Source organism: Pelophylax lessonae (genome assembly GCF_965119305.1).
Source record: "Pelophylax lessonae genome assembly, chromosome: 2".
Lineage (NCBI taxonomy): Eukaryota > Metazoa > Chordata > Amphibia > Anura > Ranidae > Pelophylax > Pelophylax lessonae.
This window is the reverse complement of record NC_138769.1, coordinates 718,959-791,047: the sequence shown is the minus strand read 5'-3', so window position 1 is coordinate 791,047 and position 72,089 is coordinate 718,959. Positions and strand designations below refer to the sequence as shown.

At 50.9% G+C, this 72,089-nt stretch overlaps 2 protein-coding genes across 3 annotated transcripts; one reads left to right on the top strand and one right to left on the bottom strand.

Annotated features, from left to right (window-relative positions):
* Positions 1-723: 723 nt before the first annotated feature.
* CRYAA (crystallin alpha A) lies at positions 724-9,637 on the bottom strand. The gene is made up of 3 exons (XM_082247441.1): positions 9,435-9,637; positions 2,233-2,355; positions 724-1,052 (listed from the first exon to the last, which is right to left on the bottom strand). Exons 1-3 carry the CDS (start codon positions 9,621-9,623, stop codon positions 843-845), a joined length of 522 nt encoding a protein of 173 aa, XP_082103567.1. The 5' UTR covers positions 9,624-9,637; the 3' UTR covers positions 724-842.
* A 14,271-nt stretch (positions 9,638-23,908) lies between these two features.
* On the top strand, positions 23,909-54,472 carry U2AF1 (U2 small nuclear RNA auxiliary factor 1). 2 transcript variants are annotated; one of them, XM_082247311.1, is made up of 9 exons: positions 23,909-24,050; positions 32,771-32,858; positions 38,338-38,404; positions 38,775-38,827; positions 39,562-39,660; positions 42,952-43,085; positions 46,720-46,812; positions 48,296-48,328; positions 54,260-54,468. In XM_082247311.1, exons 1-9 carry the CDS (start codon positions 24,007-24,009, stop codon positions 54,381-54,383), a joined length of 735 nt encoding a protein of 244 aa, XP_082103437.1. In that variant the 5' UTR covers positions 23,909-24,006; the 3' UTR covers positions 54,384-54,468. The 2 variants fall into 2 exon arrangements, with proteins under 2 accessions (XP_082103437.1, XP_082103438.1); XM_082247312.1 differs by lacking the exon at positions 48,296-48,328 and having other exon boundaries at positions 54,260-54,472.
* Positions 54,473-72,089: the final 17,617 nt, after the last annotated feature.

The window sequence follows — 72,089 nt, the reverse complement described above, 5'->3', positions numbered from 1 at the left end:
AACTTGTGAAAGGGTCCCACAACGAGAGTAAAGGGCCCCAGGATCAGTGCGAAGAGCCCCAGGCTTGAAGGGAAGGGCCCCAGCCAGGGGTCCGGGTTGCCCTTAATGGTTTCTTGCACCTGGGCCCTGAAGGTTCTAGTTATGCCTCTGTTAATGACCATGGGGGAGGGGGGAACAACTCCTTATTAATGGCCTTGGTTTAGTGATGGAATATCTAGCAAGTTCACATAGGTGTGATGTTCAGGGATCCACAAACCTTTGGCTATGAATTGCATTTGGTAATCAATAACTCAATAATACACTTTTTTCATTTTGGTGGGTAGGGCAGGGACACAAACTACTGCAGGCAACTTTCACTATGGACCCAGCCAGGGGCCAGTCTGGAACTGGAAAACTGGCCTTTAGATGATAAAGCATCAGAGAAGAAAAACAATAACAGGAAGTTTTAGGTGAAGGAACCCAACCAGAGCCATTTTCAGTCACCGTCCTATTGTATCCCCCCCACCCCCACCCTGTGTACCGGCCCAGAAACCTCGACATGTCATGAGGAATAATAGAATGCAGCTCAGAGGAACTTCAGGAGTGTAGATACTCTTTGTTGTCCCCGTTACCATCATCGGTAATTATGGCTACCCCCCATCATCCTGTCCCCATAAAGTCATTGCCCTTCACAGAATGGTCACCCCAGTGAATGGCGGACACAAAAAGCTGATTGAGGAAACATTTATTGATTATTTGGCCTTGCGATCCGTACAGAGACGTCTGCAGAGACTTAGGGTACAGAGCTGGAGGATAAGAAGGGGTACAGCTTATGAGTAAAGGGTTCTGGGGGACCCTCATATTTAGGAGGAGGGGGCAGAGGTGGGCTTTTCCTCTCTAGACACAGGGATTGGCCTCTCGCCATGGCTGGAGTCCAGGCTTGACATCAGTTTTGGTCCACTGAAGGTCAAGATGCCATCAGCAGAGAGTGAGCAGCTGATAGATGATTGGTCCAGGTTGGAGGGGAGGCGGTAGCGGCGGTGGAACTCCCGGGAAATGTAGCCATGGTCATCCTGGTGGGGAGAGCGAGAGAAAGTCAGTGCATAAGACCAGGTGACGTCATCTCATTAAGGACATATACAGCATGACAGGTCACCTTGATGGATCTCACAGATAAAGGAAAGTCCGTAAATTCTAATTACGGTCCAATTGTACAATTGTCTTTAGATCTACCAACGATAGTGTGGGGTCCTGTCTAGTGTCTAGCTGAAAGGATTATTTATGTGGAACCTCACACAGCATGGTTCTGGTAGATCGGAAGAAAACAACCTAAAATTGTTATATTCTCAAAATACAGAAAGATATATATATATATATATACACCCCCCCTCCCCCCGTCCCTGAATCCAAACCACCACATACAGTCTGTACCATGCCAGTACTTGGCTAACATTGATGTAGGACCTCTGTGAAGGCATCGGCAGTTTGAGGAATCTGAGTCATCGTAGGTTGGAGTGCAATTTCCACATTTTCCATAACACGGGGATCATTCACAAGCAGCTACCGCCCTCCTTCGTTCTAGGTCCTTCTAGAATCTACCGTAATAGTGATGATGGACTGTAGAAGACTTTAGACCTAGAACTCTTACATGTAGAAGACTTTAGACCTAGAACTCTTACATGTAGAAGACTTTAGACCTGGAACTCTTACATGTAGAAGACTTTAGACCTGGAACTCTTACATGTAGAAGAATTTAGACCTAGAACTCTTACATGTAGAAGACTTTAGACCTAGAACTCTTACATGTAGAAGACTTTAGACCTAGAACTCTTACATGTAGAAGACTTTAGACCTGGAACTCTTACATGTAGAAGACTTTAGACCTGGAACTCTTACATGTACAAGACTTTAGACCTGGAACTCTTACATGTAGAAGACTTTAGACCTAGAACTCTTACATGTAGAAGACTTTAGACCTAGAACTCTTACATGTAGAAGACTTTAGACCTAGAACTCTTACATGTAGAAGACTTTAGACCTGGAACTCTTACATGTAGAAGACTTTAGACCTGGAACTCTTACATGTAGAAGACTTTAGACCTAGAACTCTTACATGTAGGAAAGAAACATTCGGCTATTCCCACTGGGCCACACACATGCAGCATAAAGACAATTTGTGTATCTGCTACAACTGTGACATCAGCGATCTCTGATCTGCGTTGATGATGTCACTCAACTTATTCCGACACCCACCTGCCTCTCACTGTGCTTTCCATGGATTTCCACAAAGTCATCCAGAATCTTCACAGTCAGATCTTCGGGGGAGAAATGCTTCACATCCAAGTTAATGGTGAAACGATCGCGATCTGAACGCACCTATGAGGAGGAAGCATGGTCAGTGTGTAAAGCTTTGTATATGAGGACAGTATGTTATATTTTATCCCACGTCTAGAGACTCATGACCACCCGAAGGAAGATAGCAGGCCCTCAGCACACCAAAGGCCAGATGACCATCCAGAAAATAGCCACCGAAATTGGGGGTCAGAAGGCATCCAGCTACTGGAAGCTCCTCTACTAGGCCGATACTTACAGCTATTCTACTACAAGACCTACAGCCCCTCTACTACAGAACCTACAGCTCCTTTACTACAAGACCTACAGCTCCTCTACTACGATACTAACAGCTATTCTACTAGGCTGATACCTACAGTTCCTCTACTACAAGACCTACAGCTCCTCTACTACGATACTTACAGCTATTCTAATAGGCCGATACCTACAGCTCCTCTACTACGATACTTACAGCTATTCTAATAGGCCGATACCTACAGCTCCTCTACTACGATATTTACAGCTCCTCTACTACGATACTTACAGCTATTCTACTACGATACTTACAGCTATTCTACTAGGCCGATACCTACAGCTCCTCTACTACGATACCTACAGCTCCTCTACTACGATACTAACAGCTATTCTACTAGGCTGATACCTACAGTTCCTCTACTACAAGACCTACAGCTCCTCTACTAGGCCGATACCTACAGCTCCTCTACTACGATACTTACAGCTATTCTAATAGGCCGATACCTACAGCTCCTCTACTACGATACTTACAGCTATTCTACTACAGAGCCTACAGCTTCTCTACTGCGATACTTACAGCTCCTCTACTACAGAACCTACAGCTCCTCTACTACAAGACCTACAGCTCCTCTACTACAAGACCTACAGCTCCTATACTACGATACTTACAGCTATTCTACTACGATACTTACAGCTATTCTACTAGGCCGATACCTACAGCTCCTCTACTACAAGACCCACAGCTCCTCTACTACGATACTAACAGCTATTCTACTAGGCCAATACCTACAGTTCCTCTACTACAAGACCTACAGCTCCTCTACTAGGCCGATACCTACAGCTCCTATACTACGATACTTACAGCTATTCTACTAGGCCGATACCTACAGCTCCTCTACTACAAGACCTACAGCTCCTCTACTACGATATTTACAACTCCTCTACTACGATACTTACAGCTATTCTACTACGATACTTGCAGCTATTCTACTAGGCCGATACCTTCAGCTCCTCTACTACGATACCTACAGCTCCTCTACTACGATACTAACAGCTATTCTACTAGGCTGATACCTACAGTTCCTCTACTACAAGACCTACAGCTCCTCTACTAGGCCGATACCTACAGCTCCTATACTACGATACTTACAGCTATTCTACTACAGAGCCTATAGCTTCTCTACTGCGATACTTACAGCTATTCTACTAGGCCGATACCTACAGCTCCTCTACTACAAGACCTACAGCTCCTCTACTAGGCCGATACCTACAGCTCCTCTACTACAAGACCTACAGCTCCTCTACTACGATATTTACAGCTCCTCTACTACGATACTTACAGCTCCTCTACTACGATACTTACAGCTATTCTACTAGGCCGATACCTACAGCTCCTCTACTACGATACCTACAGCTCCTCTACTACGATACTTACAGCTATTCTACTTGGCCGATATATACAGCTCCTCTACTACGATACTTACAGCTATTCTACTAGGCCGATACCTACAGCTCCTCTACTACAAGACCTACAGCTCCTCTACTACGATACTTACAGCTCTTCTACTACGATACTTACAGCTCCTCTACTACAGAACCTACAGCTCCTCTACTACAAGACCTACAGCTCCTCTACTACAGAACCTACAGCTCCTCTACTATAAGACCTACAGCTCCTCTACTACAAGACCTACAGCTCCTCTACTACAAGACCTACAGCTCCTCTACTACAGAACCTACAGCTCCTCTACTACGATACTTACAGCTATTCTACTAGGCCGATACCTACAGCTCCTCTACTACGATACCTACAGCTCCTCTACTACGATACTTACAGCTATTCTACTTGGCCGATATATACAGCTCCTCTACTACGATACTTACAGCTATTCTACTAGGCCGATACCTACAGCTCCTCTACTACAAGACCTACAGCTCCTCTACTACGATACTTACAGCTATTCTACTAGGCCGATACCTACAGCTCCTCTACTACAAGACCTACAGCTCCTCTACTACGATACTTACAGCTCTTCTACTACGATACTTACAGCTCCTCTACTACAGAACCTACAGCTCCTCTACTACAAGACCTACAGCTCCTCTACTACAGAACCTACAGCTCCTCTACTACAAGACCTACAGCTCCTCTACTCAGTGGTGTATTTAGGTTTTGTGCTGCCCTAGGCCTGACGAAACTTGTGCATCCCCTAATTAAAATATGACCCACCCTTTCCTGTAAAGCCCACACCCCTTCCTGTTTATGACCCACCCTGTCATCTGTAAACCACAGACCATAACCACAGTCTATCAGTGCCCATCAGCATAGCTTTATCAGTTCCCACACGTTCAGCCTCATCAGTGCAGCGTTATCAGTGCCGCCTCTTTACTGCACGTCAGTGCAGCATTTTAGTGTGGCCTCATCATTGCCCATTAGTACAGCCTCATGTCACGGGTTAAGTAAGATTACTCTTTTAAGATATTTGGACTTGTGTTTGCTGCCACTAATTGTAATTATAGGATTATTTCACTTGTTTGTATAATAAATAGGAAGTCCATAGACATTATACAAATAATGAAATCTTTTTTTGCTGCCCCCCTGCAAAGTGCCGCCCTAGGCCTGGGCCTTGTTGGCCTAGGCCAGGATACAGCACTGCCTCTACTACAGAACCTACAGCTCCTCTACTACAAGACCTACAGCTCCTCTACTACAAGTCCTACAGCTCCTCTACTACAAGACCTACAGCTCCTCTACTACAAGACCTACAGCTCCTCTACTACAAGTCCTACAGCTCCTCTACTACAAGACCTACAGCTCCTCTACTACAGAACCTACAGCTCCTCTACTACAAGTCCTACAGCTCCTCTACTACAAGACCTACAGCTCCTCTACTACAAGACCTACAGCTCCTCTACTACAAGACCTACAGCTCCTCTACTACAGAACCTACAGCTCCTCTACTACAAGACCTACAGCTCCTCTACTACAAGACCTACAGCTCCTCTACTACAGAACCTACAGCTCCTCTACTACAAGACCTACAGCTCCTCTACTACAGAACCTACAGCTCCTCTACTACAGAACCTACAGCTCCTCTACTACAAGACCTACAGCTCCTCTACTACAGAACCTACAGCTCCTCTACTACAGAACCTACAGCTCCTCTACTACAAGACCTACAGCTCCTCTACTACAAGACCTACAGCTCCTCTACTACAGAACCTACAGCTCCTCTACTACAGAACCTACAGCTCCTCTACTACAAGACCTACAGCTCCTCTACTACAAGACCTACAGCTCCTCTACTACAGAACCTACAGCTCCTCTACTACAAGACCTACAGCTCCTCTACTACAAGACCTACAGCTCCTCTACTACAAGACCTACAGCTCCTCTACTACAGAACCTACAGCTCCTCTACTACAGAACCTACAGCTCCTCTACTACAAGACCTACAGCTCCTCTACTACAAGACCTACAGCTCCTCTACTACAAGACCTACAGCTCCTCTACTACAAGTCCTACAGCTCCTCTACTACAAGACCTACAGCTCCTCTACTACAGAACCTACAGCTCCTCTACTACAAGTCCTACAGCTCCTCTACTACAAGACCTACAGCTCCTCTACTACAAGACCTACAGCTCCTCTACTACAAGACCTACAGCTCCTCTACTACAGAACCTACAGCTCCTCTACTACAAGACCTACAGCTCCTCTACTACAAGACCTACAGCTCCTCTACTACAAGACCTACAGCTCCTCTACTACAGAACCTACAGCTCCTCTACTACAGAACCTACAGCTCCTCTACTACAAGACCTACAGCTCCTCTACTACAGAACCTACAGCTCCTCTACTACAGAACCTACAGCTCCTCTACTACAAGACCTACAGCTCCTCTACTACAAGACCTACAGCTCCTCTACTACAGAACCTACAGCTCCTCTACTACAGAACCTACAGCTCCTCTACTACAAGACCTACAGCTCCTCTACTACAAGACCTACAGCTCCTCTACTACAGAACCTACAGCTCCTCTACTACAAGACCTACAGCTCCTCTACTACAAGACCTACAGCTCCTCTACTACAAGACCTACAGCTCCTCTACTACAGAACCTACAGCTCCTCTACTACAGAACCTACAGCTCCTCTACTACAAGACCTACAGCTCCTCTACTACGATACCTTCAGCTCCTCTACTAAAAGATGTAGAATATTGTATGGGTGGGTTTCCCAGACCCCCCTGACCACTTAATTGTGAGTGACCATTACATAGGTGACCCCTTCCAGACCCCTCTGCCTGCAAGATGAAGACTCTCCCAGATACCTCCACTGACCACAGGATGGCGACAATCATATGTGTAACTCAAGCAAAGTCTTTTGAATGGTTCCCCCAGACCATAGAGACTGTTGTATGAGTGATCCTCCCAGATCCCCACGGACCATAGGAGGGATAGCAATGTATAGGTGACTCTCCCAGACCATGGGATAGAGATTATTGTATGAGTGTCTCTCCAAGATCCCCCCAGACCAAAGGATGGAGACTAATGTGTGAGTCACTCCCAGATTCCCCACCATCCCCCCGACCACAGGACAATCAAACATGTAACTCAACCAAAGTCTTTTGACCACAGGATGAAGACCGATGTATGAGGAGGGGCTCTCCCAGACCATGAGATAGAGACTATTCTATGAGTGACTCTCAGGCCCTTCTGGTGGAGAATGAGGAATTAGTGGCTCTCCTAGACCCCTCTGACCACAGGATGGAGGCCATTGTATGGGTGACCCTCCCAGACCCCTCTGACCACAGGATGGAGGCCATTGTATGGGTGACCCTCCCAGACCCCTCTGACCACAGGATGGAGGCCATTTATATGGGTGACCCTCCCAGACCCCTCTGACCACAGGATGGAGGCCATTTATATGGGTGACCCTCCCAGACCCCTCTCACTGCAAGATTCAGCAAAGGAAAGGTGACTTTCTCAGACCTCACCGATGGAGGTCACTGTATTAATAACGTTTCTAGACCCCTCTGACTGTAAGATTAATGACTATCCCAGACCCCCCAACAAAAGGATGGAGACCATGAAATGAGTGACTCACCCAGACCCCTCTGACTACAGAATGTAAGCTGTTGTATGGGTGACTCTGCTGGACCCCTTTACCATACCTTTACCATAGAATGTAGGTAAGTGTATGGGTGACTCTGCTGGACCCCTTTACCATACCTTTACCATAGAATGTAGGTAAGTGTATGGGTGACTCTGCTGGACCCCTTTACCATACCTTTACCATAGAATGTAGGTAAGTGTATGGGTGACTCTGCTGGACCCCTTTACCATACCTTTACCATAGAATGTAGGTAAGTGTATGGGTGACTCTGCTGGACCCCTTTACCACACCTTTACCATAGAATGTAGGTAAGTGTATGGGTGACTCTGCTGGACCCCTTTACCATACCTTTACCATAGAATGTAGGTAAGTGTATGGGTGACTGTCTTAGACCCTCAGGATGAAAGCTGTTATATGGTGGATTGTCCCAGACCCCTCTGACTACTGAACTGGAACCATTACAAAGGTAACTTTTCCAAACTCCTCTGACTGCAAGACAAAGACCAATGTGAGACTCTCCCAGATTCCCCTTGACCGCTGGATGGAGGTCATTGTATTAATGACTGTGCAAGGACCCCCTGACAAAAGGATTGAGACCATGGAATTTTCCTAGACCCTTCTGACTACAAGATGGGAACCATTGTATGGGCGACTCTCCCAGCCCTTCTGACTGCAGGGTGGAGACCATTGTATGGGTGACTCTGCTAGACCCTCTGGTGGTAGGATGTAGGCCATTGTATGGGGGACTATCCCAGACCCTCTGGTGGTAGGATGTAGGCCATTGTATGGGGGACTATCCCAGACCCTCTGGTGGTAGGATGTAGGCCATTGTATGGGCGACTCTCCCAGCCCTTCTGACTGCAGGGTGGAGACTATTGTATGGGTGACTCTGCTAGACCCTCTGGTGGTAGGATGTAGGCCATTGCATGGGTGACTATCCCAGGATGTAGACCGTTGTATAGGGGAATGTCCTAGTCCTTCTGGCAACAGAATGTTGGCCATTGTATATGTGAACCTGCTAGACCCCCTTACTACAGGATGTAGGTCATTGTATGGTTTACTATCCCAGACCCTCTGGTGGCAGAATGTAGGCCATTGTATGGGGGGCTATCCCAAACCCTCTGGTGGTAGGATGTAGACCATTGTATGGGGGACTATCCCAGACCCTCTGGTGGTAGGATGTAGGCCATTGTATGGGGGACTGTCCCAGACCCTCTGGTGGTAGGATGTAGGTCATTGTATGGGGGGGCTATCCCAGACCCTCTGGTGGCAGGATGTAGGCCATTGTATGGGGGACTATCCCAGACCCTCTGGTGGCAGGATGTAGGCCATTGTATGGGGGACTATCCCAGACCCTCTGGTGGCAGGATGTAGGCCATTGTATGGGGGACTATCCCAGATCCTCTGGTGGCAGGATGTAGGCCATTGTATGGGGGACTATCCCAGACCCTCTGGTGGCAGGATGTAGGCCATTGTATGGGGGACTATCCCAGACCCTCTGGTGGCAGGATGTAGGCCATTGTATGGGGGACTATCCCAGATCCTCTGGTGGCAGGATGTAGGCCATTGTATGGGGGACTATCCCAGACCCTCTGGTGGCAGGATGTAGGTCATTGTATGGGGGACTATCCCAGACCCTTCTGCTCATGATAGAGACTACTGTATGGGTGAGTCTATCAGACCCCTGTAAGCACAGGATGGGGACCCTTGTATGAGTGACCCGTGTGACAGGGGCCCCTAACTGCCCCCTCACCTCAGAAATGCCGGAGTCCAGGAATCCTCGGAAGAAGCTTTGCCTGTAGTAGGGGCTGATGGTGGAGGACAGGAAAGGAAAGAGGTCGTAGTCAAACATTCCTTCCCCGAAGACCTGGTCGAAGAGGCGGTTGGGGTAGAAGGGCCCCAGGGCACGCTTGAACCAGGGGTGCTGGATGGTGATGTCCATGGCTGAGAGGTGAAGACAGAAGCAGACCTGTAAACTGCCCTGGTCACCCTTCCCCCTTATATACCCCCGGGGGGATTACAGTGTGCCGGGGGAGGGGATTACACCGAGAGACATTACCTCACCGACTCCCAACCGTCAGCACATTTCATAGACTGACCCCCCCCCCCACCCACCCCCTCATTGTCACAACTTTCACTGTGACAGCAAAATTCCCTTCTGTGCTGGACGGCCCCGGGCTCTGCGCCCACCGAGAGGACCAACGGCGGCAGATACCGACTAATGCCGAGATTCAGATCAGAGCTCACAGATGAGAAGACTCCGATCTCACAGACCAGAAGATTGAGATCAGATCTCACCGACCAGAGGACCATCGGCAGATAACAACAAATGCTGAGATTCAGATCAGATCTCACAGATGAGAAGACTCGGATCAGATCTCACAGATGAGAAGATTCGGATCAGATCTCACAGATGAGAAGACTCGGATCAGATCTCACAGATGAGAAGATTCGGATCAGATCTCACAGATGAGAAGATTCGGATCAGATCTCACAGATGAGAAGATTCAGATCAGATCTCACAGATGAGAAGATTCGGATCAGATCTGAGTAGGGATGAACGATTCGGGCAAAGTTTGGTAGTTGGAGGACACTGAACATTGTGCTGCTCCCTATTGATCCCTATTGAAGTCGGTGAATCTATTCACCGTGTTGATGGGTTAATTTGCGAGCTGATGTTATAGAGTTGGAAGGTTACCTGCCGGGAGGGGGAGGGACTTTTTGTAAAGTTTATGTAAAAGGGCAACATTGAAAATCCCCAAATCCTTTAAATAACATAAAGCATGTGTGTGTGTGTGTGTGTGTGTGTGGGGGGGGGGGGGGGGGGGGGGTGCACCGCAATCCTGTACCAGGCCACATGGCTTCCAAAATAATGGGAGGGAACCAAACTCCCCCCCACCCCCGCCTTACAAGGCACCTTTTCCCAATGCTGAGAGACAAGGGCATCTTCCCTACAGACAGACCCCTCCCCCCCCAACCCCCACAGGTCAGAGTTCAGTATGGACACTGGTGTTACACTGGGGTCATTGGTGTCCACTCTGGGCCACTTCGGTCAGTTTGGTTTACATGAGGGGGTATTGGTGGGGTGTCACAGATGGGGGGTGTAAGGGAACCGTGACCCACACTGTGTTTGTGGGCTTCCGTCAGAATACGGCTTCCTCCAGTCTTCAACATAGATATCAGATTTTCCCAGCCCCCCCATACAAAGCTAGCCGACAACTTAGCTTGTACTGGAATCTCCTTTATTGAACAGTCACACAGAATTCATATACAGCATGGACCTCCCCCTCCTGATCAGATTACCACACACAGGTCAGGGGTTGCCTGATTACATTATCATATGTAGATGAAATTGTATACAGAAATAAAAAATTTACCTGAACTAATTATCTTGCCATCTGGACAGAAGCAATATGTGAGTTCATTAACAATTAACAATGGGACAGACAGACTTAACAGAATCCACATCACACCTCAATACACAGACAATAGGAAGAGACCACCAGTGACAGACTGTCCGTCTCTGACATTGAAGGACATGGAGCAGAGGACAATGTGATTGGCTCTTTCAATGAACATGTTCAGAATCAAACAGGCCAGCAATATTCTTCATATATTTCTTGAGAGATGTTGTTGATAAATATTACTCTCCCACATGAAGTAATCCAAACCATATTCTCAGTGTCCAATAGGTATCTTTCTTTCACTCCCAGTGACAGCGAGTACCCTCACAAGGGGTCTCTGGATATGACAGGTATTGGTGGGGTGGCACAGATCGGGGGTCTCTGGATATGACAGGTATTGGTGGGGTGTCACAGATGGGGGGTCTCTGGATATGACAGGTATTGGTGGGGTGGTACAGATGGGGGGGTCTCTGGATATGACTGGTATTGGTGGGGTGGCACAGATGGGGGGTCTCTGGATATGACAGGTATTGGTGGGGTGTCACAGATGGGGGGGGTCTCTGGATATGACTGGTATTGGTGGGGTGGCACAGATGGGGGGGGGGGTCTCTGGATATGACAGGTATTGGTGGGGTGGCACAGATGGGGGGGGTCTCTGGATATGACAGGTATTGGTGGGGTGGCACAGATGGGGGTCTCTGGATATAACAGGTATTGGTGGGGTGTCACAGATGGGGGGGGGCCTCTGGATATGACAGGTATTGGTGGGGTGTCACAGATGGGGGGGTCTCTGGATATGACAGGTATTGGTGGGGTGTCACAGATGGGGGGGGTCTCTGGATATGACAGGTATTGGTGGGATGTCACAGATGGGGGTCTCTGGATATGACAGGTATTGGTGGGATGTCACAGATGGGGGGTCTCTGGATATAACAGGTATTGGTGGGGTGTCACAGATGGGGGGGTCTCTGGATATGACAGGTATTGGTGGGGTGTCACAGATGGGGGGGTCTCTGGATATGACAGGTATTGGTGGGGTGTCACAGATGGGGGGGTCTCTGGATATGACAGGTATTGGTAGGGTGTCACAGATGGGAGGGGGGGTCTCTGGATATGACAGTTATTGGTGGGGTGTCACAGATGGGGGGGTCTCTGGATATGACAGGTATTGGTGGGTTGGCACAGATGGGGGGGGTCTCTGGATATGACAGGTATTGGTGGGGTGTCACAGATGAGGGGGGGGGTCTCTGGATATGACAGGTATTGGTGGGGTGTCATAGATGGGGGGGGGGGTCTCTGGGTATGACAGGTATTGGTGGGGTGGCACAGATGGGGGGGGGGGTCTCTGGATATGACAGGTATTGGTGGGGTGTCACAGATGGGGGGTCTCTGGATATGACAGGTATTGGTGGGGTGTCACAGATGGGGGGGGGGGTCTCTGGGTATGACAGGTATTGGTGGGGTGGCACAGATGGGGGGGGGGTCTCTAGGTATGACAGGTATTGGTGGGGTGGCACAGATGGGGGGTCTCTGGATATGACAGGTATTGGTGGGGTGTCACAGATTGGGGGTCTCTGAATATGACAGGTATTGGGGGGTGGCACAGATGGGGGGGGGGTCTCTGAATATGACAGGTATTGGTGGGATGTCACAGATGGGGGTCTCTGGATATGACAGGTATTGGTGGGGTGTCACAGATGGGGGGGGGGGGGTCTCTGGATATGACAGGTATTGGTGGGGTGTCACAGATGGGGGGGGTCTCTGGATATGACAGGTATTGGTGGGGTGTCACAGATGGGGGGTCTCTGGATATGACAGGTATTGGTGGGGTGTCACAGATGGGGGGGGTCTCTGGATATGACAGGTATTGGTGGGGTGGCACAGATGGGGGGGGGTCTCTGGATATGACAGGTATTGGTGGGGTGTCACAGATTGGGGGTCTCTGAATATGACAGGTATTGGGGGGGTGGCACAGATGGGGGGGGTCTCTGAATATGACAGGTATTGGTGGGGTATCACAGATGGGGGTCTCTGTATTTGACATTTATTGGTGGGTTGGCACAGATGGGGGGTCTCTGGATATGACAGGTATTGGTGGGGTGTCACAGATGGGGGGGGGGTCTCTGGATATGACAGGTATTGGTGGGGTGTCACAGATGGGGGGTCTCTGGATATGACAGGTATTGGTGGGGGTGTCACAGGTGGGGGGGTCTCTGGATATGACAGGTATTGGTGGGGTGTCACAGATGGGGGGGTCTCTGGATATGACAGGTATTGGTGGGGTGTCACAGATGGGGGGGGGTCTCTGGATATGACAGGTATTGGTGGGGTGTCACAGATGGGGGGTCTCTGGATATGACAGGTATTGGTGGGGTGTCACAGATGGGGGGGTCTCTGGATATGACAGGTATTGGTGGGTTGGCACAGATGGGGGGCGGTCTCTGGATATGACAGGTATTGGTGGGGTGTCACAGATTTGGGGAGTCTCCTTTTATTAGGGGTTACACATGGAATGTAGAATGATAGACGGGTATTAGAGACACTCTGGCGGAGGGATCAACGCGGGGGGCAGATGAGGGGGGACACAGATAGGGGGTGGCACAGATTTGGGGGGTGTCCTCTGATTAGGGGGTACACATGGAATGTAGAGGAATAATAGACGGATATTAGAGACATTCTGGCAAAGGGATCGGGGGGGGGGACAGATGGGGGAGGCACAGATGGGGTGGCACAGATTTGGGGGGTGTCTCCTGATTTGGGGGTACACATGGAATGTAGAGGAATAATAGACGGGTATTAGTGACAGTCTGTTGGAGGGATCGGGGGGACAGATGGGGGGCACAGGTGGGGGGTGGCACAGATGAGGGGTCGCACAGATGGGGGTGTCCTCTGATTTGGGGGTACACATTGAATGTATAAGAATAATAGACGGGTATTAGTGACAGTTTGGCGGAGGGATCGGGGGGGGCACAGATGGGGGGTGGCACAGATTTGGGGGTGTCCTCTGATTTGGGGGTACACATGAAATGTAGAGGAATAATAGACGGGTATTAGTGACAGTCTGGCGGATGGATCGGGGGGGGGGGGGTTGCGCAGATGGGGGGGCACAGATGGACGATGGCACAGACGGGGGTGTCCTCTGATTTGGGGGTACACATGGAATTTAGAGGAATAATAGACGGGTATTAGTGACAGTCTGGTGGAGGGATCGGGGGGACAGATGGGGGGCACGGATGGGGTGTCTTTTTATTTCGGGGTACACATGGAATGTAGAGGAATCATAGACGAGTATTAGTGACAGTCTGGCGGAGGGATCTGGAGTGGCACAGATGGGGGGCACAGATGGGGGGGCACAGTTGGTGGGTGTCCTCTGATTTGGGGGTACACATGGAATGCAAAGGAATAATAGACGAGTATTAGTGACAGTCTGGCGGAGGAGGGGAGGGGGCAGATGGGGGTGGCACAGATGGGGTGGCACAGATGGGGTGGCACAGATTTGGGGGGGTCTCCTGATTTGGGGGTACACATGGAATGTAGAGGAATAATAGACGGGTATTAGTGACAGCCTGGCGGAGTAGGGGGGAGGGGGGTGGCACAGATTTGGGGGGTGTCTCCTGATCTCCTGATTTGGGGGTACACATGGAATGTATATGTGTGGAGGAGAGGGGGCAGATGGGGGTGGCACAGATGGGGTGGAACAGATTTGGGGGGTGTCTCCTGATTTGGGGGTACACATGGAATGTAGAGGAATAATAGACGGGTATTAGTGACAGTCTGGCAGAGGAGGGGAGGGGGCAGATGGGGGTGGCACAGATGGGGGTGGCACAGATGGGGTGGCACAGATTTGGGGGGTGTCTCCTGATTTGGGGGTACACATGGAATGTAGAGGAATAATAGATGGGTATTAGTGACAGCCTGGCGGAGGGATCGGGGGGGGGGCAGATGTGGGGGTGGCACAGATGGGGGGCACAGATGGGGTGGCACAGATGGGGGGTGGCACAGATTTGGGGGTGTCCTCTGATTTGGGGGTATACATGGAATGTAGAGGAATAATAGACGGGTATTAGTGACAGTCTGGTGGAGGAGGGGAGGGGGGGGGGGGGCACAGGGGGCGGCTCGGTGCCAGGGCACGGATTATCTGGCTGTAGATAGAAGAGATCAGACTGGCATCAGATCAACAGAGCCGTTCCCAGCTGCAGAGCATCACTGCCTCCACCTGCAGAGCATTGCACCTTCCTCCTTCCATGTGCAGAGCTTTGCATCTGCCAATAATTGTCCATTCCTATAGAAGGACCCCAGTATATTCCTCGCTGCAGACCATCAAAGTCATGGGATTCTGTCTGCAGAGCATCGCAGTCCTGGGATTCTGTCTGCAGAGCATCGCAGTCCCCAGGATTCTGTGTGCAAAGATTCACAGTCCCTGGATTCTGTCTGCAGAGTATCATAGTCCCTGGATTCTGTCTGCAGAGCATCACAGTCCTGGTATTTTCTCTGCAGAGCATTTCAGTTAACGGGATTCTGTCTGCAGAGCATTTCAGTTCCTGGGATTCTGTCTGCAGAGCACCACAGTTCCCGGGATTCTGTCTGCAGAGCATTGCAGTCCCCGGGATTCTGTCTGCAGAGCATCGCTGTCCCAGGATACTGTCTGCAGAGTATCACAGTTCCCAGGATTCTGTGTGCAGATCATAGCTGTCCCAGAATTCTGCCTGCAGAGCATCGCAGTCCCGGGATTCTATCTGCAGAGCATCACAGTTCCCAGAATTCTGCCTGCAGAGCATCGCAGTCCCGGGATTCTGTCTGCAGAGCATCGCTGTCCCGGGATTCTGCCTGCAGAGCATCGCAGTCCCGGGATTCTGTCTGCAGAGCATCACAGTTCCAAGAATTCTGCCTGCAGAGCATCGTAGTCCCGGGATTCTGTCTGCAGAGCATCACAGTTCCCACAATTCTGCCTGCAGAGCATCGCTGTCCCGGGATTCTCTCTGCCGAGTTTCACAGTCCCCAAGATTCTGTCTGCAGAGCATCGCTGTCCCAGGATACTGTCTGCAGAGTATCGCAGTCCGTGAGACGCAGACGTGTATACAATGTATCAGTGATAGAGAAGAGACGTGTATACAATGTATCAGTGATAGAGAGGAGACGTGTATACAATGTATCAGTGATAGAGAGGAGACGTGTATACAATGTATCAGTGATAGAGAAGAGACGTGTATACAATGTATCAGTGATAGAGAAGAGACGTGTATACAATGTATCAGTGATAGAGAGGAGACGTGTATACATTGTATCAGTGATAGAGAGGAGACGTGTATACAATGTATCAGTGATAGAGAGGAGACGTGTATACAATGTATCAGTGATAGAGAGGAGACGTGTATACAATGTATCAGTGATAGAGAAGAGACGTGTATACAATGTATCATCATCGCAGGAAGAAGACATCACCGGAGGCAAAAGGCATCACCGGAGGGGGAGGACATCACCAGAGGGAGAAGACATCACCGGAGGGAGAGGACATCACCAGAGGGAGAAGACATCACCGGAGGGAGAGGACATCACCGGAGGGAGAAGACATCACCGGAGGGAGAGGACATCACCAGAGGGAGAAGACATCACCGGAGGGAGAAGACATCACCGGAGGGAGAGGACATCACCAGAGGGAGAAGACATCACCGGAGGGAGAGGACATCACCGGAGGGAGAGGACATCACCGGAGGGAGAAGACATCACCGGAGGGAGAGGACATCACTGGAGGAAGAAGACATCACTGGAGGAAGAAGACATCACTGGAGGAAGAAGACATCACCGGAGGGAGAAGACATCACCAGAGGAAGAAGACATCACCAGAGGAAGAAGACATCACTGGAGGAAGAAGACATCACTGGAGGAAGAAGACATCACCGGAGGGAGAAGACATCACCGGAGGGAGAAGACATCACCAGAGGAAGAAGACATCACCAGAGGAAGAAGACATCACTGGAGGAAGAAGACATCACCGGAGGGAGAAGACATCACCAGAGGAAGAAGACATCACCAGAGGAAGAAGACATCACTGGAGGAAGAAGACATCACCGGAGGGAGAAGACATCACCGGAGGAAGAAGACATCACCAGAGGAAGAAGACATCACAATAGGGAGAATACATCACTGCAGAAAGAAGACTTTACCACAGCGAGAAGACATTACCGCAGAAAAAAGACATCACCGCAGGAAGGAGAAATCACCGCAGGAAGGAGACATCACCGCAGGAAGAAGACATCACCGGAGGGAGAGGACATCACCGGAGGGAGAAGACATCACCGGAGGGAGAAGACATCACCGGAGGGAGAGGACATCACCGGAGGGAGAAGACATCACCGGAGGAAGAAGACATCACTGGAGGAAGAAGACATCACCAGAGGAAGAAGACATCACCAGAGGAAGAAGACATCACCGGAGGAAGAAGACATCACCAGAGGAAGAAGACATCACTGGAGGAAGAAGACATCACCAGAGGAAGAAGACATCACCAGAGGAAGAAGACATCACTGGAGGAAGAAGACATCACCGGAGGGAGAAGACATCACCGGAGGGAGAAGACATCACTGGAGGAAGAAGACATCACCGGAGGGAGAAGACATCACCGGAGGGAGAAGACATCACCAGAGGAAGAAGACATCACTGGAGGGAGAGGACATCACCGGAGGAAGAAGACATCACAATAGGGAGAATACATCACTGCAGAAAGAAGACTTTACCACAGCGAGAAGACATTACCGCAGAAAAAAGACATCACCGCAGGAAGGAGAAATCACCGCAGGAAGGAGACATCACCGCAGGAAGAAGACATCACCGGAGGGAGAGGACATCACCGGAGGGAGAAGACATCACCGGAGGCAGAAGACATCACCGGAGGGAGAAGACATCACCGGAGGGAGAAGACATCACCGGAGGGAGAGGACATCACCGGAGGGAGAAGACATCACCGGAGGAAGAAGACATCACCAGAGGAAGAAGACATCACTGGAGGAAGAAGACATCACCAGAGGAAGAAGACATCACCAGAGGAAGAAGACATCACTGGAGGAAGAAGACATCACCGGAGGGAGAAGACATCACCGGAGGGAGAAGACATCACTGGAGGAAGAAGACATCACCGGAGGGAGAAGACATCACCGGAGGGAGAAGACATCACCAGAGGAAGAAGACATCACTGGAGGAAGAAGACATCACTGGAGGAAGAAGACATCACCGGAGGGAGAAGACATCACCGGAGGGAGAAGACATCACCAGAGGAAGAAGACATCACCAGAGGAAGAAGACATCACCGGAGGAAGAAGACATCACCAGAGGAAGAAGACATCACCAGAGGAAGAAGACATCACTGGAGGAAGAAGACATCACCGGAGGGAGAAGACATCACCGGAGGAAGAAGACATCACCAGAGGAAGAAGACATCACTGGAGGGAGAGGACATCACCGGAGGAAGAAGACATCACTCTCCCTCCGGTGATGTCTTCTTCCTCCGGTGATGTCCTCTCCCTCCGGTGATGTCTTCTTCCTCCAGTGATGTCTTCTTCCTACGGTGATGTTACAGGGAGAAGACATCACCGAATGAAGAAGACATCACAATAGGGAGAATACATCACTGCAGAAAGAAGACTTTACCACAGGGAGAAGACATTACCGCAGAAAAAAGACATCACCGCAGGAAGGAGAAATCACCGCAGGAAGGAGACATCACCGCAGGAAGAAGACATCACCGGAGGGAGAGGACATCACCAGAGGGAGAAGACATCACTGGAGGCAGAAGACATCACCGGAGGGAGAAGACATCACCGGAGGGAGAAGACATCACCGGAGGGAGAAGACATCACCGGAGGGAGAGGACATCACCGGAGGGAGAAGACATCACCGGAGGAAGAAGACATCACCAGAGGAAGAAGACATCACTGGAGGAAGAAGACATCACCAGAGGAAGAAGACATCACCAGAGGAAGAAGACATCACCGGAGGAAGAAGACATCACCGGAGGGAGAAGACATCACCGGAGGGAGAAGACATCACTGGAGGAAGAAGACATCACTGGAGGGAGAAGACATCACTGGAGGAAGAAGACATCACCGGAGGGAGAAGACATCACCGGAGGAAGAAGACATCACCAGAGGAAGAAGACATCACTGGAGGGAGAGGACATCACCGGAGGAAGAAGACATCACTCTCCCTCCGGTGATGTCTTCTTCCTCCGGTGATGTCCTCTCCCTCCGGTGATGTCTTCTTCCTCCAGTGATGTCTTCTCCCTCCGGTGATGTCTTCTCCCTCCGGTGATGTCTTCTCCCTCCAGTGATGTCTTCTCCCTCCGGTGATGTCTTCTTCCTCCAGTGATGTCTTCTTCCTCTGGTGATGTCTTCTTCCTCTGGTGATGTCTTCTTCCTCCAGTGATGTCTTCTTCCTCTGGTGATGTCTTCTTCCTCCGGTGATGTCTTCTCCCTCCGGTGATGTCTTCTCCCTCCGGTGATGTTACAGGGAGAAGACATCACCGAATGAAGAAGACATCACAATAGGGAGAATACATCACTGCAGAAAGAAGACTTTACCACAGGGAGAAGACATTACCGCAGAAAAATGACATCACCGCAGGAAGGAGAAATCACCGCAGGAAGGAGACATCACCGCAGGAAGGAGACATCACCGCAGGAAGGAGAAATCACCGCAGGAAGGAGACATCACCGCAGGAAGGAGAAATCACCGTAGGGAGAGGACATCACCAAAAATATTCAAGCTCCTGATGAATGGACGGAGGTCAGTGAAACGCGTTGAGCTGACAAATTACTCAATATTGATGGTTCAGCATAATCATAATATATGTAAAGAATGTGAGCACACAGTGAATCCATACCATGACATATCTATTGTATTCTTGAGTGATCCATTTTTGGTCCTAGAAACATTGTATTTATTTTGGATGTATTTATTGTATCTGCTGTGTGCTTTTCCTCTGTATATGTTACAGTGTTTATATAATAAAATACAGAATTAATTTTTATGTCCAGTTGTTCCTCAATTAAAGTCCCATTGTTTCCGGTTTTTCCATATGTTTACACACAGGGATGGAGGCAGCTGTACATCTTTATATGGCAAACCATTATCCCCCTTTTATTCTGGAGAAAATAAACTTTCTATTAGAGAGGAGGCACTGATAGGAGGCACTAAAAGAGGCACTGATAGGGGCACTGATAGGAGGCACTAAAAGAGGCACTGATATGAGGCACTGATATGGGGCACTGATAGGAGGCACTGATAGAGTCACTGATTGGCTGCACTGATAGGGGGCACTGATAGAAGGCACTGACAGGAGATACTGATAGGCTGCACTGATAGGGGACACTGATAGGAGGCACTGATAGGCTGCACTGATAGGGGGCACTGATAAGAGGCACTTATAGGGGCCACTGATAGGGGCACTGATAGGAGGGACTGTTAGAAGGCACTGATATGGGGCGCTGAGAGGGGCACTGATAGAGGCACTGATAGGAGGCTCTGATAGGGGCACTGATAGGAGGCACTGATAGAAGGCACTGATAGGAGGCACTGATAGGAGGCACTGATAGGGTCACTGATTGGCTGCACTGATAGGGGGCACTGATTGGGGGAAGTGATAGGGGGCACTGATAGGGGGCACTGATAGAGGGCACTGATAGGAGGCACTGATAGGAGGCACTAAAAGTGGCACTGATAGGAGGCACTGATAGGAGGCACTGATATAAGGCACTGATAGGAGGCACTAAAAGAGGCACTGATAGGAGGCACTGATAGGGGCACTTATAGGAGGCACTAAAAGAGGCACTGATAGGAGGCACTGATAGGGGGCACTGATAGGAGGCACTGATTGGCTGCACTGATAGGGGGCACTGATAGGAGGTACTGATAGGCTGCACTGATAGGGGTCACTGATAGGAGGCACTGATAGGCTGCACTGATAGGGGGAACTGATAAGAGGCACTTATAGGGGCCACTGATAGGAGGCACTGATAGGGGCACTGATATGAGGGACTGTTAGAAGGCACTGATATGGGGCGCTGATAGGGGCACTGATAGACTGCACTGATAGGAGGCACTGATAGGGGGCACTGATAGGAGGCACTGATAGAAGGCACTGATAGAGGCACTGATAGGAGGCTCTGATAGGGGCACTGATAGAAGGCACTGATAGAAGGCACTGATAGGAGGCACTAAAAGAGGCACTGATAGGAAGCACTGATAGGAGGCACTGATAGGGTCACTGATTGGCTGCACTGATAGGGGGCACTGATTGGGGGAAGTGATAGGGGGCACTGATAGGGGGCAGTGATAGAGGGCACTGATAGGAGGCACTGATAGGGGGCACTGATAGGAGGCACTAAAAGTGGCACTGATAGGAGGCACTGATAGGAGGCACTGATAGAAGGCACTGATAGAAGGCACTGATAGGAGGCACTAAAAGAGGCACTGATAGGAGGCGCTGATAGGGGCACTGATAGGAGGCACTAAAAGAGGCACTGATAGGAGGCACTGATATGAGGCACTGATAGGGGGCACTGATAGGAGGCACTGATAGAGTCACTGATTGGCTGCACTGATAGGGGGCACTGATAGGAGGCACTGATAGGAGGCACTGATAGGCTGCACTGATAGGGGACACTGATAGGGGGCACTGATTGGGGGAAGTGATAGGGGGCACTGATAGGGGGCGCTGATAGGCTGCACTGATAGGCTGCACTGATAGAGGGCACTGATAGGAGGCACTGATAGGGGGCACTGATAGGAGGCACTGATAGGGGGCACTGATAGGAGGCACTGATAGGGAGCACTGATAGGAGGTACTGATAGGGGGCACTGATAGGAGGCACTGATAGGCTGCACTGATAGGGGGCACTGATAAGAGGCAGTTATAGGGGCCACTGATAGGGGCACTGATTGGAGGCACTGATAGAAGGCACTGATAGGAGGCACTGATAGTAGGCACTGATAGGCTGCACTGATAGGGGGCACTGATAGGGTCACTGATAGGAGGCACTGATATGGGGCACTGATAGGAGGCACTGATAGGGAGCACTGATAGGGGGCACTGATAGGAGGCACTGATAGGCTGCACTGATAGGGGACACTGATAAGAGGCAGTTATAGGGGCCACTGATAGGGGCACTGATTGGAGGCACTGATAGAAGGCACTGATAGGAGGCACTGATAGTAGGCACTGATAGTAGGCACTGATATGCTGCACTGATAGGGGGCACTGATAGGGTCACTGATAGGAGGCACTGATAGGGAGCACTGATAGGAGGTACTGATAGGGGGCACTGATAGGAGGCACTGATAGGCTGCACTGATAGGGGGCACTGATAAGAGGCAGTTATAGGGGCCACTGATAGGGGCACTGATTGGAGGCACTGATAGAAGGCACTGATAGACTGCACTGATAGGAGGCATTGATAGGGACACTGATAGGGGGCACTGATAGGAGGCACTGATAGAGGGCACTGATAGGAGGCACTGATAGAGGGCACTGATAGGAGGCACTGATAGGCTGGACTTATAGGAGGCACTGATAGAAGGCACTGATAGGCTGCACTGATAGGGGCACAGATAGGAGGAACTGATAGGTAGCACTGATAGGCTGCACTGATAGGGGGCACTAATAGGAGGCACTGATAGGGGCACTGATAGGAGGCAGTGATAGGAGGCACTTATAGGCTGCACTGATTGGAGGCACTGATAAAAGGCACTGATAGGAGGCACTGATAGGAGGCAGTGATAGGAGGCACTGATAGGAGGCAGTGATAGGCTGCACTGATAGTGGGCACTTATAGGCTGCACTGATAGGAGGCACTGATAAAAGGCACTGATAGGAGGCACTGATAGGCTGCACTGATAGGAGGCAGTGATAGGAGGCACTTATAGGCTGCACTGATAGGAGGCACTGATAAGAGGCACTTATAGGCTGCACTGTTAGACTGCACTGATAGGAGGCACTGATAGGCTGCATTGATAGGAACGAATAGGTAACACTGATGGGCAGTAATCGGTGGCACTGATGGGCATTGATAGGCAGTTATCAGTGTAGATGTTCTCTGTAAGCTCTGCTCTCCTTGCGCTGTGATTGGCTCTGTACCCCGATATATGATTATCCGTCTTGGACGGACACGCCCCATGGGGTGGGAGGGGTTAGTGACATGGTAGATGGTATAAAACACACACCGTGTCTGTCTTCATTTCTGGCTTCAAAGCAACAAAATGTCATTATTTTATATGGGGGGAGGGGGGGGGGTTCTTTTTTTTTACTTTTAAATTTTCATTGGAATTTTAATTTAACAATTTCATCAATAATATTTCCAATTATTTGTTACTTCTGACTGATTGATGGAAGAATTATTACCGGAGCACAGAAGAAAAATACAAAATATAAATAAATAAATAAAACACAGGGCGCCCAATGAGAACTATCCATTGGTTACAATGTCCCATCCCCTTGTTTTCTATCCCCGCTGTATACAATGTATCCATAGCACAGGACAGACAATGTATCCCCAATACTATCACCCGTCCAATCAGATGATGAGATTTCCCGATTCTACAGAATGGAAGAAGTAATTGGTCCGCACACACATCCATCACCAAACACCGCCCTCTTCCGCCAGTCCCGCCCTCCTTTCTGCTGCCGCCTTATTCAACAATAACCAATCAAAGCGAAGGTCGGGCGGAGTTCGGGGTGCGCTGACGTCATATTCCCCGCCTCTTTGTATAGCACGACTCTTTATCGCCTCCTTTGTGGTGCTGCCCCGCCCCTAGGCGGTCCCCGTTTCTTCTCCCCTGGTTGGTCAGTCCCGCCCCGTGTTGTCGCTGAGTGATGACGAAGTTCCGCGGCGCGGGTCGGTGAGGAGTGGAGCGGCGCGGTGAGGAGGGAAGATGGCGGAATATTTGGCTTCAATCTTCGGCACCGAAAAGGATAAGTAAGTGATAGGGGATGGGGGGAGGGAGCGGCTACTGAGCCGGGGGGCTTCTCCTAGTGCTGGAGGGTCCGAGCCCGCCATTTCCTCACACCGCCGCCATTCATTGGGAGGACTAGGCCCAAACCGGCCTCTATTAGTGATACCCCGGCCTCCACTTCCACCACACCGGCCTCTATTAGTACTACCACACCGCCGCCATTCAGTGTACGCCTGGGAGGACTAGGCCCGAACCGGCCTCTATTAGTACTACACCGGCCTCCACTTCCACCACAACGGCCTCTAATAATACCTGACCACGGCCTCTAATAATACTACCACACCGGCCTCTACCTCCATTACCCCGGCCTCTACCAATACCTGACCCCGGCCTCCACTATTACTATCACACCACCCTCCATTACACCGGCCTCTATTAGTACCTGTCCCCGGCCTCTACCTCCACTACACCGACCTCCTTACCCCGGCCTCTACTAATACCTGACCTCTTCCTTACCCCAGCCACCGCTTCTATTACACCGGCCTCTTCCTGAACCCAGCCTCTACTACCACCAGACCTCTTGTCCCCCCCTTCCCGATCTCTGCCTCCCACTGCTGACCCCCCCTTCCAGATCTCTGCCTCGCACTGCTGACCCCCCCTTCCAGATCTCTGCCTCGCACTGCTGACCCCCCCTTCCAGATCTCTGCCTCGCACTGCTGACCCCCCCCCCCTTCCCGATCTCTGCCTCCCACTGCTGACCCCCCCTTCCCAATCTCTGCCTCCTACTGCTGACCCCCCCTTCCAGATCTCTGCCTCCTACTGCTGACCCCCCCTTCCCGATCTCTGCCTCCTACTGCTGACCCCCCCTTCCCGATCTCTGCCTCCTACTGCTGACCCCCCCTTCCCGATCTCTGCCTCCTACTGCTGTCCCCCCCCCTTCCCGATCTCTGCCTCCCACTGCTGTCCCCCCCCCTTCCCGATCTCTGCCTCCTACTGCTGTCCCCCCCCCCCTTCCCGATCTCTGCCTCCCACTGCTGACCCCCCCTTCCCAATCTCTGCCTCCTACTGCTGACCCCCCCTTCCCGATCTCTGCCTCCTACTGCTGTCCCCCCCTTCCCGATCTCTGCCTCCCACTGCTGACCCCCCCTTCCCGATCTCTGCCTCCCACTGCTGACCCCCCCTTCCCAATCTCTGCCTCCTACTGCTGACCCCCCCCTTCCAGATCTCTGCCTCCTACTGCTGACTCCCCCTTCCCGATCTCTGCCTCCCACTGCTGACCCCCCCCTTCCCGATCTCTGCCTCCTACTGCTGCCCCCCCCCCCCCCCTTCCCGATCTCTGCCTCCTACTGCTGACCCCCCCTTCCAGATCTCTGCCTCCTACTGCTGACCCCCCCTTCCCGATCTCTGCCTCCTACTGCTGACCCCCCCCCTTCCCGATCTCTGCCTCCCAGTGCTGACCCCCCCTTCCAGATCTCTGCCTCGCACTGCTGACCCCCCCTTCCAGATCTCTGCCTCCTACTGCTGACCCCCCCTTCCAGATCTCTGCCTCGCACTGCTGACCCCCCCTTCCAGATCTCTGCCTCGCACTGCTGACCCCCCCCCCCTTCCCGATCTCTGCCTCCCACTGCTGACCCCCCCTTCCAGATCTCTGCCTCCTACTGCTGACCCCCCCTTCCCGATCTCTGCCTCCTACTGCTGACCCCCCCTTCCCGATCTCTGCCTCCCACTGCTGACCCCCCCTTCCAGATCTCTGCCTCGCACTGCTGACCCCCCCTTCCAGATCTCTGCCTCGCACTGCTGACCCCCCCCCCCTTCCCGATCTCTGCCTCCCACTGCTGACCCCCCCTTCCCAATCTCTGCCTCCTACTGCTGACCCCCCCTTCCAGATCTCTGCCTCCTACTGCTGACCCCCCCTTCCCGATCTCTGCCTCCTACTGCTGACCCCCCCTTCCCGATCTCTGCCTCCTACTGCTGACCCCCCCTTCCCGATCTCTGCCTCCCACTGCTGTCCCCCCCCCTTCCCGATCTCTGCCTCCCACTGCTGTCCCCCCCCCTTCCCGATCTCTGCCTCCTACTGCTGTCCCCCCCCCCCTTCCCGATCTCTGCCTCCCACTGCTGACCCCCCCTTCCCAATCTCTGCCTCCTACTGCTGACCCCCCCTTCCCGATCTCTGCCTCCTACTGCTGTCCCCCCCTTCCCGATCTCTGCCTCCCACTGCTGACCCCCCCTTCCCGATCTCTGCCTCCCACTGCTGACCCCCCCTTCCCAATCTCTGCCTCCTACTGCTGACCCCCCCCTTCCAGATCTCTGCCTCCTACTGCTGACCCCCCCTTCCCAATCTCTGCCTCCTACTGCTGACCCCCCCCTTCCAGATCTCTGCCTCCTACTGCTGACTCCCCCTTCCCGATCTCTGCCTCCCACTGCTGACCCCCCCCTTCCCGATCTCTGCCTCCTACTGCTGACCCCCCCCTTCCCGATCTCTGCCTCCTACTGCTGCCCCCCCCCCCCCTTCCCGATCTCTGCCTCCTACTGCTGACCCCCCCTTCCAGATCTCTGCCTCCTACTGCTGACCCCCCCTTCCCGATCTCTGCCTCCTACTGCTGACCCCCCCCCTTCCCGATCTCTGCCTCCCAGTGCTGACCCCCCCTTCCAGATCTCTGCCTCGCACTGCTGACCCCCCCTTCCAGATCTCTGCCTCCTACTGCTGACCCCCCCTTCCAGATCTCTGCCTCGCACTGCTGACCCCCCCTTCCAGATCTCTGCCTCGCACTGCTGACCCCCCCCCCCTTCCCGATCTCTGCCTCCCACTGCTGACCCCCCTTCCCGATCTCTGCCTCCCACTGCTGACCCCCCCTTCCCGATCTCTGCCTCCCACTGCTGACCCCCCCTTCCCAATCTCTGCCTCCTACTGCTGACCCCCCCTTCCCGATCTCTGCCTCCCACTGCTGACCCCCCCCCTTCCCGATCTCTGCCTCCCACTGCTGACCCCCCCTTCCCGATCTCTGCCTCCTACTGCTGACCCCCCCCCCCCTTCCCGATCTCTGCCTCCTACTGCTGACCCCCCCTTCCAGATCTCTGCCTCCTACTGCTGACCCCCCCTTCCCGATCTCTGCCTCCTACTGCTGACCCCCCCCCTTCCCGATCTCTGCCTCCCAGTGCTGACCCCCCCTTCCAGATCTCTGCCTCGCACTGCTGACCCCCCCTTCCAGATCTCTGCCTCGCACTGCTGACCCCCCCTTCCAGATCTCTGCCTCGCACTGCTGACCCCCCCTTCCAGATCTCTGCCTCGCACTGCTGACCCCCCCCCCCTTCCCGATCTCTGCCTCCCACTGCTGACCCCCCTTCCCGATCTCTGCCTCCCACTGCTGACCCCCCTTCCCGATCTCTGCCTCCCACTGCTGACCCCCCTTCCCGATCTCTGCCTCCTACTGCTGACCCCCCCTTCCTGATCTCTGCCTCCTACTGCTGACCCCCCCTTCCTGATCTCTGCCTCCCACTGCTGACCCCCCCTTCCCGATCTCTGCCTCCCACTGCTGACCCCCCCCTTCCCGATCTCTGCCTCCTACTGCTGACCCCCCCTTCCTGATCTCTGCCTCCTACTGCTGACCCCCCCTTCCTGATCTCTGCCTCCCACTGCTGACCCCCCCTTCCCGATCTCTGCCTCCTACTGCTGACCCCCCCTTCCCGATCTCTGCCTCCTACTGCTGACCCCCCCTTCCCGATCTCTGCCTCCCACTGCTGTCCCCCCCCCCCTTCCCGATCTCTGCCTCCTACTGCTGTCCCCCCCCTTCCCGATCTCTGCCTCCCACTGCTGACCCCCCCTTCCCGATCTCTGCCTCCCACTGCTGACCCCCCCCTTCCAGATCTCTGCCTCCCACTGCTGACCCCCCCTTCCCGATCTCTGCCTCCTACTGCTGACCCCCCCTTCCAGATCTCTGCCTCCTACTGCTGACCCCCCCTTCCAGATCTCTGCCTCCTACTGCTGACCCCCCCTTCCCGATCTCTGCCTCCCACTGCTGACCCCCCCCTTCCCGATCTCTGCCTCCTACTGCTGACCCCCCCTTCCCGATCTCTGCCTCCTACTGCTGACCCCCCCTTCCAGATCTCTGCCTCCTACTGCTGACCCCCCCCTTCCCGATCTCTGCCTCCTACTGCTGACCCCCCCCTTCCCGATCTCTGCCTCCCAGTGCTGACCCCCCCTTCCAGATCTCTGCCTCGCACTGCTGACCCCCCCTTCCAGATCTCTGCCTCCTACTGCTGACCCCCCCCCCCTTCCCGATCTCTGCCTCCCACTGCTGACCCCCCCCTTCCAGATCTCTGCCTCGCACTGCTGACCCCCCCTTCCAGATCTCTGCCTCGCACTGCTGACCCCCCCTTCCAGATCTCTGCCTCGCACTGCTGACCCCCCCCCCTTCCCGATCTCTGCCTCCCACTGCTGACCCCCCCCCCCTTCCCGATCTCTGCCTCCCACTGCTGACCCCCCCTTCCCGATCTCTGCCTCCCACTGCTGACCCCCCCTTCCCGATCTCTGCCTCCCACTGCTGACCCCCCCTTCCCGATCTCTGCCTCCTACTGCTAACCCTCCCTTCCCGATCTCTGCCTCCCACTGCTGTCCCCCCCCCCCCCTTCCCGATCTCTGCCTCCTGCTGACCCCCCTTCCCAAACTCTGCCTCCCACTGCTGTCCCCCCCCTTCCCGATCTCTGCCTCCTACTGCTGACCCCCCCTTCCCGATCTCTGCCTCCTACTGCTGACCCCCCCTTCCCGATCTCTGCCTCCTACTGCTGACCCCCCCCCCCTTCCCGATCTCTGCCTCCCAGTGCTGACCCCCCCCCTTTCCGATCTCTGCCTCCTACTGCTGACCCCCCTTCCCGATCTCTGCCTCCTACTGCTGACCCCCCTTCCCGATCTCTGCCTCCCAGTGCTGTCCCCCCCTTCCCGATCTCTTCCTCCCACTGCTGTCCCCCCCTTCCCGATCTCTGCCTCCCACTGCTGACCCCCCTTCCCGATCTCTGCCTCCCACTGCTGACCCCCCTTCCCGATCTCTGCCTCCCACTGCTGTCCCCCCCCCCCCCCATCCCGATCTCTGCCTCCCACTGCTAACCCCCCCTTCCCAATCTCTGCCTCCTAGTGCTGACCCCCCCTTTCCGATCTCTGCCTCCTGCTGACCCCCCTTCCCGATCTCTGCCTCCCACTGCTGTTCCCCCCCCCCTTCCCGATCTCTGCCTCCCACTGCTGACCCCCCCTTCCCGATCTCTGCTTCCCACTGCTGACCCCCCTTCCCGATCTCTGCTTCCTACTGCTGACCCCCCCTTCCCGATCTCTGCTTCCTACTGCTGACCCCCCCTTCCCCATCTCTGCTTCCTACTGCTGACCCCCCCTTCCCGATCTCTGCCTCCCACTGCTGTCCCCCCCCTTCCCGATCTCTGCCTCCCACTGCGGTCCCCCCCCTCCCCAGCTCTGCCCACCACGACTGACCACCCCCCCCCTTACCCAGTTCTGCCTACCACTGCTAACCCCCCCCCCCTCCCCAGCTCTGCCCTTAACTGCTGACCCCCCTTCCTAAGCTCTGCCCAGTGAGTATCTGCTATGGGGGAAAGGATTGTCTGTGGATATTCCGTAGATGACCATTAGAAGGGGCGGGGAGACCTGAGGACGTTCCGTAGATGACCATTAGAAGGAGGGGAAGACTGAGGACTTTCCGTACATGACCATTAGAAGGGGAGGAAGACTGAGGACGTTCCGTAGATGACCATTAGAAGGGGGAAGACTGGGGACGTTCCGTAGATGACCATTAGAAGGGGAGGAAGACTGAGGACGTTCCGTAGATTACCATTAGAAGGGGGAGAAGACTGAGGACGTTCTGTAGATGACCATTAGAAGGGGAGGAAGACTGAGGACGTTCTGTAGATGACCATTAGAAGGGGAGGAAGACTGAGGACGTTCCGTAGATGACCATTAGAAGGGGAGGAAGACTGAGGACGTTCTGTAGATGACCATTAGAAGGGGAGGAAGACTGAGGACGTTCCGTAGATGACCATTAGAAGGGGGAGAAGACTGAGGACGTTCTGTAGATGACCATTAGAAGGGGGAAGACTGAGGACGTTCCGTAGATGACCATTAGAAGGGGAGGAAGACTGAGGACGTTCCGTAGATGACCATTAGAAGGGGAGGAAGACTGAGGACGTTCCGTAGATGACCATTAGAAGGGGGAGAAGACTGAGGACGTTCTGTAGATGACCATTAGAAGGGGAGGAAGACTGAGGACGTTCCGTAGATGACCATTAGAAGGGGCGAAGACTGAGGACATTCTGTAGATGACCATTAGAACGGGAGAAGACTGAGGACATTCTGTAGATGACCATTAGAAGGGGGGGAAGACTGAGGACATTCTGTAGATGACCATTAGAAGGGGAGAAGACTGAGGACATTCTGTAGATGACCATTAGAACGGGAGAAGACTGAGGACGTTCTGTAGATGACCATTAGAAGGGTAGGGGAAGACTGAGGACGTTCCGTAGATGACCATTAGAAGGGGGGATGACTGAGGACGTCCCGTAGATCAGTGGTCCTAAACTCCGGTCCTCAGGGCCCACTAACAGGCCAGATTTTAAGTATTACCTTGGGGAGATGCAGACTAGAATACTGCAATCACTGAGCAGCAAATGATATCACCTGGGATGTATTTTAGTTATCTTGCAAACCTGGCCTGTTAGTGGGCCTTGAGGGCCAGGGTTGAGGACCACTGCCGTAGATGACCATTAGAAGGGGGGAAGACTGAGGATGTTCCGTAGATGACCATTAGAAGGGGAGTAAGACTGAGGACGTTCCGTAGATGACCATTAGAAGGGGAGGAAGACTAAGGACGTTCCGTAGATGACCATTAGAAGGGGAGGAAGACTGAGGACGTTCCGTAGATGACCATTAGAAGGGGAGGAAGACTGAGGACGTTCCGTAGATGACCATTAGAAGGGGAGGAAGACTGACGACGTTCTGTAGATGACCATTAGAAGGGGAGGAAGACTGAGGACGTTCCGTAGATGACCATTAGAAGGGGAGGAAGACTGAGGACGTTCTGTAGATGACCATTAGAAGGGGAGGAAGACTGAGGACGTTCTGTAGATGACCATTAGAAGGGGAGGAAGACTGAGGACGTTCTGTAGATGACCATTAGAAGGGGAGGAAGACTGAGGACGTTCCGTAGATGACCATTAGAAGGGGAGGAAGACTGAGGACGTTCCGTAGATGACCATTAGAAGGGGAGGAAGACTGAGGACGTTCCGTAGATGACCATTAGAAGGGGGAAGACTGAGGACGTTCCGTAGATGACCATTAGAAGGGGAGGAAGACTGAGGACGTTCCGTAGATGACCATTAGAAGGGGAGGAAGACTGAGGACGTTCCGTAGATGACCATTAGAAGGGGAGGAAGACTGAGGACGTTCTGTAGATTACCATTAGAAGGGGGGATGACTGAAGACGTTCCGTAGATGACCATTGGAAGGGGAGGAAGACTGAGGACATTCCGTAGATGACCATTAGAAGGGGAGGAAGACTGAGGACGTTCCGTAGATGACCATTAGAAGGGGAGGAAGACTGAGGACGTTCTGTAGATTACCATTAGAAGGGGGGATGACTGAAGACGTTCCGTAGATGACCATTGGAAGGGGAGGAAGACTGAGGGCATTCCGTAGATCAGTGGTCCTCAACTCCAGTCCTCAGGGCCCACTAACAGGCCAGATTTTAAGTATTACCTTGGGGAGATGCAGACTAGAGTACTGCAATCACTGAGCAGCAAATGATATCACCTGGGATGTATTTCAGTTATCTTGAAACCTGGCCTGTTAGTGTGCCTTGAGGACCAAGGCCGTAGATGACCATGGGAAGGGGAGGAAGACTGAGGACGTTCCATAGATAAACATGTAGAGCTGTTAGATTTCTTGTCACGTGTTTGGTGCAGACAACCTCCTATACTGAGTTGTGCATGGGAGTTATTTCTAGACTTGGTCTCTTTATTGGAGGGTCTATGGTATATAGAGGAGGTCCTCTTTATTGGAGATGTCTATGGTATATAGAGGAGGTTCTCTTTATTGGAGGGGTCTATGGTGTATATAGAGGAGGTCCTCTTTATTGGAGGGTCTATGGTATATAGAGGAGGTTCTCTTTATTGGAAGGGTCTATGGTATATAGAGGAGGTCCTCCTTTATTGGAGGGGTCTATGGTATATAGAGGTGGCCCTCTTTATTGGAGGGGTCTATGGTATATAGAGGAGGTCCTCTTTATTGGAGGGGGTCTATGGTATATAGAGGAGGTCCTCTTTATTGGAGGGGGTCTATGGTATATAGAGGAGGTCCTCTTTATTGGAGGGGGTCTATGGTATATAGAGGAGGTCCTCTTTATTGGAGGGGGTCTATGGTATATAGAGGAGGTCCTCTTTATTGGAGGGGTCTATGGTATATAGAGGAGGTCCTCTTTATTGGAGGGGTCTATGGTATATAGAGAAGGTCCTCTTTATTGGAGGGGTCTATGGTATATAGAGGAGGTCCTCTTTATTGGAGGGGTCTATGGTATATAGAGGAGGTCCTCTTTATTGGGGGTGGGGTCTCTTTGACATGGAGGCTGTCCTCTTTATTCGGGGGTATGGCCTATTTGACATGGAGGCTTGCCTTTTTATTCGGGGGTGGGGGTCTATTTGACATAGAGGCGGTCCTTGGTTTGCATCGCTCTCACATCTTGTTTTCTTTCAGGGTCAACTGTTCCTTTTATTTCAAGATCGGAGCTTGTCGCCATGGAGACCGCTGCTCACGCCTTCACAACAAACCCACCTTCAGTCAGGTATGTATTCCCAGCATTCATAGTTACATAGTAGGTGAGGTTGAATAAAGACAATAGTCCATCCAGTAAAACCTGTGTAGGTGTGTGTGGGCGGAGTTCCCCCTGTGTAGGTGTGTGTGGGCGGAGTTCCCCCTGTGTAGGTGTGTGTGGGCGGAGTTCCCCCTGTGTAGGTGTGTGTGGGCGGAGTTCCCCCTGTGTAGGTGTGTGTGGGCGGAGTTCCCCCTGTGTAGGTGTGTGTGGGCGGAGTTCCCCCTGTGTAGGTGTGTGTGGGCGGAGTTCCCCCTGTGTAGGTGTGTGTGGGCGGAGTTCCCCCTGTGTAGGTGTGTGTGGGCGGAGTTCCCCCTGTGTAGGTGTGTGTGGGCGGAGTCCCCTGTGTAGGTGTGTGTGGGCGGAGTTCCCCCTGTGTAGGTGTGTGTGGGCGGAGTTCCCCCTGTGTAGGTGTGTGTGGCTGTAATCATCTCTCATACCCCTGAATGTTCTGATCCTTGAGATGTAAGTCTAAGAGTCTTTTGAAAGCCACCATACTTCCCGCAGAAACCACCTCTTGTGGTAGAGAATTCCACAATCTTGTAGCCCTAACAGTAAAGAACCCCCCACGTTGCCTGAGGTTAAATCTCTTCTCCTCTAATCGCATTGTATGCCCTCGAGTCCTCATGCAATCCCTTCGACTGAACAGCTTTTTTTCTAAGCCTAGATCCCCATTTAGATATTTAAAAATTGCTATCATGTCCCCCCTCAGGCGTCTCTTCTCCAGGGAGAATAAATCAAGCGATTGCATCTGCCTCAGAGTCTCCACCCACCTTCACCCTGCCCACATAATGCTCATCCCTTCCAGAAATTGGAGGGCGTTCCCTGTAGTCTGGGGTCGGATTTCAGCTACTTGGAGGCGACCTTTTCTCCTCCCCCCAAGGGAATGGGGACCCTTCTCTCTCCTCCTAGAGGGGGGGGGGTTGGCGATGACTTGGGACCCTTCTCTCTCCTCCTAGGTGGGGACGAAAACTTGGGACCCTTCTCTCTCCTCCTGGGGGGGACGATGACTTGGGACCCTTCTCTCTCCTCCTGGGGGGGACGAAAACTTGGGACCCTTCTCTCTCCTCCTGGGGGGGATGATGACTTGGGACCCTTCTCTCTCCTCCTGGGGGGGACGATGACTTGGGATCCTTCTCTCTCTCCTCCTAGGTGGGGACGAAGACTTGGGACCCTTCTCTCTCCTCCTGGGGGGGGGGACGATGACTTGGGACCCTTCTCTCTCCTCCTGGGGGGGGGACGATGACTTGGGACCCTTCTCTCTCCTCCTGGGGGGGACGATGACTTGGGACCCTTCTCTCTCCTCCTTGGGGGGGGTTGGCGATGACCTGGGACCCTTCTCTCTCTCCTCCTGGGGGGGGGGGGGGTTGGCGATGACCTGGGAACCTTCTCTCTCTCCTCCTTGGGGGTGGGGGGCGAAGACTTGGGACCCTTCTCTCTCCTCCGGGGGGGGGGGGTGGGAGGTGAAGACTTGGGACCCTTCTCTTTCCTCCCGGGGGGGGGGGGGGGCGCGATGACTTCCAGCTGGTTGGAGTCGGGGTCTCTGATGTAACCCGGACGCAGCGTGATGACGTCACCTCCAGGTCACTCGGCTGCCCAATTTAAAAAAAAACTGTCAGTGTTCAGAAATGCAGATTTCAGCATATTGAATAGATTGAAGTGCGGAGGAGGGGTTTAGTTGACACGCATTTGCAAACGCATGTGTAAGCTGCAGAGCCACGACACGGCACCCTGTGTTATCTGCAGTTCCTAACACTTTTAAATTTGAGTGTCTCCACACTGGGAACACACGGCTGCTAATGGATAGGAGGCAGGTGGGAGGGAGCAGCCCAAACCTCCCCCAACCCACCCCCATCCATGACTGGTCTAGTATCTCAAAACTCTAATAGTGATGTTCTTGTGATGGTACAAACTGAAAAGGACCGGCTGAGAAGCATTACACCTCCATAGACCTCCATAGACCTCCATACACCTCCATACACCTCCATACACCTCCATACACCTCCATACACCTCCATACACCTCCATACACCTCCATACACCTCCATAGACCTCCATAGACCTCCATAGACCTCCATAGACCTCCATACACCTCCATACACCTCCATACACCTCCTACTCCTTGGCGGATGCAGTATAAAACACAGATTGGGACTTTATATGAGGCACAGCGCCTCCATCCCTAATTTCATAAAATATTTGGGACTTTACATGAGACAAGCAGGTCATGCTATGGTCTCCATCCCTGTATATAAAAAAAGCATTAAAATCGCATCGTTCTTTATTTATATCATGAGACAGGTCTACTTGGTTGGTGGAAGACTGTGGGGGTGAGTACATGAGACTGGGGGGGGGTGAGTACATGAGACTGGGGGGGGTGAGTACATGAGACTGGGGGGGGTGAGTACATGAGACTGGGGGGGGTGAGTACATGAGACTGGGGGGGGTGAGTACATGAGACTGGGGGGGGTGAGTACATGAGACTGGGGGGGGTGAGTACATGAGACTGGGGGGGGTGAGTACATGAGACTGGGGGGGTGAGTACATGAGACTGGGGGGGTGAGTACATGAGACTGGGGGGGGTGAGTACATGAGACTGGGGGGGTGAGTACATGAGACTGGGGGGGGTGAGTACATGAGACTGGGGGGGGGTGAGTACATGAGACTGGGGGGGGTGAGTACATGAGACTGGGGGGGTGAGTACATGAGACTGGGGGGGGTGAGTACATGAGACGGGGGGGGTGAGTACATGAGACTGGGGGGGTGAGTACATGAGACTGGGGGGGGTGAGTACATGAGACTGGGGGGGGTGAGTACATGAGACTGGGGGGGTGAGTACATGAGACTGGGGGGGGTGAGTACATGAGACTGGGGGGGGTGAGTACATGAGACTGGGGGGGTGAGTACATGAGACTGGGGGGGGTGAGTACATGAGACTGGGGGGGGTGAGTACATGAGACTGGGGGGGTGAGTACATGAGACTGGGGGGGGTGAGTACATGAGACTGGGGGGGGGTGAGTACATGAGACTGGGGGGGGGTGAGTACATGAGACTGGGGGGGGGTGAGTACATGAGACTGGGGGGGGGTGAGTACATGAGACTGGGGGGGGGTGAGTACATGAGACTGGGGGGGGGTGAGTACATGAGACTGGGGGGGGTGAGTACATGAGACTGGGGGGTGTGAGTACATGAGACTGGGGGGGGGGGTGAGTACATGAGACTGGGGGGGTGAGTACATGAGACTGGGGGGGGGTGAGTACATGAGACTGGGGGGGGGGGGTGAGTACATGAGACTGGGGGGGGGGGTGAGTACATGAGACTGGGGGGGGGTGAGTACATGAGACTGGGGGGGGTGAGTACATGAGACTGGGGGGGGTGAGTACATGAGACTGGGGGGGGTGAGTACATGAGACTGGGGGGGGTGAGTACATGAGACTGGGGGGGGTGAGTACATGAGACTGGGGGGGGTGAGTACATGAGACTGGGGGGGTGAGTACATGAGACTGGGGGGGTGAGTACATGAGACTGGGGGGGGTGAGTACATGAGACTGGGGGGGTGAGTACATGAGACTGGGGGGGGTGAGTACATGAGACTGGGGGGGGGTGAGTACATGAGACTGGGGGGGGTGAGTACATGAGACTGGGGGGGTGAGTACATGAGACTGGGGGGGGTGAGTACATGAGACGGGGGGGGTGAGTACATGAGACTGGGGGGGTGAGTACATGAGACTGGGGGGGGTGAGTACATGAGACTGGGGGGGGTGAGTACATGAGACTGGGGGGGTGAGTACATGAGACTGGGGGGGTGAGTACATGAGACTGGGGGGGTGAGTACATGAGACTGGGGGGGGTGAGTACATGAGACTGGGGGGGGTGAGTACATGAGACTGGGGGGGGTGAGTACATGAGACTGGGGGGGGTGAGTACATGAGACTGGGGGGGGTGAGTACATGAGACTGGGGGGGGTGAGTACATGAGACTGGGGGGGGGTGAGTACATGAGACTGGGGGGGGGTGAGTACATGAGACTGGGGGGGGGTGAGTACATGAGACTGGGGGGGGGTGAGTACATGAGACTGGGGGGGGGTGAGTACATGAGACTGGGGGGGGGTGAGTACATGAGACTGGGGGGTGTGAGTACATGAGACTGGGGGGGGGGGTGAGTACATGAGACTGGGGGGGGGGGTGAGTACATGAGACTGGGGGGGGGGGTGAGTACATGAGACTGGGGGGGGGTGAGTACATGAGACTGGGGGGGGGGGGTGAGTACATGAGACTGGGGGGGGGGGTGAGTACATGAGACTGGGGGGGGGGTGAGTACATGAGACTGGGGGGGGGGTGAGTACATGAGACTGGGGGGGGGGGGTGAGTACATGAGACTGGGGGGGGGGGGTGAGTACATGAGACTGGGGGGGGGGGGTGAGTACATGAGACTGGGGGGGGGGGTGAGTACATGAGACTGGGGGGGGGGGTGAGTACATGAGACTGGGGGGGGGGGTGAGTACATGAGACTGGGGGGGGGGGTGAGTACATGAGACTGGGGGGGGGGGGGTGAGTACATGAGACTGGGGGGGGGGGGGTGAGTACATGAGACTGGGGGGGGGGGTGAGTACATGAGACTGGGGGGGGGGGTGAGTACATGAGACTGGGGGGGGGGTGAGTACATGAGAATGGGGGGGGGGTGAGTACATGAGAATGGGGGGGGGGTGAGTACATGAGAATGGGGGGGGGGTGAGTACATGAGACTGGGGGGGGGGGGTGAGTACATGAGACTGGGGGGGGGGTGAGTACATGAGACTGGGGGGGGGGGTGAGTACATGAGACTGGGGGGGGGGGTGAGTACATCAGACTGGGGGGGGGGGGGGGTGAGTACATCAGACTGGGGGGGGGGGTGAGTACATTAGACTGGGGGGGGGGTGAGTACATCAGACTGGGGGGTGCCTTCCATGCACCTCTCCTAATCCTTTTCAATGTTTTTTCTGATACAGGGATGGAGACGCTGGGCATTACCTGCCGGGGTCTCACCTAAAGTCCTGCATTGTCTATGTAACCAGTCATGTGACTGATGTCAGATCACACAGGAGAGGCAGCCGGCCGCAGTGAATGTGCAGTGGGCGGAGTCAATGTGCTTAAAGTGTTTTTGTTTTTTCCCACATAAATAATGTTTTGCAGAAATACAATCTGACCTAAAATATGGCAACGAGCGCCATTTTATTCTCTGGGGTCTCTGCTATATATATATATATAATGTTTGGGGGTTCTAGGAAATAATCCAGATTTATACTTTGTAACCATTGGAGGGATTGCTGTGGATTGTTACATTGTGTTCCTCATCCATGGCAATGTACCGCCCACTCATTATAGATTCTGGGGGTACACGGATCTCTACACCCCCCCCCCCCCAATGTGGTGATGGGAGGAGTCACATAATTGTCTATTCTCTTCTCTTCCAGACGATCGCTCTGCTAAATATTTATCGTAATCCACAGAACTCCTCCCAGTCAGCCGATGGGATGCGTTGTAAGTATCTCCTCCCCCACCCTGAGAATGCCTGATGGACACTATATACCTGACACCCCCCTCCCCCCTGTGTCCCCTGACACCCCCTCCCCCATGTCCCCTGACACCCCCCTCCTTTATGTCCCCGGCCTGTGTCCCCTGACACCCCCCCTCCTTTGTCCCCGGCCTGTGTCCCTTGACACCCCCTCCCCCATGTCCCCAGCCTGTGTCCCCTGACACCCCCCTCCCTTATATCCCCAGCCTGTGTCCCCTGACACCCCCCTCCCCCATGTCCCCAGCCTGTGTCCCCTGACACCCCCCTCCCCCATGTCCCCAGCCTGTATGGGGGGGTTGTATATGACATAGGTGTGTGATGCCGGTGTCTCTTCAGCAGGTGCAGTGAGCGATGTGGAGATGCAGGAACATTATGACGAGTTTTTTGAGGTAAGAGAAGGATTGCTGAGTGCTGTGTTATGGCTGCAGAGGAGCGCCACCTTGTGGTCTCCAAATGCACTGCAGCCAGTGGAGGAATTCCTAGAGTCACTGTCATGCTGGGATGTAAATGGAATGCACAATGTATTCAGTGCTGGGGGTCCGGGGCCTCAGAGGAGGTGCTGTACGGTGGTGCTGGGGGGGGGGGGTGATATTGGGGGGTGTACGGACTCTGGAGCTCAGGGCTGGTCTGTACTCTGGAGCTCAGGGGAGGGAGGCGGTGTATGTACTCTGGAGGGAGGGGGATGGGACATTGGGGGGTGTACGGACTCTGGAGCTCGGGGGAGGGAGGGGGATAGGACATTGGGGGGTGTACGGACTCTGGAGCTCGGTGGAGGGAGGGGAATGGGACATTGGGGGGTGTACGGACTCTGGAGGGAGGGGGATGGGACATTGGGGGGTGTACGGACTCTGGAGGGAGGGGGAGGGAGGAAGTGGGACATTGGGGGGTGTACGGACTCTGGAGCTCGGGGGAGGGACATTGGGGGTTGTACGGACTCTGGAGCTCGGGGGAGGGACATTGGGGGGTGTACGGACTCTGGAGCTCGGGGGAGGGACATTGGGGGGTGTACGGACTCTGGAGCTCGGGGGAGGGACATTGGGGGGTGTACGGACTCTGGAGCTCGGTGGGGGAGGGGGACATCTGTCAGTGCACTGTTCTTATCATGGCCTTTGTTTCCCCACAGGAAGTGTTCACTGAGATGGAGGAGAAGTACGGAGAGGTGGAGGAGATGAATGTCTGTGATAATTTAGGAGATCATCTTGTGGGAAATGTCTATGTGAAGGTGAGGATCTGACCCCGGTGTCAGAATAAGACCCCGACCTCTTCCATCCATGGCTGGGGGGAGTGTGGGGGCTTCATACCCTGGGCTTGTTGGGGGGGGGAGACGGAATATGGGGGACTTCATACCTCGGGCTGGTTGGGGGGGGGGGTAGGTTGGCAGGATATGGGGGACTTCATACCTCGGGCTGGTTGGGGGGGGAAGGTTGGCGGGATATGGGGGACTTCATACCTCGGGCTGGTTGGGGGGGAGGTTGGCGGGATATGGGGGACTTCATACCTCGGGCTGGTTGGGGGGAGGAGGTTGGCGGGATATGGGGGACTTCATACCTCGGGCTGGTTGGGGGGGGGAGACGAAATATGGGGGACTTCATACCTCGGGCTGGTTGGGGGGGGGGGGGGGTAGGTTGGCAGGATATGGGGGACTTCATACCTCGGGCTGGTTGGGGGGGGAGGTTGGCGGGATATGGGGGACTTCATACCCAGGGCTGGTTCGGGGGGGGGGGGGGCAGGCGGGATATGGGGGACTTCATACCCAGGGCTGGTTGGGGGGGGGGGGGGTTGGCGGGATATGGGGGACTTCATACCCAGGGCTGGTTCGGGGGGGGGCAGGCGGGATATGGGGGACGTCATACCTTGGGCTGGTTGGGGGGGGGGGGGGTTTGGCGGGATATGGGGGACTTCATACCTCGGGCTGGTTGGGGGGGCAGGCGGGATATGGGGGACTTCATACCTCGGGCTGGTTGGGGGGGGAAGGTTGGCGGGATATGGGGGACTTCATACCTCGGGCTGGTTGGGGGGGGGGGGGAGGCGGGATATGGGGGACTTCATACATCGGGCTGGTTGGGGGGGGGGGAGGCGGGATATGGGGGACTTCATACCTCTTGCTGGTTGGGGGGGGGGGGGTAAGTTGGCAGGATATGGGGGACTTCATAACTCGGGCTGGTTGGGGGGGGGGGGGGGGGTTGGCGGGATATGGGGGACTTCATACCTCGGGCTGGTTGGGGGGGCAGGCGGGATATGGGGGACTTCATACCTCGGGCTGGTTGGGGGGGGAGTTGGCGGGATATGGGGGACTTCATACCTCGGGCTGGTTGGGGGGGGAGGTTGGCGGGATATGGGGGACTTCATACCTCGGGCTGGTTGGGGGGGGAGGTTGGCGGGATATGGGGGACTTCATACCTCGGGCTGGTTGGGGGGAGGAGGTTGGCGGGATATGGGGGACTTCATACCTCGGGCTGGTTGGGGGGGGAGGTTGGCGGGATATGGGGGACTTCATACCTCGGGCTGGTTGGGGGGGGAGGTTGGCGGGATATGGGGGACTTCATACCTCGGGCTGGTTGGGGGGAGGAGGTTGGCGGGATATGGGGGACTTCATACCTCGGGCTGGTTGGGGGGGGGAGACGAAATATGGGGGACTTCATACCTCGGGCTGGTTGGGGGGGGGGGGGTAGGTTGGCAGGATATGGGGGACTTCATACCTCGGGCTGGTTGGGGGGGGAGGTTGGCGGGATATGGGGGACTTCATACCCAGGGCTGGTTCGGGGGGGGGGGGGCAGGCGGGATATGGGGGACTTCATACCCAGGGCTGGTTGGGGGGGGGGTTGGCGGGATATGGGGGACTTCATACCCAGGGCTGGTTCGGGGGGGGGCAGGCGGGATATGGGGGACTTCATACCTTGGGCTGGTTGGGGGGGGGGGTTTGGCGGGATATGGGGGACTTCATACCTCGGGCTGGTTGGGGGGGCAGGCGGGATATGGGGGACTTCATACCTCGGGCTGGTTGGGGGGGCAGGCGGGATATGGGGGACTTCATACCTCGGGCTGGTTGGGGGGGAAGGTTGGCGGGATATGGGGGAGTTCATACCTCGGGCTGGTTGGGGGGGGGGGGGAGGCGGGATATGGGGGACTTCATACATCGGGCTGGTTGGGGGGGGGGAGGCGGGATATGGGGGACTTCATACCTCTTGCTGGTTGGGGGGGGGGGGGGTAAGTTGGCAGGATATGGGGGACTTCATAACTCGGGCTGGTTGGGGGGGGGGGGTTGGCGGGATATGGGGGACTTCATACCTCGGGCTGGTTGGGGGGGCAGGCGGGATATGGGGGACTTCATACCTCGGGCTGGTTGGGGGGGGAGTTGGCGGGATATGGGGGACTTCATACCTCGGGCTGGTTGGGGGGGGAGGTTGGCGGGATATGGGGGACTTCATACCTCGGGCTGGTTGGGGGGGGGGGGGGGTTGGCAGGATATGGGGGACTTCATACCCCGGGCTATTTGGGGGGGGCAGGCGGGATATGGAGGACTTCATACCTCGGGCTGGGGGGGGGGCAGGTGGGATATGGGGGACTTCATACCTCGGGCTGGTTGGGGGGGAAGGTTGGCGGGATATGGGGGACTTCATACCTCGGGCTGGTTGGGGGGGAAGGTTGGCGGGATATGGGGGACTTCATACCTCGGGCTGGTTGGGGGAGGGCAGGCGGGATATGGAGGACTTCATACCTCTGGCTGGTTGGGGGGGGGGGGAGGTTGGCGGGATATGGAGGACTTCATACCTCTGGCTGGTTGGGGGGGGAGGTTGGCGGGATATGGGGGACTTCATACCTCGGGCTGGTTCGGGGGGGGGGGGCAGGCGGGATATGGGGGACTTCATACCCAGGGCTGGTTCGGGGGGGGGGGGGCAGGCGGGATATGGGGGACTTCATACCCAGGGCTGGTTGGGGGGGGGGGGGTTGGCGGGATATGGGGGACTTCATACCTCGGGCTGGTTGGGGGGGGGAGGTTGGCGGGATATGGGGGACTTCATACCTCGGGCTGATTGGGGGGGGGGGGGGGTTGGCAGGATATGGGGGACTTCATACCCCGGGCTATTTGGGGGGGGCAGGCGGGATATGGAGGACTTCATACCTCGGGCTGGGGGGGGGGCAGGTGGGATATGGGGGACTTCATACCTCGGGCTGGTTGGGGGGGAAGGTTGGCGGGATATGGGGGACTTTATACCTCGGGCTGGTTGGGGGAGGGCAGGCGGGATATGGAGGACTTCATACCTCTGGCTGGTTGGGGGGGGGGGGGAGGTTGGCGGGATATGGGGGACTTCATACCTCGGGCTGGTTGGGGGGGAGGTTGGCGGGATATGGGGGACTTCATACCTCGGGCTGGTTTTGGGGGGAGGGGTGTTATGTGGGGGATGTCTATATACGGGCATTTTAGGGGCTACCTGTCTCCTGGCAGTTTTTGCCTTCCATGGGAGGGGCTATATTGGCGGTCAGTCCGGTAACGCGGTTTTCTCTCTCACAGTTCCGGCGGGAAGAAGACGCAGAGAAGGCGGTGAAGGATTTAAATAATCGCTGGTTCAACGGTCAGCCCATTCACGCAGAACTGTCCCCAGTCACCGACTTCCGGGAGGCGTGCTGCCGCCAGTATGAGATGGGGTGAGTGTCGGGGGAGGAGCTTCCTTCCTATATAAATTCCTGGGTTTTGTAAACGTTCGGACGCTCTATAGAAGGAAATCCGCTGAACGTTTTCCTCCCAGGAACAAACCGACCAGAGCTGCAACTGATCATTATTTCTTCTGTTTACTATAACGATTTTTAATCTATTATTCTTTTTTTAATTAGCTAATTAAAGCGGAGTTCCACCCTGGTTATACATTTTTTTACAAAAATACCCCCGGGACAGTCAGGGCTAGCACATTCCACAATGGCTAGCCTCTGATCTGTCCCGGGTTGCACTTACCTTTCAGGAGATATACTTACCTTGAAATTGTCTTCTCCAGCGCTGCCATCTCAGGTGTGGGCAGCTTGAAGCCAGCACGATCCTCTTCCGCGTCCTCTTCGGTCCTCTTCCTCCTTCTTCGGTCCCACGATGCACTGCACCGGCCCCGACGTCACTTCCGGGTCGCGCGCGTCATCCCTCCACAGCTTCTGGGCATGCCCAGAAGCTGTTTAGAAGGGGATGACGCGCGCGCCCCGGAACTGACGTCGGGGCCGGTGCAGGCGCAATGATTCCTGGGAGCGATGACGTTCAGCTCCCAGGAATCATTGCAAAAGTCAGGAAGTGACGAATCGCCGTGGCCGCCGAGGGGAGGAAGAAGGAAGTAAGGTAAGTATATTTTCTCTAAAAGGTAAGTGAAAAAAAAAAAAAAATTGCGATTATCCATTTGTTTTTCAGGTGACCGGGAGCGAGAAGATGGAGGTAAGTATAAATTTCGGGTGGAACTCCGCTTTAATCCTTCGAATAACTGTGCATAAAATAAGTACAACTTCTAATATAATTCAACTTTTATTACATTTTCTTCCAAAAAATACTTCAATGTGGTTGAAGTTTTTACAAAATATAAAAATAAAATATAAAAACCCTTTTATCATCAGGCATGAATAATGCCATTCATTCCGAACCAGAAGCATTCACAATGCCATATAAATAAAGCACTGCTCAGCACTGTGCGCAAAAATACACGAAAGACACATAAAGTGCCAAAAAATAAAATGTAAGACTTTAGGGCGTCAGGCATGAATAATGCCGTATAAATTCTGCCTGGCATTCTGAAGGCGTTATGTGGTCTGAAGTAGGAAGATTATTACCTCAAACCACAGAACGCCTTCAGAATGCCAGGCAGAATTCATACGGCATTAATTTTTCATGCCTGACGCCCCAAAGTGTTTACAAGTAACACCACAAAAATACCGGCCAACACTATGATGTAAATGTAAAACATACATAAAAGGTAACATAGCTTTAAAGGAGCCAAATCCAACAAAAGCACCGCTCAACACTGCAATTATAATGGCCGATACAGCAAAGATTACCTGAAGGCGGCCATCTTGTAGTGTAAAGAAGTCCCACATTAATACATAGGATTACTTTGATTACAATGTTGTATTCTAGTAGAAGAATCAGCTGAGAAGTTTGAGATATCCGTGGCCAGTCTTGTATAATGCTGTGCAGTGTGAATGTTGTCGCTGCTCTGCGTGTTTTGGAAGAAAAGCATCATGGCGTCTCTTCTCTCAGCTGTGCCGCTCAGATTACAGTTATGTCATCCATGAGGGATCCCCGGATCTGTAACACACCGGGGGCTGTGAAGAGCCTTGTGGAACGTCAGCTGGGCACTAGAAAGCTTACAGCAAAGCAACAACAAATGGGTACCCCGAGCATCCACCAATGAATGTACCCCTAATTATTACCGACCCGATATTATCCACATAACAACCGCACTCTGCCACTGCTGGGCAATACAACGTAACGTCACTCGCTCAGGAGACTCTAGGGGGCGCACTCCCACCTCCGCTCGTCAGCCGGGGAGTCAGTGCGTGTGACTGGTGGCTCCGATGGTCGCCAGCCACTCACTATTTCCCACTGCTGACAGAGAAGGACGGACAACTGATGTAAACACAACCATCTGTCATTGTCCCTGAAGTGATCACAGAGGCTATGTGATCCTGCTATGTAGCATCGTATGTCTGTAGTTACATCACAAGCCACGCCCCCTGACAGAATCACGCCCCTAGGGTCACATTTAACCCATTGATCACACATACTGTTAACCCCTTCCCTGCCAGTGTCAGTACAGTGACAGTGCATATTTTTAGCTCTGATTACTGTAGTGATGTCACTGGTCTCCCCCCAAAAGTGTCAAAAATGTCAGTCAGGGGTCCGATCTGTCCCCCGCAATGTCGCAGTCACGCTAAAAATTGCAAATCGCCGCCATTACTAGTAAAAAAAAAAACAATAAAAATGAGATAAATCTTTCCCACGAGTTAGTAAACGCAATAACCAATCAAAATACGCTTATTGTGATTTCTTTTCCTTTCTTTTTTTTTAACCAAAAATATGTAGCAGAAAACAAATTGGCCTAAAATATTGTGGTGTGAGGGGGGAGGGGTTGTGTTCAAGTTTTATTTTTTTCCAAAATTGTGTTTGCAAAACCACTGCGCAAATACCGCGTGACATAAAAAATTGCAACAATCGATATTTTATTCTCTAGGGTCTCTGCTTAGAAAAAAAAGTGTAATATTTGGGGGTCATAAGTAATTTTTTGGCAAAAAAAATACGGATTTTAAACTTGTGAAGAAAAAGTGTCAGAAAAAGCCGAGTCAGCGAGTGGTTAATGTAGAACTATAGGCAAAAACGTATTTTTTTCCTTCATTTTGGATGGAGTAAAGCCGGACACACACCACACAATTTTCTTAGTTTTTTTTCCTTTAGATTTACCAAAACCATAAAATATGAGCTCAGACCTAAAGCTGGACACACACTGTACAATTTTTGTTGTTCGATTTCCTTAAGTAGATCTTCCGGCCTGATTGCATACATTGGAAGTGTTTCAGTGTGACCTCATATTTATACGGCTTTGGGAAGTCATAAGGAAAAGATCTAAAGAAAATTGTATAGTGTGTGTCCAGCTTATAGGAGGGTTGTAACCTCACCCCCTCTGTCCCATTGAGGAGATTTCTCATCACTTCCTGTCCCATAACCAAATCAGAAGTGAGAGGGAATTCCTTGGGGGGTCCCCAGAACCATCATCCCCTTTTCTGAGGACACACCAAACTTAGGGATTTTCTGTTACTTTCAATGACAATGGTAAACGGGAGAAATAAAGGGTGAATCTCCTTATTGGGGACACAGCAATAAAAACCTGACAGAGGGTCTAATATCTCTCCATTCCATCCAATACTAAACAAAGGTTTGCCTTTAGGCTGGGTTCACACAGGTGACATCAGGGGGTGCGGGGCGCCCATATTCTTCTATCAGGCCCAACTTTGTTCCTGAGACGGAGGCAAAGATGTACAGAACCCCTCTGTATTGCACTGCACAACCCCCCAGAAATGGGTGAAGAGGCTCCATTGGGAGGCGGTCACTATCTCCTTCTAGAGATGGGAAACCCGCATCTGATTCACATTAGTGTGACCCAGCCTTCGTTTTTTATATATATATTAGATGGATAAAGAATAAAAGTTGTGTGATTCTTATTTGGGGTGTTTGCTCCTCTGGTGGTCCCCTGGTGGCGCTCTTACATTTCTTCTTGCATTGTTTGTAGTCCTGGAATAATGAAATGTGTCTCTGCAGGGAATGCACACGTGGCGGATTCTGTAACTTCATGCATCTTAAACCGATCTCACGGGAGCTGCGCCGGGAGCTGTACGGCCGCCGCAGGAAGAAGTAAGTACAGACCTATTGGTGTATAGATACACGGCCCAGAGCCCGATACACGGCCCAGAGCCCGATACACGGCCCAGAGCCCGATACACGGCCCAGAGCCCGATACACGGCCCAGAGCCCGATACACGGCCCAGAGCCCGATACACGGCCCAGAGCCCGATACACGGCCCAGAGCCCGATACACGGCCCAGAGCCCGATACACGGCCCAGAGCCCGATACACGGCCCGGCCCAGAGCCCGATACACGGCCCGGCCCAGAGCCCGATACACGGCCCGGCCCAGAGCCCGATACACGGCCCGGCCCAGAGCCCGATACACGGCCCGGCCCAGAGCCCGATACACGGCCCGGCCCAGAGCCCGATACACGGCCCGGCCCAGAGCCCGATACACGGCCCGGCCCAGAGCCCGATACACGGCCCGGCCCAGAGCCCGATACACGGCCCGGCCCAGAGCCCGATACACGGCCCGGCCCAGAGCCCGATACACGATACACGGCCCAGAGCCCGATACACGATACACGGCCCAGAGCCCGATACACGGCCCGGCCCAGAGCCCGATACACCATCATTAGATTTAGATCTATTCTTTACTTTTAGTGTTTTCCTATCACTCTCTGTACTCTTCTTATGTTGAACATTACAAATACACTTCTTAGAAATCTTTGTTTGATATACCTAATGAGAGAATTATATATATATATATACACCTTCTCTATATCTATCACTTTTTTACTGGGAAAATGTAATAAATGAGAGAGATTGATTCCGGTCAGATAATTCCGCACCTCACCCGGGAGATTGCTGCACTTACATACATTTCACAACTCTCATGTTAATTTTTTGTATTGGTGTGACACAAATCTGACCCCTCCCACATTGGTGTGACACAAATCTGACCCCTTCCCCACCAATCTCCAATCATGGACTGGAGACAATTGTCCCCCTTGGTGTAATATTTGGTAGCACGCCCCTTGGGGAAATCTAAGTGACATGAATGGCTTCCTGTAACCCTCAGTGAGTTTCTTCCACCTCTCACCATTCTCCTCTCACTACCCGCTCTCAGGATTAGGAGGGTTCCTGAGATCTCATCACAGGAGCTCTATGGGATTTAGGTCTGGACTCATTGCTGGCCAGTTTAATACTCTGCAGTGCTTTGTCTTACACCTGGGGGCTTTCTGACGTGTGCTTTGGGTTATTATCCTGCTGTAAGACCCCTGACCTCCGATGGAGACCCAACATTCTGACCCCGGGCCTTATATTGCCCCCTACAATTGTTCGGTAGTCTTTAGATTTCAGAATGCCATGCACAGGGTCATCCAGTGCCTAAAGCAGCAAAGCAACCCAAAAACATCAGAGACCCCCCCCTCCCCCAATGTGTGACTGTAGGGACTACTGTATTCTTTTCAGGCCTCATTTCTTTTTATGAAAACAGTAAAATAATGGGATTTACTATAAAATTATAATTTTGTTTCGTCTATCCACAGCACATTCCCCCAAAAGGACTTTGACGTCGTCAGGTGAGTTTTGGCTTTTTTTTTATGTTTGTGTTTCAGCAGTGCGGTCCTCCTGGGTCTCCTACCATAGAGTCCCTTCTCATTCAGATGGTGAGGTATAGTGAGGGGACAGCCTTGTACCCGGTGCCTGAAGGTCCTCCTGGGTCTCCTACCATAGAGTCCCTTCTCATTCAGATGGTGAGGTATAGTGAGGGGACAGCCTTGTACCCGGTGCCTGAAGGTCGTCCTGGGTCTCCTACCATAGAGTCCCTTCTCATTCAGATGGGGAGGTATAGTGAGGGGACAGCCTTGTACCCGGTGCCTGAAGGTCGTCCTGGGTCTCCTACCATAGAGTCCCTTCTCATTCAGATGGGGAGGTATAGTGAGGGGACAGCCTTGTACCCGGTGCCTGAAGGTCCTCCTGGGTCTCCTACCCTAGAGTCCCTTCTCATTCAGATGGTGAGGTATAGTGTGAGGGGACAGCCTTGTACCCGGTGCCTGAAGGTCGTCCTGGGTCTCCTACCATAGAGTCCCTTCTCATTCAGATGGGGAGGTATAGTGAGGGGACAGCCTTGTACCCAGTGCCTGAAGGTCCTCCTGGGTCTCCTACCATAGGGGTCCGTTCTTATTCAGATGGTGAGGTATAGTGAGGGGACAGCCTTGTACCCGGTGCCTGAAGGTCCTCCTGGGTCTCCTACCATAGAGTCCCTTCTCATTCAGATGGGGAGGTATAGTGAGGGGACAGCCTTGTACCCGGTGCCTGAAGGTCCTCCTGGGTCTCCTACCATAGAGTCCCTTCTCATTCAGATGGGGAGGTATAGTGAGGGGACAGCCTTGTACCCGGTGCCTGAAGGTCCTCCTGGGTCTCCTACCATAGGGGTCCGTTCTTATTCAGATGGTGAGGTATAGTGAGGGGACAGCCTTGTACCCGGTGCCTGAAGGTCCTCCTGGGTCTCCTACCATAGAGTCCCTTCTCATTCAGATGGGGAGGTATAGTGAGGGGACAGCCTTGTACCCGGTGCCTGAAGGTCCTCCTGGGTCTCCTACCATAGAGTCCCTTCTCATTCAGATGGGGAGGTATAGTGTGAGGGGACAGCCTTTGTACCCGGTGCCTGAAGGTCCACTTGAATGTGTCTGACAAGGAGTAGGAGGGCGCTCTCTGGATTGGATAGAGGGCATACTATCCTCATGAAGTATATGGAACCAGCTGCAAGTCTCAATACGGTTTTATTGTAGGTTAAAATTGGTGGGATACCAGGCCAGTGTATCCAGAAAAAAGGGTTAATGTCCGTTGGGCAAGCAGGAAATGACCCGCTGTAGTGTACAGCAACTGTCACGGGGCCGGGACCCGCCGGCACTCCCGTATCATGTCACCGTGACACAAGGGTAGAAATGCCGCACTGGAATGGGATGCCGATGCAGCCAGAAGAGAAGCGGGATCCCGGCCAGTGCAGGAAATTCATAAAGACAGGAATTCCTTTTAAATGTAACTTTGGCCCTTGTGTTGCGGTGACGTCACACCGGAGCGCCGGCGGGTCCCAGCCCGGCTCCTGAATGCCGGTGGCCGGTTGCTGTTCACCATGGCGGATCTTTTCCATCTTACCCAACGGACTTGGCAGACATTGGCCCTTCTATTTCTGGATACACTGGCCTGGTATCCCACCAATATAAACCACTTCCCGACCGCCCACCGTGTGTTTGTCGCTATTTTGATGTTAAATTGTTCTTTTTATTTATTACACAGGATTTATACAGCGCTTAACTAAATGAAGGCAGACATTACATTACAATTTGGTACAAAAGGAATCAGAGGGCCGGCTCATTAGAGCTTACAATCTAAATGCCGGGGTCATGGCTGCAGATAGGTGTCACAACCCCGGTATTACACGGCGGACAGTCCGCTTTAACATAAAAGGGGCCCCAGCGGCGGATTCGTCATGGGATCACTTTTTATGGGTGGCGGGAGAGCAGACCATCCCTCCCCCCGAGGTTTCCTCGCTTACCGGGGAAAACAATCCGATCCCCTGTGCTGATGGGCAGGATGTGGAGTGAGGGCAAGATGGCCCCCATTCATCTCTATGGCCTTGGAGGACCGGAGCGACGTCCTACTTCCTCCCAACAGCCTTAAAGGGCCAATATTTTATTTTTTTTTTTGTGGTGTAGATGTGAGATCATTTTTTGACCCCCAACTTTCACAATAAAGAGAACCGGTCCTGATTATTTCTATTATAAGGGACGGTTACATTTCTTCTAATAGGGATAAAATAGTTAAAACATTTTTTTTCTTTAAAGGGACAGTGTAAAAAAAAAAAGAAATGTAAAGCGCCCCGTCCCTCCGAGCTTGTTGCGCCCACATATGTAAACGGTGTTCAAACCACTCATGAGGTATCGCCGCGACCATTAGAGCGAGAGCAATAATTCCATCCCCCGACCTCCTCTGTAACTCTAAGCTGGTAACCAGGAGACATTTTTAAAGCGTCGCCTATGGAGATGTTTAAGTACCAACGTTTGTCGCCATTCCACGAGTGTGTGAAATTTTGAAGCGTGACATTTTGGGTGTCTATTTACTCAGTGTAATGTTATCTTTCACATTATAGAAAAAAATTGGGCTAATCTTATTTTTATATTTGATTATTTTTTTTTTAGTTAAAAAAAAAAAGTGCCTTTTAAGACCGCTGCACAGATATGGTGTGACATAAAATTTAGCAAAAATCTCCATTTTATTCTCTGCTAAAAAAAATATTATAATGATGATTGGGGTTTCTAGCAAATTTTCTAGCAAAAATTCTTCTAGTAAAAAAAAAAAAAGTCATTTTCTAGCAAAAAATCCAGATTTTTACCTTAAGTGTCAGAAATAGGCGGGGACTTTACGTGATGATTTTTGCTTACAATAAGAGTATTGAGACTTCCAGCCGGTTCCTTTATACTTCATGAGGATATTATCTCCTCTATCCAATCCAGATAACGCCCTCCTACTCCTTGTCTGCCAGTTACGCAGTATACTAATCCTGACGGCTGCATCTGATTGGCCCCTGGGATTGGCCGCAGGGTCTAGCACTTGGGACACTTTGTTAGTTCTATTGATTTTTGTCTGGCAGTTGATGGAGGTTCTTTATCCACCATTCCAATAATCCTTCATTGTCATCTATGATCAATGTTTCCCCCGAGTCCCGGGAGATTAGCGGCAGTGCCGGGGGCCGTACACTTCCTGACGATGTCGGGAACAATAAGAGAAGGATGTTTTTTTGTAGATTTATACTTTCCTCAGTGGATGCTGCACCTGTCCCCCGCCAGCTCAAACACTGAGAAGCAAGCGATCAAACCCCACCGATCGCTCGCTTCTCACAGCTCCCTAAGCAGAAAGCACGTGACTTTCCATCACCAGCTCTCTGCTCTGACCAACATCCATCCCCACCCCCCCACACACACACACACACACACACACACACAGACTCACTGGAGCGCTGGGCTCCGGAGGGAGCGGGAGCTGGGAGCCGGTCCAGGCATGTGGGCGGATCCCGACTTCATTCTTGTGATCTTGCCCAAAACTGGACCGGCTCCATGACGTCAGCCAACAGCGGGCTTCAACCTGCTGTCTGCTGAAAACTGGTCACAAGTGCAGAACGAATTGACCCTCAGGAGATTTACAGCCCAACAAACACACCCCATACTTCTCCTTTTAAGATCTCTGGAGATGTAACCCTGAGATTGTCCATGCTTTTCCACCAATCCTCAGACAATTGTTTGCTGCTCTCTCTCCTCCGTGCTCCGTGTGGCACACAGACACACAACAGAAAGGTTGAGTCCATTTTTTACCATTTTATCTGGTTGCCGGGGTGATTTCTATGTAGTCAGCACCTGGTAATAGATACGGGTGAGTTTAATGACAGGAGGAGCACACACTCAGAATGCAATTATTTCTTACAATTGTGAGAAGGTGCCGATCATTGTGTCCAGTCCATGATTGGATGATTGGTGTGGAAGGTGTCGATTTTTGTGTCACACCAATGCGCACACAAGAATGCCAAAACATTTGTCATTGCAGCAATTTACTTGGGGAAGTTCGGAAATTATCTGACCGAAATCCAGGGGGGGGGGGCAATAGTCTGTGTGTAAAATATATATATATATATATACATACACACTATATTACCAAAAGTATTGGGACGCCTGCCTTTACACACACATGAACTTTAATGACATCCCAGTCTTAGTCCGTAGGGTTCAATATTGAGTTGGCTCCGCCCTTTGCAGCTATAACAACTTCAACTCTTCTGGGAAGGCTGTCCACAAGGTTTAGGAGTGTCTATGGGAATGTTTCACCATTCTTCCAGAAGAGCATTTGTGAGGTCAGGCACTGATGGATGAGGAGGCCTGGCTCGCAGTCTCTGGTCTAATTCATACCAAAGGTATTCTATGGTGGTGAGGTCAGGACTCTGTGCAAGCCAGTCAAGTTCCTCCACCCCAAACTCGCTCATCCATGTCTTTATGGACCTTGCTTTGTGCACTGGCCCAAATCATTCGGGGAAGAGGGGGATTATGGTGTGGGCTTGTTTTTCAGGGGTTGGGCTTGGCACCTTAGTTCCAGTGACGGGAACTCTTAAGGCATCGGCATACCAAGACATTTTGGCCAATTTCATGCTCCCAACTTTCTTGGGAGGAGTTTGGGGATGGCCCCTCCCTGTTCCAACATGACTGCGCACCAGTGCACAAAGCAAGGTCCATGGATGAGCGAGTTTGGGGTCGAGGAACTTGACTGGCCTGCACAGAGACCTGACGGAGGCCCAGGCTTCCCAATACTTTTGGTAATAGTGTCTCTCTCCCTCCTCTTCCTACCTGTCATGATGAGAAGGAAGGAGGACCCTGTCAGAGCGAATCAGAGTGCAAGAGGGCGGTAGCTCTCACACACTGCATGAAAGGGGGGGCGCAAGGAAGACTGGTCATTTACCTCAAGAAATTTGCAAGCCGCTCCACCCCAGCTGCAGAAATACTCATCCATCACTCCCTTTAGGAGCCCCCAGACACATCTCCAACCAACATGGTCAGGACCTTTTTGCTAGATGGTAGGCAAGCCCCCCCCCCCCCCCCCCCTTCAATTTAGCATGTACGTTCACCTGTGGGGAATAACATGAAGGTGAAAAGACCTGCCACTGAAGGCTGTGTTCAATGCTTTCCTGCTCAAGACAGGTTCAAGGTGTTGGAAGATCAGTCGATCCTTCATTTAGACCTTCAGAAGGAGCATGAACACACCTTGACCCCCAACCTAGAAGATACTTTTTATCCCCTTGTCACAGATCTCAAGATTGCTACTCATAGGGCTGATGTAAGTGTCCAAAAACTGAGGGTCTTGAGTACCACCTAATGTGCAGTAACATTAGGCAGGTCAGCCTGTGGAGAGCACCAACTGCTCTGACCTTGCTGTCCAGTGACTGGTGGACACTTGGCAGGGACCATTGCTCTCTATCCCCTGGCCCTCCCGTCCTGAGACCCTTCCTCACCCACCTCATAAATGGCCAATCTCAGACGACCTCTCTTCTCAGGGATGCCATCACTTTGGAGTCGCTAAAGGACCTCGCTAGCTAATGCAGGAAAAAAGTGAGACAACAGCTAGAATAGGCAAGCCATTGATTAGACCTTGTACCACCATCCCCATCCTGGAGAAGCATCACCATACCCGTACAGACTTAAATACACAAGGAGACTAATAAGACCAATTTGATTAGCTGTGAAACATCTTCAACATTACAGGAAAATGCCCAGCAAAAAATGGGCCACCTATTACTATCTCTAGCATGACCAGGAGAAACCTGGTCCTTCAGACATCTCTATTTGTGGAGACATCTTTGGTTTCCAAGCCATCCAGCTCTAGTAGAGGGCTTTTCATGTTCTCTCCTTTTTTGTGTTTTGTGCTTAAATGTGATGTGTATTTTCTTACCGGTATTGCTCCTTTTCCAGGTCACGAGAGCGACGATCCCGTTCCAGAGACCGTGGCCGAGGAGGCCGGGAAGGAGGCAGGGATGGAGGTCGGGAAAGAGATCGACGGAGGTCAAGAGACCGTGAGAGGTCGGGCCGATTCTGAGGAGGCACATTTTAATTCCGTGTTGTGGATGGACGTGGAAATTTCTGAATGGAGAGGGTGCTCCGCACTCAGACATGGGGAACGGTGGGGGGGGGGGGGGGGGGGTATTTTTCAATGTTTTTTTTTATTCTGGGATTCCAATTAAACATTTGTAGTGATGGCGTAATATCCTTGCTTCCTGGTGTGCGATTTCTATGATTGTAGTCCTCCCTCAGTCTTGTACCTGATGTCAGATGAGATCTCTATAGGCAAAGTCCTGTCCTCATCTTGTACCAGATTTTCATGACCATACGCCTACCCTCGTGCCATACCTGATGTGAGATTTGTATGATTGTATTCCTATCCTTATCTCGTACCTAATCTGCCTTCCTATGATGGTAGTCCTGTCCTCATTCCATACCTGATGTCAGATGAGATCTCTATAGGCAAAGTCCTGTCCTCATCTTGTACCAGATTTTCATGACCATACGCCTACCCTCGTGCCATACCTGATGTGAGATTTGTATGATTGTATTCCTATCCTCATCTCATACCTAATCTGCCTTCCTATGATGGTAGTCCTGTCCTCATTTCATACCTGATGTCAGATGAGATCTCTATAGGCAAAGACCTGTCCTCATCTTGTACCAGATTTTCATGATCATACCCCTGCCATCGTGCTGTACCTGATGTGAGATTTGCATGATTGTAGTCCTGTCCTCATCTCGTACCTAATGTGCCTTCCTATGATGGTAGTCCTGTCCTCGTTCCATACCTGATGTCAGATTTGTACGATGGTAGTCCTGTCATACCTGATGTCAGATCTCTAACGTTGTCTTTCCCTCATTCCATACCTTGATGAGAGATTTTTATGGTGAGAGCTCTGTCCTCTTCTCATACCTAATGTGAGGTTTCTATGGTCATATGCCTTCTCTTGTACCATGCCTGATGTAAGTTTTCTATTATCCCAGCGCCCCTCCCCCCATATACCTGATGTGACATCTCTATTGTAGTCCTTCCCTCATTCCATACCTTGAGGAGACCTCTCATACCTAATGTGTGGTTCCTATGATTGTAGTCCTGTCCTCATCCCGTAACCTGATGTCAGATTTCTGTGATCCCGTCCTCTCATACCTGATGTGGTATTTAGATGATCATAGCCTGAGACTCCCTAAGGAATTTGGGTGATCGCTAGACTTCTGTTCCTAATATTTATGGACAGTTTACTAAATGGAATGGTGCCAGCTGATTGAAGAAAAGCCAACACGGTACCAATAGTTAAAGGAATCAGATATATCCCGGGAAACTATAGGCCAGTCAGTCTAACATCAATAGTAGGTAAATTATTAGAGGGGATAAGGGACTATAGCCAAGAATTTGCTGATTAAAACGGTATCATTAATGGTAATCGGCCCGAAATCATGGCGAATCGTTCTTGCCAGACCAATCTGTTAACATTCTATGAAGAAGTGAGCCGCCATCTAGATAAAGGAAGGCCTGTAGATGTGGTATGTCTGGATTTTGCAAAGGCATTTGATACAGTTCCCTATAAACGTTTACTTTACAAACTTGAGATCTGTAGGCTTGGACCATAGAGTATGCACCTGAATAGAAAACTGGTTACAGGGGCGGGTCCAAAGGGTGGTGATAAATGGCGAGTATTCGGAATGGTCTGTTGTGGTAAGTGGGGTCCCCAAGGGATCTGTCCTTGGACCAATTCGGTTTGTTTAAAAATGATTTAAAGGATGGGATAAATGGCTAAATCTCCGTGTTTTGCTGATGACACAAGGCTAAGCCGGACAATAACTTAACTACAAGATGTGGAAACCTTACAAGAAGACCTCAATAAAATATAGGGGGTGCACAATTACATGGCAAATGAGGTTTATTGTTGAAAAATGGAAAGTAATTCGATTGGGTGATAAAAATACCAACGCAAGTTACTCACTAGGGGGAATCCAGGATATAAAAGGGCCTGAGGGTCCTAGTAGATGACAGGCTCAGCAATGGCATGCAAGGCCAAGCTGCTACAAGCAAAGCCAGCAAAATATTTAGTATGAATCACAAAGGGGATTCATTCCAGAGATAAAACGATTATTCTCGCACTCTACAAAACTGGTCCAGCTGCATCTTGAGTGTTCCATCCAGTTCTGGGCACCGGTCCTCAGGAGGGATGTATTGGAAACTAGAAAGAGTTAAGAGAAGATCAACAAAGCTAATAAAGGGACCAGAGGACCTTCACTATGGGGAAATACTACAAGCATTGATCTTATTCTCTCTGGAGAAGACACTTGAGTGGAACTATGATGGCCATGTACAAATAACTTATTGGTGACCCTAGCATAGGCCTGAATAGGCCTTTCAGCTTGCAAGTAAACTGCCCGGTGCCCAGAACTACATGTCCCAGGCGATAGGCATTGTGCATCCGTGTGCTTGGTTCCAACAGCGAATGGGCTGACAAAAGCCCAGGTGCCAGGACGCAACTTCTTGTCGCCATGGTGACCTGATGCCTGGGATTTGTCGAGCCCTGACTTGCCTGATGTGGGATTTCTATGGTCATTCCCTGGCCCTTATTCCATGTAGGGAATCTGATTTCTATAAATGTGGTCATGCCCTCGCCCTGTACCTTGATTTCTATGATTATGGTCCTGCCCTCGCCCCGTACCTTGATGTGAGATTTCTAAGATTGTGGTCCTTCCCTCGCCCTGTGCCTTGATGTGAGATTTCTATGATTGTGGTCCTTCCCTTGTCCCATTCCTTGATGTGAGATTTCTGTGATTGTGGTCCTGCCCTCGCCCGTGCCTTGATGTGAGATTTCTAGGATTGTGGTCCTGCCCTCGCCCCATTCCTTGATGTGAGATTTCTGTGATTGTGGTCCTGCCCTCGCCCCGTGCCTTGATGTGAGATTTCTATGATTATGGTCCTGCCCTCGCCTTGTACCTTGATGTGAGATTTCTATGATTATGGTCCTGCCCTCGCCCTGTACCTTGATGTTAGATTTCTATGATTGTGGTCCTGCCCTCACCCCGTAACTTGATGTGAGATTTCTATGATTATGGTCCTGCCCTCGCCTCGTACCTTGATGTGAGATTTCTATGATTATAGTCCTGCCCTCGCCTCGTACCTTGATGTGAGATTTCTGATTGTGGTCCTGCCCTCGCCCCGTACCATGATGTGAGATTTCTATGATTATGGTCCTGCCCTCGCCTCGTACCTTGATGTGAGATTTCTATGATTATGGTCCTGCCCTCGCCCTGTACCTTGATGTGAGATTTCTATGATTATGGTCCTGCCCTCGCCCTGTACCTTGATGTTAGATTTCTATGATTGTGGTCCTGCCCTCGCCCCGTAACTTGATGTGAGATTTCTATGATTATGGTCCTGCCCTCGCCTCGTACCTTGATGTGAGATTTCTATGATTATGGTCCTGCCCTCACCTCGTACCTTGATGTGAGATTTCTATGATTATGGTCCTGCCCTCACCTCGTACCTTGATGTGAGATTTCTATGATTATGGTCCTGCCCTCGCCTCGTACCTTGATGTGAGATTTCTATGATTGTGGTCCTGCCCTCGCCTCGTACCTTGATGTGAGATTTCTATGATTGTGGTCCTGCCCTTGCCCCGTACCATCATGTGGGATTTCTCAGATTGTGGTCCTACCCTCGCCCTGTGCCTTGATGTGAGATTTCTATGATTGTGGTCCTGCCCTTGCCCTGTGCCTTGATGCGAGATTTCTATAATTGTCCTGCTCTCGCCCCGTACCTCGATTGTGAGATTTGATTTGGTCCTACCCTCGCTCCGTACCTTAATATGGAATTTCTGTGATGGCAGTCCTACCCCTATTCCCATACCTGGTTTATGAATTGGAAAACGAATGCCCTTCTGCAGAATGTGTGTGTGTGGTGGGGGGAATCTTTATCGCTCGTTCATTGAAGTGCACAGCCTCATTCATACAAAGTGGGTATGATGCCGCCACCTATAACCTAGGACGCCAGATGCAACTAATATTAACAGCATGCCTAATGATCTACAGGTGTGTATATGTGGGGGGGGGGGGGGGAGAAATCTTTAGATCTAGATTAATGTGTTCCATTGTCCCCTCATGAGTAGGACACTAGCTAAAAACAAAAGACCCGCCCAGGAGCTGCACCTGCTGGTGGGCAAACTTACCAGTCCTTTTTGTAGCTCTTTCTTTGATGGATGTGTACCGTCTAGCATACAGATTAAATTGAAAGGGATCGACATGACTAAGCCCCATGGGCAGGATGAAATGTGTCAAGGGTGTGGCCTGTACAGAGTCTAGGCTGAGGCGGCTTCTACTCCTTACAGGAGGGTTTTGTGTGATGTGTAGCCTTTTTTTTTTTTTTCCCTTTCCGACACGAGCCTTTTCCCTGCGTGCGCTCCCAGAGGCTGACAGCAGACCAACCAGAGCGTGAAGCAGTACCCTAATTTTTTTGTATGGGCTCTCTGATTTTATGCCTTTCCTCCACTGAAACTCTTACCAGTTGTTGCACAGGACAGAGCTGGACAGAATCTAGATAATCCTAGTGGCTCCAGGTTAACAACGCCCGGCCTGATACACAGATCTTGTCTGGTTGTGAATGCCTGCTGATGCTGTCCAATGCGTCCCAGATCTGTCATGGGGTTTGAGCTTCCACCCTGTTTTACTAGTGCTGGCTTTACAGCATTGCTGTTGAAAGCTTGGCGTTGGAAGGACGAGGATATTTCTCCTGCTGTAATCTCCACCATGCTACAAGCGTCTAAACCCATGTTCCAGTTTATCTATTATTGCACCTGGAAAACCTACAGTGCCTTGAAAAAGTATTCACACCCCTTGAAATTTTCCACGTTTTGTCATGTCACAAACCAAAAGATAAATGTATCTTATTGGGATTTCATGATAGACCGATACAAAGTGGCCATAATTGTGAAGCGGAAGGAAAATGACAAATGATACAAATAAATCTGTGAAAAGTGTGGCTGCATTTGTATTCACCCCCCAGAGTCAATACTTTGTAGAACTGCCTTTCCCTGCAATTACAGCTGCAAGTCTTTTTGGGTCTCCACCAGCTTTGCACATCTAGAGAGGACATTTTTGCCCATTCTTCTTTGCAGAATATCTCAAGCTCTGTCAGATTGGATGGAGAGCGTCTGTGAACAGCAATTTTCAAGTCTTGCCACAGATTCTCAATGTGATTTAGGTCTGGACTGTGACTGGGCCATTCGAACACATGAATATGCTTTGATGTAAACCATTCCATTGTAGCTCTGGCTGGATGTTTCGGGTCATTGTCCTGCTGGAAAGTGAATCTCGCCCCAGTCTTAAGTCTTTTGTAGGTTTTCTTCTAAGATTTCCCTGTATTTGGGCTCCATCCATCTTCCCATCAACTCTGACCAGCTACCCTGGAGAACGCAGCTGCGACTGAGGCACAGATACTCTTCGGCACTCACAAGCCATACAGAGTGGTAAGGTGTTTCCTTTCCCTGGCTATTTTAACAGTATTGTCGCTAAAGAGTGGGGACGACCAAAGCGTCCCCGTTGGGTTCCTATGCATTTTACTAGGCGTTGCCTTCTAAAGATGTGAGCTGTTCCACCAGTGTTGGACCCTCCGGTTTCCAGATTAAACAAGGCAACCATGATTCCGGTTAAAGAGTCCCCCGCCTTTAGGCATCCGGCTGACAGGAAGGCAGAAGCTGTGGCCCGTAGTATGTACACTCTGGCTGGTTTGGCAATGAAGCCGGTGTTCACCATTGCCCTAGTGTCGCAAACTCTTGACGAGTGGGCTAAGCTTTTACACCATGACCTTGAGGGAAAACTGCTCCCCCCGCCTTTGCTGAGCTGGTGGACCAGCTGGTCCAGGGGCTGCAGTTTATCTGTGATGCTTCTTTGGCTGTGGCTCCCCTGATGTCTCTCTGTTTTGGCAGTGGTCCTTCGGCGTGTCTTTGGCCTTGACTGATCTTCCTTTCCAAGGAGATCGCCTGTTTGGAGCTACCCGGGATGACATCGTTAAAGGTCTCAGAGGGGGAAGAGTACTTTTCTTTCACAGGCTACTAAGGGCAAGGAACCTTGTTGTAGACGTGGGTCGCCCTCCTCAGCTCATAAAATGTTTTTTAGTCCCTCAGGGTTTGAATCCTTTCAAGGCCTCTTCAGGAGGATCCAAATGAACCTGGTCTGGCAAAGCCAAGCTCGGGCTTCTCCAGACCAGTGGACAAGGCTCCTTCTGTATGAAGGTGCGCCCTCATTCGTATCGGGTTGGGGGGACGTCTTCGCTGGTTTCTGGATCTGTGGACTTCCATGGTGCAAGACAATTATCCCAATAATTAGGGGAATGGAGGACATCAGCTATGAGGAAAGACTACAAGCACTGAACCTTTTCTCTCTGGAGAAAAGACGATTGATGGGGGATATGATATCAATGTACAAATACTGTACTGGTGACCCGAGCATAAGGAACAAACTATTCAGAGAAAGGAGATACAATAAGACACGTGGCCACTCACTAAAACTAGAGGAAAGGCGGTTTAACCTTAAAGTGCGTAAGGGGTTCTTCACTGTAAGAACGGTAAGGATGTGAAATTCTCTTCCACAAGCAGTCGTATCAGCAGGGAGCATTGATAGTTTCAAAAAACTATTAGTTGGACACCTTAAAGACCACAACATACAGGGGTATACAATGTACGTTTAAAAGCAAACACACACACACGCATCATAGGTTGAACTGGATGGACTGATGTCTTTTTTCAACCTCACTAACTATGTAACAAGTCGGTCCACAAAGTCATTTGGTCTTGCTACAAGACCAAGTTTCGCTCTCGACTCCCAGCAAGGTTTTTTCTTTCCAAATTGCGCCTGTCCCCAGATGGCTTAGGGGCCTGTTTTTGGGTGGTACAAGACCTGTTCCTTCAAGGGGTAATTGTCTGGTTCCGACTTTGGAACTTTTTAGGGCTTTTACTCAAACCTGTTAACAGTCCCCAGGAAGGAAGGCAAAGTGCGTCCAATCCTGGACCTCAAGGCCCTCAAACCGCTTTGTGTGGGTACACATTCCAATATGTGACAGTCACCAGCGTTTTTCTCTCTTTGCTGTGGGGGTTACCCTTTGGTCTTGCCTCTGTTCCTCTGGTTTTCTCAAAAGTGTTAGCCCCGGTGCTAGCTTTGCTACGCTAACGGGGGATCATGTTACTGGGCTACTTGGACGATCTCCTTCTGCGAGTGGACTCTCCCTCTGCTCTGGTGGAAATCCTGGAGATCTCAATATGAACTCTGCGAGTTCAGCTGGATTCTGAATTTTCAGAAGTCTTCTCCCCTGTTCACGAAGCTAAACTATCTGGGCCTGACTCTGGGCTTGGCCTTGGCCAGAGTGCTCCTACCTCTGGACAAACTTCAGAAATTGCCGGCTGCGATTCACCTTCTGCTGTCCAACAGATGGTCGTCCCTTCAGAATTGCATGCGGGTGCTGGGCCTGATGATGTTTACCGTTGAGGCGTTTCCGTTTGCACAGTTCCATACGAGGTCCCTGTAAGGGAGATTCTGACCAAATGGGACAATACTCCACAGTCTCTGGACATTCAGATCTGGGGAACGAGGGAGTCCCTGATATGGTGGCTTCGTTCTCCGGCGCTTCAGCTGGGAAAATCCTTCCTCCCCTTGTATTGGACAGTGGTCAACATGGATGTCAGCCTGTCCGGGTGGGGAGGCGTCCTCAGCATGCATTCTTCTTGGGATCTGGGCGCTGTAAGAGTCCAGACTACCGATCAGTGTCTTGGAACTCCGAGCGATCAGACTGTATCTGGATTATTGGACGGATCGACTTCAGGGTTGTCCAGTGCGCATTCAATCGGACGATGCCACAACCATGGCTTATGTCAATCACCAAGGGGGCACAGGAAGTGTCCTGGAGGCTCTGGAGGTAGCCGGCATTCTAAGGTGGGCAGAATGGTTTGTTCCAGGCCACTCCGCTGTACACATTACCGGGGGGGGGGGGAATTGGCAGGCAGATTACCTCAGTTGGACCAAGGGAGTGGCCCCTTCATCCAGAAGTGTTTCATCAGTTGTGTCTCCGGTGGGGCACCCCTGAGGTGGATCTGTTGGCATCTCGGCTCAACAGAAAGGTTTAGAGGTTTGTGACTTGGTTAAGGGATCCTCTGGCGGTTGCCCTGGTGGCCCCATGGGGCCAGTATTGGCTGATTTACACCTTCCCCCCTCTCAAACTACTGCCAAGACCTTTACTTAGGATAGAGGCAGAAGGAATTCCGGTCATCTTAGTGGCTTCGGACTGGCCTTGTTGGGCTTGGTATGCCGATCTGGTGTGGCTGGTCGCTGATGTTCCTTGGAAGCTTCCTCTCAGGGAGGATATGCTGTCCCAAGGACTAATCCTCCATCCTGCTTAATAGCTGCTGGTTTTGACGGCTTGGCTGTTGAACGCCAGGTGCTGAAGGATAGAAATTTATCTGAATCTGTGATTACTACACTGTTGAAAGCTAGGAAATCTACTTCTAGGAAAGTCTACCATCGTACGAGGAAGACGTACATTGCATGGTGTGAGTCGCTTGGGATTTGTCCTCGCTCCTTCTCGGTGGCTCGGATCTTAACCTTCCTTCAACAGGGGGGAGGTTAAACAGAGGTTGGCCTTGAGTACCATCAAGGGCCAGTTGTTGGTTTTGGCTGTCTTCCAACTACCTTTGGCCATACCCTCCCTGGTGTGTACCTTTCTTTAGGGTGTTTGACATATGGTTCCTCTAGTGCGGGCTCCGTTGCCACGTTGGGATCTCAATTTGGTGCTTTCAGCTCTACAGAAGCCTCCCTTTGAATAAATTCAGGAAATTCCCCTGCTTTTGCTGTCCCGGTACGTGGCCTTTTTGGTGGCTATCACCTCTGTGCACAGGATGTCAGAACTGGCGGTGTTATCCTGTCGTTCACCTTATCTGGTAATTCACAGGGCTAAGGTGGTTCCCTGCCACTGTCCGTCGTTCCTTTATAAGGTTCTTTCTGTTTTTCATTTGAATTAAGACATTGCATTGCCTTCCCTGTGTCTCAGGCCTAAACATCCAAAGGAAATTACTTGGATGTGGTCCGGGCAATTAGGGTGTACCTAGCAGCTACGGAGTCTTTCAGGAAGTCCGACTCTTATTTGTGCTCAAAGACAGACTTCGAAAAGGGTTGTCCGCTTCCTCTGCGACCATTTCCAGATGGATCAGGCAGACGTGATTCAGGGCAATTCCTTTAGGAGTCAGGTTCCTCCTATCCCTGTCAAGGTGCACTCTTCTAGGGCACTTAGTGTCTCCTGGGCCTTCCATCATCAGGCGTCAGTGACACAGGTTTGCAAGGCAGCCACCTGGTCGTCGGTGCACACTTTCATAAAGTTTTATGAGGTGGATGTTGTGGCATGTGCGGATGCTTCTTTTGGCTGCAAGTTTTGCAGGCTGCTGTTTGAGGACCTGGTCCTCTTTGAGGGTGTACTGTTTTTTTTTTTTTTTTTAGGCGAGCTCCAGTTGTTTATGGTTCTATGGTTGGTTTTAGAGTTCTAATTGGAGTTAAACAATAGTATTTGCCATCATCCCTAGTTACATGTAAGAAAAAGGATTGGTTCCTCAAGCCAAAGAAAGGTGGGATTGTGTAGGCAATGTTATAATAAAACACAAATTTATTGATAAAAAATAATAAAGTAAAACATAAACGGATGCAACAAGTAAGCAATTAGTAACATAGGTGCTATGCATCAATAGTACAGACTATGTTATATGCAGTTTTACTTATGAACTGGAGTGGTGATTCCCTATGTAGAAACATTGGGTTCTGACGCGTTTCGGCATATATTCAAACAATTGCCTTTTTCAAGGAAAACCACCATACTCTATAAATGTGAGAAATACATAAATTAGTGACATTGTGCTGATACCATTCAACATACTTATTAACGTCGTCTTTTCTGGTTGTATACCTATGGTGCAGAGATTTTTGACCCAGTAAAACCATGGGGGGTGAGAGAGAGTCCGGGAACACCTGAGTTATCACTGGATGTGGATAAGAGGGTCTGCCAGGAAATAAAATAATCGTATTGTAGAAGGGCTAACCTGTGCAGGGGGGTATATATATGTATAATCATCAAATTGTAACTCACGGGTTATATCCCAAAAAGAGGGAGTCCGGAGGTTAGTAGATACGCAGAGGACCAGGGGTCTTCTATCCCTTAAGGGTCAGGGGAGAGGAAACATATTACCCTCCTGGTCATTTATAAATGAAGTAATACCAAAACTGTAATGTGGGATAACTTACAAGGTTAGTAGTTAATTTGTGGACTTCCTGGGAATGGACCGGAGCATTGGACCATGGATCCTCTCTGTGTGTGGCTGAGAGGGATTGCCTGAAGAGTGGGACAAGATTGGGGGATTGGTGATTGCATTCCACCAAATGTTGCTGCAGTAGTGTACCCCAAGGTGGTGACTTACTATGTGCTGGTATCCGTGTCCCGGTCTAGTAGTAGATCCGGAGTCCTCCAGTCAAGGTCTGTTGGGGGGGGGTGTCTATAAGAAGTGTATATATATATATATATAGTACATATAGGAGCCATCTTGGGGATACCAACAATATAAGTGTCTATTGGAAGGCAGACAAAGGGATTTTAGTCTTACTTGTAAGATTGAGGGTTAGCTCCAGGCATAGGTCCGCTCAGAAGGGTCCAGAGTTCGGGTCCAAGGAGTCCTGGAACGTAGCAGCCCGCGGGGATGCTCACTCCCCGCCGGCTGGAGAGGAATGGCATCCCCATAGATCCCCGGCGTCCTTAAGTACCCATCGCGCATGCGCGGTCCCGCGCTGCATGGTGCCGGGATGTGCAGGGCTGCGGTCGGCACAAACACCTTATAACAATTCCAATGTTTATTTACTTGTTCTCTACATTATGTGATTGTGTCCTATTTGCAGAGATGAACCCTATGGGAGGGGCTTCAGTCCGCCACATCACCTGGTTACACCCGGCATGGAAAGCCCCCTACCACAGGGGGCATCCACAGCTATCCCTAACATCTGCACCAAGCCTTGGTAGCCACCCCCAGTCTTTGGGCCAAATAGCTGCTTTCCGTGTCGGCGGCTGTCTCCTTCTGTTCAAATAAAAAAAAAGCGTAAGTTCAACAGAGATGTTAATGACTATAATGCCTCGTACACACGCATCGAAAATTGGCAGGGAATTTTCAGCCAATGTCCGATCTGCCGATTTTCGGCTTGTTAGTATGATGCTTCCGACAACTGACTCCGACTTTTCGGCCGAAAAAAATCTGGTGTGCAGACTATAAAATTTTTGTTGGCCGTCAACACAACGGCCGATTTTCCGTCAGTCAGTACAGATTTTGGCAGACAAAAATCTACTAATCGGAACACGCATGATCGGAAGCAAATAATGACCCGGAAGAATATTCTCAAGAAAACCAGCCATTTTATCAAGAAAGAACTTTCGTCTCGCGGCAGTCCAAAAAATATATGAAATGTGGAGCACATGCTCATCTTGGTTAATGTGAGAAGAAGGAAGCTGCTGCTCATAATTCTATACTTTACAATTAAAGAGACGTGTTCTGTTATGATGATGATAATGATTTGGCTATTCTATATGGTGCATGTATTTTTAAAATTAAATATTTTAAACTCTTCACCATTCTCTTTGTTTTTGAACTGCAAATATCTAACTATTGATGTGTCCCTTTCTTCATTTTGGAATTAATGTATAAAACATATATTGCTGCTTACTCCCAATATCCTACATTTAAAAAATAAAGATAGGCAAGTATTTTTTGTATCATGATATTTATTAACAAAATCAAGAATTTACAACATAAATATATAAATACTCTCCGTATTGAAAATATTAAAATAAAAAAGGACATTTCCTCCTCATAGAAACTATAAATAAAAAGGGGTAACACAAATAACAGGTTTGAAATTAGGGGCATTTACAACTGGGAATACCTGTAATCATGTGGCCATGTGGGGATCAGGAGGGGCATATTGCCACTGACTGCCATGCTGCATTTGTGGCTGGGGTTGCTGTGGTGGAGTGGATGGGTGAGAATTGGAGAGGTGGGTGTGTTCCTCCAATTCCACTCTATTCAGCACCTGCAGGATCAGGAGCTCTGCCCTTTGGCGCTGCGGCACCTTCAATTTACGCAGCTTGTTTGCGGTCAGAAGGCCAAATGATTCCTCCTCGTCTGGCTTTCTTTTGAGGGCTATAGAGGCCTGGCTCAGAAACTCCGTTGTGATCTGGTCAACATTTTTCTGCTTCATGCAGCGTTTTTGCAGGAGGTTGGGTGGATCCAGACGCCTCCACAGACTCTTGGCTGCCACCTGCCTCCTCCACAGTGACACTTTCCTGTTGATGAAATGAACAATTTATTAGAATGTTATAGTGTACTGTATATAAAAAGTCATGTTTGTTGGATTATTTGAACCAAATAGCAGATTTTACATAAAGGGTGAATTATTGTCTAGAGAATATTTTTTTTCCATCATTATGTTTATTGCAGACAATATATTGTGAAAAGCCATACCTGTGTCAAATTTGGCTCCAGGATCTCTTCCTCCTGGCTGGCATTACATGAGGCCTCTGCCGGTGTGGAAGGGAGCGTGGACAGAGATGGCCTTGATTCCTCATCTTCCGCCAGGAACCGCAGGCTCTCAAAATACCATAGCCTGGGTATGTATATATCCTCAGCAGCAGCTCCAGACTTCTCAGTTTTTTTTATTTTATTCAGCTCCCTTTTATATGTTGTTCTTAGGTTCCCTATTTTGCTTTCAACATAAGCGAGGTCGGCATTAGGGCTAATTGTTTTGCACATTTCCAACAATTTTAAATATGCCTCGTTTTTTTTTTGTTTATTAGAATAATCCTTGCTCTTGATCTTCCACGAACAGGGCATTGTTTTGTACTCATCAATAAAGCTTTGCAGAAACTCAGGAGAGGTGAATTTATCCACCATGATGATGATGATGTATATGCCTGCAAGACACAACACAAAACATAGTAAAAGAGCATGTATTTTGTCACATAATAAAGATAGGCCCAATATAAGCTGTATAGGGCCAAAAACACCCGCTTTTGAATCAAAAGTCGTACCTTTGTTTGCTCAGAAGAATCGTGGTTCGCCGATCGATCGTGCTCCTCCAAACGATCCGTCCGATAGCGAATCGTTGACCCAAAGATCTGGCGTCCTTTAAAGACAGAGCATGCGTCAACTCCGCCTCCAGTGGCTCGCTGACGCAGGGGCGTGTGGAAGAATCGTTGCGGAGATGGCAGAATCGCGGAGTTCAATAAGTGAAGGCCGAAGTGGTTGGGAAAAAAAAAATCAAAAGCAACACCTATGAGCAAGGGTGAAATGGTGGAGATGGTGGCCATTCTTGAGAAGAATGATTATGATGGCAGGCTGCAGAACTATGAAAGGCCCAACTCCAGAAAAGACCGAATTCTGGATAGCATCTTTAAAGAAAATTTATGGTATTGAGCGATCAAAAGACCAAATACGAAAAAGATGGTCAGATTTGAAGCATTGGGAGCAAAAACAGCTTGGTCACATACATCATATTTAAAAAAAAAGTGAGTTTTTTTATTTTATCAAGCAATATTTATTGGGTTGATTTGGTGTATGTTGTATAGAAATGTATAGATTATAATGTATATGAAAACTTTCCTTTTTTTGATTTTATTGGTCATATCTTGATTTAATTGATCTATTGATGATTTATTTGTATATTACATTAAAAGACAGGAATCCACAGTAAACTATATATGGATTTGATTGCAAAGAATTTTCTTTATTGCAAATAATTTTCTTACAAAAAACTCATATTTGTTCCATAATCTTTTTGTAACCTTTAAATAGGGCAAAAACTAAAATTACATGAAAAATCACGGCAAAAGATGAGGAGAGGTGAATCGACAGTGTCAGCTCCATCCACATTGGATGAAGAACCAGAGGACATGGGCCCAGATGCTGGCACACATTCCTAAAAAGGTAATTGTTTCCTATGCTAAGTCAAACATTAATGTCCCTACTTTTTAGTAGATAACCATGTATATGTCTGAATATTTTATATGAAAATAGCTGTCAAGCAGTGCACAATGTCCTAGCAAGTTTCCCTCCTGTGAATTTTATTACATGCAACATTTTTATTATTATGTAGATAAAGACAGTAGTCCAGAGTGCAGCATGGTGGAACCAACAAGTGTGCAGCCACCACAGCAACAGCTAGGTTGGCAGGCACAGATTTTTTTGTAGTGGGATACTAAAAATATGTTTAGTTGCGATGATTGTTTAACCTTCTATTGTTGTATTTCAGAAAAAATGGACATTGCAGAGGTTCCCTCATTTGATCCATGGGATGTGTCACCTCCAGCCGGATCGGATGTGGAAATTTCGGATGCAAGATCCCCTGCCAGCATTCCGAAGATAATTGCAAGCTCTTCTCTAAATAATCCAGATCAGGAAACAAGTGTTGGGGAGACAGTTTTCTGCCCAAGTAAGTATTTTTAAAATGTTGTTTCAAGTGTATTTCTTGTTTGGTGTATTCGATGTAATGCTTCAAAGGAACTACCTGTTTGCTAAATAATGTGAATCAGGTGTGCAAAACTTATAAATTATGTGTCAATTATCTAATCATATAGTGACAAATCTTCTAAAGTTTTATCCATTTTTGTATCATCTATTTTGTAATCACTATATGATTATATATTTGACACATTATTTATAAGTTTTGCGCACCTGATTCACATTTTATACCTAACATATATTTTCTACGTTTGCAGGTTTTCTTATTGTTCATGCACACTTTCTTTACACAACATCACTGTTTGCTACATTAGCAAGGTGTGAAACCATACAGTGCTAATGTACATATTAGAAAGTGCATTACCATGGGGGAGGAAGAGGTGTAGGTAGTGAACTATTTGTGTCAACAGGTGGAATCGTTTATGAGCCACACACACCAGTGTAAAGAGAACATAATGTTTGCAATGTGTACTTTCATAGTAGTATAGGTGTCATGAGGGCAAGCTGGTTACACACAACAATGCACAGGGTAGGTATTAACTCTTCATTAGTTTAAGATGAACTGGACCCAAAATGTTTAGATATTATGACCTCATCTAGTTGCTTGGCAATTGGCATATACTTAATATTTGATTTTTTATTAACAGGTCATGTTATTCCTAGTTGCACTATAGCCAGGATGACAGTTGAGGCTCTACAATGTTACTCTGAGCTGGAGAAAATGAAGGAGGCTGCTACAGCCTTACAAAAAAAAAATGCGTGACTTTGTTGACATGCTTGCAAAATTTTAAGCTTATTTATTTATATCTTTTTTTGGTTTTTATTGGGATCTTTTTGTTTTTTCCGATGTTCGTTCTAAATTTTATGGCCTATTTTTTGGCCAATACATGCATCGTCATCTGTAAAAGGTGTCCCCAAGTTTGTTACAGTTTTAGACAGGGCTCCTATGCATATGAAGCACTTTACACCACCCTAACCCTGTAAATGTTTTATATTGAAAAATGTTTACACTCAACTCATGTGTGTTCGAATCTTTCTTTGACTTTCGGTGGGGGGGGGGGGGGGGGGCAGGTCTAAAGCTGGGTAAAGTAGCACAAAATGTATGATGGCTGTCCTGTTCACATATATGCATGTTAATTAAAGCAGTTTTGATTGTGTGTATAATTATCAGCCGGCCAAAATGTTTGTTCCTTCAGGACCAGTGGACATCTAACAAGTGATATTCACTAGTACATTGAATGCACAATGATATCTGTGAGCTGAGTGGCAATCAGTCTACAAAAATACAAGTTCTATTTAAAGTACTAGCACTCCTAGGATTCTATATGGCATTGAGATGGGCAGTAGCAATCAGTGTAGGGAGATCAGTGTAATATATAGTGTATTGCTGGTTCGTTTGTCTATTTCACTTAACATTACCTATATATAACACTTATATCTCTACACTGAGCAAGTTTCACATAACACTGACATCTCCTTACATTGGTGGGCAGTGATAAGGATGTCATAAATGAACACAACATAACAGGTGGAGGTAAGTTGTTAGTACACTAATGTATTACAATAAATATATAGCATGGGCACCTTCTGGCCAATGACCACCAATGTAAGGTGACATTGGATGAACCTTGGGTGTGACCTACTTCTCAATGTGAGAGGGTTTGTAGAAATTAACAGGGGTGCAGAAGGCCCTTGTATTTACACCACTGGTAAACAAAACACACATGGCCATAATCGCATTTGAACAGCTGGGGAGAGACAACAGTAGATAAACACACTGATGAATGTATTAACCCTTCTCAAGTCACACATATATAACACACGATGAACCCAAAAAATTTTGTTTCTCTTACGTCCTCCGACAGTCGCCGCCTCCTCTAAGTCATCACAATTGGGTATTGTCCACCTGTCCGTAGGACCAGCTAGGCATATAGACTTAGTCAAAAGACAAAAAGCATTAGCATATACACACCCACGGGGGCTGTCCCATCTGGCCAATACCCCCCTTGCATCACCACTCCCAACTCAGTTTTAATCTGCCTAGCATCAGGACTAGTTAAGCTTTCCTTGTGCTGGGGCTTCAGTCTCAGCCTTCCTGATCTTTTATTTGATTTTCTTTGAAAATGTCAGTTTTTTCTCTTACTTTACTAGCTGTTTATTTTGTCAGCTTTAGTGTTAGTTTATTCTTCGGATGACGATGGATCATGCGGTGCTGGGATTCGGACTGGCCGCCCTGGTTCTCCAGGGCACTGAGGGTCAGATGGACCCCAAGCCCGCCATCGAGCGTTCAGCTATGGTTCGCCCTGGCACTAAGAACGACCCATCCCTGTTCGATGCAGGGATGCAGCCGTGAGGTGGCTACCTCACAGGACTCGTCTGCGGTGCTGCAGCGTCATGTCCCTGGCTCACGGCACTCCCTGTCAGATGAGGACAGAGGTTTATCCGTGCATAGAGGCTCCCCCATGCCATCGGGTACAGGTAAGTACTTTTCTGTGTGGGGCCTCTGTCTGGGGTGGCAGTCTGTGTTGCTGTGTGTCCCCATGTCTGTGCCTGTGTGACTCCCTGTGCGATCCCCGCGGGGTTCGTTTTTGTACAGATATGTCTGTTTGCTGGGGGTCCCTGTGTCACCTTAGGTGCATGTTTGGGGTTACAGCCGTGTGTCTGGTGCGGCGACCGCTGCGGACGAAAAAATTTGCGCGGTCCACCATGTTTTTTGCTATGCACACTGTGTGGCCCCTCTGGGGCGAGTATACCGCTCGTTTTTGGCGCCATCCGCCGCCATTTTAGGGGCGGGAGAACAATCGGTTCGGCCGCATGTCGGCGGCCATTTTAGTGAAGCCTCCTATGCTTCCCTATGGGGCAGCCATTTTCCCTGAGGTCTGGCTTGTAGCCAGCCCCACCCAACAGCATTTCCTTTCTCTCTGCGACAGCACAGGTAGCAACGATCTGCGGGCTCTGCAGTGTATCCCTCTCAGTCTTCTTCTGCATGCTGCTTCTGGCTCAGTTTTTATTTCTCCTTTGGGGGTCTTCATTGCTGTGACAGTAGCAGTGGGCTGCGCACTCCGCAGCGCTATTTCAGGGGACAGTACACTAATTTTTTGCAATGTAATTTTTTACTGTATTGAGCCATGGGTTCTCAGGAAAGCAAGTTTCCTCCAGCTTTGGTGGGGGGCCCCAGTTCTCCTGTGGCCCCGCTGCGA

Coding starts and splice junctions, on each gene's coding strand:
- CRYAA (XM_082247441.1), bottom strand. CDS start 9,623: ATGGACATCACCATCCAGCACCCCTGGTTCAAGCGTGCCCTGGGGCCC. Junction 2,356..9,434: donor TGGACTCCGGCATTTCTGAG/GTGAGGGGGCAG, acceptor TCCTCCTCATAG/GTGCGTTCAGATCGCGATCG. Junction 1,053..2,232: donor GAAAGCACAGTGAGAGGCAG/GTGGGTGTCGGA, acceptor TCTCCCCACCAG/GATGACCATGGCTACATTTC.
- U2AF1 (XM_082247311.1), top strand. CDS start 24,007: ATGGCGGAATATTTGGCTTCAATCTTCGGCACCGAAAAGGATAA. Junction 39,661..42,951: donor TGGGAAATGTCTATGTGAAG/GTGAGGATCTGA, acceptor TCTCTCTCACAG/TTCCGGCGGGAAGAAGACGC. Junction 46,813..48,295: donor TACGGCCGCCGCAGGAAGAA/GTAAGTACAGAC, acceptor GTCTATCCACAG/CACATTCCCCCAAAAGGACT.